The sequence below is a fragment of the Mauremys reevesii genome, linkage group 14, assembly GCF_016161935.1.
Source record: "Mauremys reevesii isolate NIE-2019 linkage group 14, ASM1616193v1, whole genome shotgun sequence".
NCBI lineage: Eukaryota > Metazoa > Chordata > Testudines > Geoemydidae > Mauremys > Mauremys reevesii.
The window spans coordinates 8,628,021-8,699,687 of record NC_052636.1 but is presented as its reverse complement, the minus strand read 5'-3'; the positions used below and the strand labels follow the sequence as shown (position 1 = coordinate 8,699,687).

General features: G+C 50.5%; 1 protein-coding gene across 1 annotated transcript; it reads right to left on the bottom strand.

Annotated features, from left to right (window-relative positions):
* Positions 1 to 11,055: 11,055 nt before the first annotated feature.
* Positions 11,056 to 64,515, bottom strand: LOC120381409 (zinc finger protein 850-like; the record flags this gene model as incomplete). Its single annotated transcript, XM_039499598.1, has 3 exons — positions 11,056 to 11,829; positions 27,509 to 27,910; positions 63,859 to 64,515. Coding segments are annotated over 3 exons (1,833 nt in total), but the record flags the coding sequence as incomplete, so codon positions are not given.
* Between the last annotated feature and the right edge of the window lie 7,152 nt (positions 64,516 to 71,667).

Below are 71,667 nucleotides of genomic sequence, written 5' to 3'. Positions count from 1 at the left end.
TCCAGGCTGCCTGTGTATGGCTTCATGAGCCATGGCATCAAGGGGTAGGCTGGGTCCCCCAGGATAACGACAGGCATTTCAACATCCCCAACTGTTAATTTCTGGTCTGGGAAGTAATTCCCTTGCTGCAGCCGTTTAAACAGAGTAGTGCTTCTGAAAACGCGAGCGTCATGAACCCTCCCTGGCCATCCCACGTGGATGTTTGTGAAACGTCCCTTGTGATCCACCAGTGCTTGCAGCACCATTGAAAAGTACCCCTTCCGGTTTACGTACTGGGTGCCCTGGCGCTCCGGTGCCAAGATAGGGATATGGGTTCCATCTATCGCCCCCCCACCGTTAGGGAATCCCAGTGCAGCAAAGCCATCCACTATGGCCTGCACGTTTCCCAGAGTCACAACCTTTCATAGCAGCAGCTTAGTGATTGCTTTGGCTACTTGCATCACAGCAGCCCCCACAGTAGATTTTCCAACTCCAAATTGATTCCCGACTGACCGGTAGCTGTCTGGCGTTGCAAGCTTCCACAGGGCTATCGCCACTCGCTTCTCTACTGTGAGGGCTGCTCTCATCTTGGTATTATGGCATTTCAGGGCAGGGGCAAGCAAGTCACAAAGTTCCATGAAAGTGCCCTTACGCATGCGAAAGTTTCGCAGCCACTGGGAATCGTCTCACACCTGCAACACAATGCGGTCCCACCAGTCAGTGCTTGTTTCCCGGGCCCAAAATCGGCGTTCACAGGACTCTGTCGCCTTTTACAGATCCAGACTAACACGGCTACCCCGCTGATACTCAAAAAGACAGTGTCCCCTGCTGGGAGTAAATCACTGACCTCTCTCCTCCCTGAGCACTGACTGCCCCTCTGTTTCCTTGCCTCTCAGGCTGTGCAGATGGGACCTTTCCCTCCAGTGCTGGAGGATTCGCCCTTCTCATCTACCATTGTCCCAAGCAGCACAGTGGGTGGGAATCTTAAACGTACTGAGGTGACTTAGGAGCAGAACCCCGACCTTCCATGCAATTGTCACTTGCCCCTCACTGAGCAGGACTGAAACTGGTGCAGGGAGACTAGTGGGCCACATCCCCTCTGGGCATGAGCAAAGCAGCAGGGTGAAAAAAAGGCTCATGGAGATGCTGGGGATTGAACCCAGAGCCTTATATATGCAAAGCATGTGCACAACCACTGAGCTACATCCCCTAGCAGGTTGTGTTTGCTATGGGTTACACTCAGAGCCCTCCTGTTTCCAGAGCATCCAGTGACCTATAAGCTTCATGAGAAGCCCATTCCCCTCTCTGAGGACCAATCCTGCTCTCCTGGAGGTGACTTATTCATAGGGGTCACTTTTCAGCAGGGCCAGATTCTATGTGTGGGGCAGAGAGAGTGGGTGCCCTGGTCTCAGGGTGCAGAGATACACTCAGCCATCTCCCCTGCATTGGGTTGGGGGTGCTGCAATCCCCTGCTGCAAGGTCATGGTGGGGGATGCTGTGAGGCCCTGGTGGCAGCAGTGGTGTGGGAAGCGCCAGGTATTTCTAGGATCTGCTATTTCCACCTGCCTGTGAAGTCCAGATTTCCCCAGCACATTCACTGCGGTGCAATTGGGTCACTATTTCCATGGCTGGACAGCAAAGAATGGTTCCCAGTTTCCCTTCTATTGCCAGCAGGATTAGCCTGTGTCAGTGCTTAATGAGGTGGAGATTGTTATTCATTCCCCACCTTGACAATTCACACAGTCCCTTTCCCAGGCAGATTCCCAGCACCTCAGTGATCCTGGTAGCAGGGTTGGGTCCTGAGATTTTCAGGGTTCTTTTCCCCTCCACCTGGAATGAACTCAGCTTTTTCCCCATCCCAGACAATCCATGAAATAGCAGCAGCAGCATAAAGAAAGAGGGGAGGGAACATCTCACGGCCAGGGCTGGATGTGCCCAGAGCCCCCTGCTTGTCCATTGTTTCCATGCTTTGCACAAGGGACAGAGAAAGATCTTGCTGTTCCTGTGTCTGTGCAAAGAAAATTGTGCTTCTGTATGAAAGAGAGGTGGGAAATGGCCCCAATGATGGGGCAATAGCCTCAGGGTTAAGAGCAAAGGACAATGATGGGAAGGCTCACAATTGACTCAGTAGTTGCATACAAAGGTGCACGTTTGGCAGTTACGCTGGGAAGTTCTGGCTCCTTCTCAGGCTCAGGTTGGCCACCCCTGTCTAGATGTAGAAGTTACAACATTTAAACTTGAAAGAGGGGCCAATTTCCTCATCATTTCACACCTTTACACCCAAACACGATGACTTTCTGAATGAACCCTCCTCGTTCAGCCAGAAGATCTTGGGGTGGATGTAGGAGTCACTGGGTAAAATTCTCTGGACTCTGTTCTGAATCAGGTCAGAGCAGAGGTACCTACTGATCTAGTCTGGCTGTAAAATCTATATATCAACACCAAATATGGTGTGAAATTAATCCTCAGAAACGGCTGTTCCCCACCCAGACCCCAGCAAAGGGCTCCCCAGGGAAGGGGGCTGTTGAGGAAGGAAAGAAGAAAGACGTCCTTCTCTCCCTGGAGGAACCGGACTCTGCGCTTCATACCTCGTATCTGCCTTCTCTCAGTGGGTCGATTGTGTAGCTGATGGTCCTTAATGGGCCATCAAGCAGGCTAGGCAGAACTGACACAAACTTATCTGGGGTGTTCCCCAGAAGCAGAGCACAAGTTTGAAATATGGACAGAACAGAGCCAATACTTATAACATCAACTACAAAATGATACACATCTAGAGATAGCATCATTATAATCAGCCAATCAGAACCTCTCCATAGACCCCTTACACGACAACCTTTCTACAATATTGTCTGCAAATATAGAACAGCGGTTGCAATGGTGATCTATACAGTTACAGATTATGTCAGTAACGTCACAGGAGGTGACATGGCATCAGTGAGACTGATACTGGAATACTGCCTCCAGTTTTGGTGTCCTCATTTGAAAAAGATGTTGTGAAACTGGAGCTGGGGCAGCAAAGAGCCACCAAATGTCCTGAGGGCTGCAGAAAAATACCTTCTAGTGAGCTATTGAAAGAGCTCAACCTGTCCAGCTTATCAAAAGAAGATTGAAAGGTGACTTCACTGAAGTGTTGAAGTGCATTAATGGAGAGAAAAGATTGGGTATTAAAGGGCTCTTGAATCTAGCAGAGAAAGGCCTAACAAGACCCAATGGCTGGAAGGTGAAAAGAGACAAATTCATATTACAACAAAGGCACAAATATTCAACAGCGAGGATAATTGACCACAGGAACAAGCTACCAAGGAAAGTGGTGGATTCGCCATCACCTGATGTCATTTCATGAAGACTAGATGCCTTTCTGGAATGTGTTTGCCCCCAAAGTAGCTCTTGTGTCATACAGGAGGCCTGTGATATGCAGGGGGTCAGATTAGATGCTCTAATGGTCTCTTCTGGCCATAAAGTCGACTAATTTCTGAAAACTGAGTGTAGCATTGGGAGCAGCGTCTGATGTTTTCCTGTCTAGTCAGCTTGCTGCCTAGAACGAATGCTCCTTGAGTGGGGTGATCCACAGGGAGTAGCTCAAACCTCCAAAGTGCCTGGCCAGGGGCAGGACATTGGCACAGCAAGGGAGGGGTGTGGCAGTGACATCACAAAGGCCTTTTGCAGGACCTCAGACTATTGGTGAAAAGTGGTGGGGAGGTGGTGACCTCACAGAGAGATGCTGACATCAGCCAGGCAGGATGGGGCGAGGGGCCAGGGAAACCTCAGAGACCCCTGTGGCTTTGCTTCAGCAAGTCTCCTTCTCCAGGTCTCTCTTTGAGGACTGAGAGAGTATTCAGGTTCACGGACGTGAGCGTCAGGAGGAACCTCTTTTGAGTTTTCTCCTTCCCTTGTAGTGATGTTACTAGAAAACAGCCATCCCTGTTTAGAAGGTAAGAGCCTTCAACAAATGACTACGCAGATGGTGTCGGAGAGAAGGGTTTGGATTCTTTGACAATGGGATGGTCTTCCAAGAAGAAGGATTGCTAGGCAGAGACGGGCTCCACCTCACGAAGAGAGGGAAGAGCATCTTTGCAAGCAGGCTGGCTAACCTAGTGGGGAGGGCTTTAAACTAGGTTGACCGGGGGAAGGAGACCAAAGCCCCGAGGTAAGTGGGGAAGTGGGATACCGGGAGGAAGCACAAGCAGGAGACTGCAAGAGGGGAGGACTCCTGTCTCAGACCGAGAAAGCGGGACAATCAGCGAGTTATTTTAAGTGCCTATACACAAATGCAAGAAGCCTGGGGAACAAGCAGGGAGAACTAGAAGTCCTGGCACAGTCAGGGAATTATGATGTAATTGGAATAACAGAGACTTGGTGGGATAACTCACATGATTGGAGTACTGTCATGGATGGATATAAACTGTTCAGGAAGGACAGGCAGGGCAGAAAAGGTGGGGGAGTTGCGTTGTATGTAAGAGAGCAGTATGACTGCTCAGAGCTCCGGTATGAAACTGCAGAAAAACCTGAGAGTCTCTGGATTAAATTTAGAAGTATGTAAATTTTCACTTCTCTGCCAGCAGCCTTGCAGAGCACACACCTCTCTCTCTCCCTGCTTTCCTATCACCAGTTATGTTACTACAGGAATGAAATCGAGACATCCCGTAAAACAGCGAGTTCCACATTGTTCTTCAAACCTCAGATCATTGAAATGCAGCTTTGCATTTGAGATACTATATGACTGTAGTACACTTTGCACTGCCTGCATCTACAGTGACATCAGGAGAGGAGAAGAGGACAAGACTGTCCCTAGCATATGTGATTTTAAAGAAAGGTGAGACACACCCACCCACTATCAATACAACAAGAAGGGAGAACAGTAGCTGGTGCCAAGAGAGAAGATGCAATGAAACCCTTCTGTACCCACAACTGATGTCTGAAAAGCATCAGTCATTCTGCAGATCAAAGAAAGAAATAGCAGCCAGTTTCAGACAGATAGGATCCCTTATGACCTATATAGGAGAAGTGCACTTCCCTATAGCAGTTTCCCAACATAGTTTTCTTATGGATTTATTTATTAAGCAAAAAATTAAGATTAGGAGTCTGATTTAAATTATGTACATTTTCAGTGTTACTTAAGTATGAAACTATTGCAGCTACTTTTATTTTACTCCTGCCTTCATAAAAAGCTACTGAGTTATAACAGATAATTACAAAGACTAAAGTACATGCTTTAATATAATTAGGACCGGGCAACCCAAGATGAAAACTACACCGTGGAAGAGTCCTACAACCAGGTATTTGAGGCCAATCCCTTTATCAATGGCATCCTCAACCAAAATATGAGGAAGGAGAAGAGTCACCCTCAAGCTTTTGACAATAGTTCAAGGTCAGACACCAAGAAGACCAGCACCATTCGTATTCTGGTTTTGGATAAAATACTTGATCTTGCCTACATCATAGAAACCTTCCTCTCTCCAAGTCTACACCCCACTACACCCTTTAGCAAGAAAGTAACCATTAAACAAGTTCTGAATCAGTCGTCTTTCTTCCCAATTTAGTTTTAACAATAAAGCTGCAACTTAAGTAGCTATGGGAGATGACAGTGCAACTACTAGGTATTGGTGGGGGAAAAGTGTGCTAGTAATGTCCTGGATATACTGGCAGGGCCGGCTTTAGGCCAATTCAACCAATTCCCCTGAATCGGGCCCTGCCCCTAAGAGGGTCCCATGCCCAAGCCCCGGTTCGGTGTATTGGCAAGAGTTGATGCACTGTACCGGGGTGGCCCGGCTTCTCCAGGGGACAATTTAAAGGGCCTGGGGGCCCTTTAAATTGCCACCACAGCCACACTGCTGGAGCCCTGGGGTAGGGCTGTGGGGATCTGTGGGCTACTTTAAAAGTCCGTGGCTCCCATTGCTTCTATCATCCCAGCCCTTTAAATAGCCACTGGAGCCCTGACACCTCCCCAGGGCTCCGGCAGCTGTGTACATGGCTAGGGCTGTGGAAACAGGGGAGCCCCTGGTGGGGGAGGGAGGAGGAGGAGGGAGCACTTACCATACCAGGTGGTCTGTACCCCCTGTACCCGCACCCCCTGCCCTATCTCCAGCCAACCCCTGCCGCACCCCCCTATGGCCCTGCTTGAAGCCAGCCAGCCCACCCCACCCCACCCACCCCTGTCTCCAGCCATTGCTGCACCCCTTGTCCTGCCTGCAGCCAGCCCCATGTCCCCTGGTGCCCTGCAATTCCCTGGGCAGTAACCCTGCACACCTGCGTCAATGATGGGAGAAGAGAGCAGCTGGTTCCCACACATGTGCACACCCTAGGGTGACCAGACAGCAAGTGTGAAAAATCCGGATGGGGTGTAACCCTTCTGCCCCTCTGAGTTGGCAGCATCAAGGGCTGGGTTCAGTATCCAGGGGTTCCATTTCAATAACACAATGCAAAACTGGCTCGAGCCCCCACCCAGTGACCTGGGACAATTACATACCACCCCCCGGGCGCCTCTAGGAGGCAATACTTCCCCACTCACAAGCACAGAGTCCGAATGTAGCAAAATCCTTTTAATAAAGGAGGGAGTGGAGGTTACTAGGATCCTATATAAGAAAATCACCCCAAAATTGGGACTGTCTCTATAAAATTGGGACATGTGGTCACCCTAGCACACTCCCAGGGAGTGGCGGGGACCCACACATGTGAAATGGAGCTCATTTCTAGTTCCGTCCCATCTTTTTAAAAAATAACTGTAGGTAGGTTTAACATACAGCCGCATTTTCCCAGACATGTCAGACTTTTTGGTTCTTAAATTGCTGTCCGGGATGAATTTTTAAATATGGACATATGGTAACCCTATTGGTACCAAAAATACATACTCTGGCACATCCCTTACATCAGAACTTTTTATAGGGAACCGGTTGCTAAGAAAGGAAAGGCTTTTTCTTTAACCTTTTTTTTTCTTTTTTTAAGTCATCCCTGCTGGGGCCCCGCCGAAAATGTTTGAATTGGGTGGGCCCCAAACTTCCTAAAGCCGGCCCTAACTAGTCTGTTCAGTGTTATAGCTTTTAATATGCTAATGCAAACACTGTAATAGAGCATTAATGTCCCAATGTACTGTAGCTTGTTTTAACTTACCGTAATACTAGACGTGGTGTATGTGAACATTGCCGTAACGAGGGCAAGGTGAGTGAGGCACTTGCCTCGGGCACGGAAAGTGAGGGGCTCAGAAAGTCTCTCCTTCAGCGGCAATTCGGCAGCAAGTCCTTCCCTCTGAGAGGGACTGGGGGACCCGTTGCCGAATTGCCACTGGTTGTGATCAATGGAGAGGGGCGGCACATACGACTCTTTTGCAGAAATTCGTTGGTGGATCCTTCCCTCCAATAGGGAAGAGCCAGACATGCTGCCTCTGTTCCTTGCCTTGTGTGCAAAAATCCCTAGTGACGGCTCTGCATGTGAAGCTCTCTTAAAAGCTGACACTACAGTAGTGATATTCCCAAGCCAGCATGCATAGGGCTGGGAGTGGGGAAGGGGAGTGCATTTAGGTATAGGTAACATCTCTCACACCAAACAGGAACTTTTCCACAGTTCTTTATTATACCTTGTCTTACAAACACCAAAAACTATTACATATACACAAAGGTCAATAATCCCCCCCTCCCTATATATACAGAGTTGTGCTTCTGCATATAGGATCTATCTCAGATTAATATTGAGCTACCAGCTGTTCAGGAATCAGTAAAGAGTCAGCTGCCAAGCCACATGCTGAATCCTATTGCAAACAGTATGGGTGACCCCTGAGGCATTCTGAAGCAAGAGATTACTGTAAAACTTTAAATAAGACGCAGAAAGAATAAACTTTTCCTAGGTTTTGTTTCTGTCAGATTTATTTTATTATGTATAGTAGGTGTTTAATATAAATGTAACCCTTCTGCCCCTCTGAGTTGGCAGCATCAAGGGCTGGGTTCAGTATCCAGGGTTCCGTTTCAATAACACAATGCAAAACCGGCTCGAGCCCCACCCAGTGACCTGGGACAATTACATACCACTCCCGGGTGCCTCTAGGAGGCAATACTTCCTCTCGCAAGCACGGCATCTGAGTGTAGCAAAATCCTTTTAATAAAGGAGGGAAACAATGCGGCATCACATTGGAGAAACACCACAAATAGGATTATAACACAAACCATAAGCAACAAAAACCCACCTCCAAGTATGTTTGGCAATGTCCTTTCCCCCTTAGGGTCTTAAGTCCAATCACCCCAAAGTCCAACAACCCGAAAGTCTCTGGTCAGTGCCACCCCCCGAGTTCAAAAGATTATCTGCAGTTTTACCCCCCAGCACGGGTGGAGATGGAGTGGGGAGACACACAGAGGGTGTTAAGGGGCACCTTACGTGGGCCAGGGCCAACTGCTCCACCTCTCCGTGGAGTTCTGCTGCAGCCTTCACCACAACCAGCTCCACTCCACCAGCTGTGCCGCTCCTCCAGCCGACCCGTGAGCCGCTCCAGCCATCCCCGCAAACTGCTCCACTCCGCTCTGTTCCATGGGCTGCTACAACACGCTGCCAACTGCTCAACTCTGCCAGTCGCTTAGCAAGAGATCTTCAGGCTCCCCCACTAGTTAATACAGCACTCAGTGATCTCAGCTCAGTAAGTTCAGCTCTTTTAGTGATTTTAACTCTTAGTAGGGGAGCCCCAGTGCTGGCTACTGGGCCAACATGAATTCAGCTTAGCAGCCTCTAGATGGACTCCTAAGGGAATCAAAATTAGCTCTGCTCTTCAACAGTGGAGAGAGGAAGATGTGCAATGGGTGTTCCAGGCCCTCAGAAAGGGGCCATACCACAGCACCTGCATGACCTGCTGGACTTTGACGCATTTATTGTCTCATTCTATAGATAATGTGATTGTAACACATTGTGACTGAAATTAAACCACTTCCAGATGAGGAAACAACAAAAGAGAAAAGCCATTATTGCATTGGCTGGGAATCAAACCCAGATCAACTGCTTGGAAGGCACCTACACACACCACTATACCCCCAATGCATCTGGCAGGAGTAGCTTTCCTGCAGGCTCTGTGTGCTGGCAGAGGGAGTGACACATGACCACAGAGGTAGTGAGTAGGGTGGATGGGCTGGAAGCTGCCTGACAGCTGGGAGCACAGTTAGGATCCCAGTGTGACTGAAAGGGGGCAAAGATGAAAATAGAGCTCATTGGGAGCTGGCCCCACACCAGCCCCAGCCCTAGGAGAGCGGAACTGAAGCTCAACTTCAATCATAGAAAAATCTTCCCTGAGAAGGAAGGGGACAGCTTGTTTTAAAGACCAGGTTTGTGTTTGTTCCTGCTACATAGGGAGGGGCTGGGTAGTGCTGATTCCAGCCCCCAGACTCTGGGAGGATAAGGAACAAATTCAGGCTGCCAGTGACCTGCAGGAGGGAGATGATCTTTTGACAGTGACGGACGCCTCGTCCTAAAGGCCTTTGTCTGCCCCCTTCCAGTGACTGTTTGGTACAGGAATGCAGCCCCCACTCCTGGGTCTCTCCTGGGGAAATAATGTTTCTGTGCAAAACACCAAAGCTTTTAACAGAAAGGAAGAAAAGGAAATGGCCACATGATGGGACTAGGACATAAGGAATGAAACACAAGATCCTTCTTCCCTGTGCATTGACTTTTAACCTTGTTTGTGGTGGTGGTGTATCCATGTTGGTCCCAGGGGTCCTCTGGGGCACCGGGCATTGGCCACTTTCAGGAGAGTGGGTTAGATGAACTGGTCTGACTCAGTGTGGCTGTTCTTATGTTCTAACTGCTGGTTATGGAAGAGACAACCTTCCAGGCTACACAGAACTGAAGAAGGGTGCTGGGTTAGCTCCACAGCTTGTCTCTTTCACCAACAGAGGTTGGTCCTCTGCAAGCTCTTACCCTCACCCGCCTTGTCTCTCTTGGACTCTGAAAAGTGTTTTCTCTCCACTCCCCTTGGAGAGATGTTAAGTTTCCCTTTGGGCAACTATCAGGCTGAAGCAATTGTATTGACTGTGACACTAGAATTGAAGATTTAATATTATAAATAAATGAGTCTAAACCTGAGGTTCTGGTTTTCACATTGGTTTTTCTAACTCAGTTCCCAATTCTCTTCTAGAAAGGCCTCCAGGACGCCTGCCCAGCCCAGCAAAAGTGGCCAGGAGAAAGCCCACACTGCTGCTCTTTCAGGTAGTTGAAGGCTGCTATGAAACCGCCCCCACTCAGTCAGTCCCCAGGCTGTGGCAGTGCCTGGGATTCTTCCCTCCTAAGTGCAGGACTCTGCACTTCTCCTTGTTGAACCTCCTCAGATTTCTTTTGGCCCAATCCTCCAATTTGTCTAGGTCGCTCTGGACCCAAACCCTGTCCTCCAGCGCTTGGATTCTTTACATGCTTTCACAGAGCGAAGAGCACATGTTCCATGATTTCATAGGGCAGAGTTTTGTGCTATCGGGAGCTTTCCCTGTGTGAATTTGACAGGTGGATCAACATAGAGACACATTGTGACCCTCTCAGGGTGCTGAGGGCTGTGAGTCTCCTTGTTGCCACCTGCCACAAGGAAGAGGGAGTTTTGCATTTGGCAGCTGGATGTTAGTGACCAAACTCACCAGCCTGCTGGAACTCAAGCACCCTCCTCTGAGCTACAGCAGCCACCCTAACCCCTGAGTTCCTTCAATGTGTCCCCCTCTGGGGTCCAGCCCGGATCACCAGATACTCGGTGAAATCCCAGATCCTCTCTTCCCCAAGTATCCCAGGTTACTAGTTTTACTGTGGACCATTGCTACTGTATCTCACACACCACCTGAGTACAGTTATCGAACAAGCAAAAATTTTTATTTAACAACGGATAGAGATTTAAACAAATAAACGTGAGTGATGGAAACCAACTGTTACCACTAAACAAAGGCAGAAAATGATAGAATAGAAAGGCCAGCACAAAAAACAGAGAGAGGAACAATAAGATACTAAAAGGACAATGGTTGGAACTCTACATTTCTCTCAGTCTTTGGATTGATGGGTACTAGAGCTATAGCAACAGTTGAGGAACCAGGGTAAATTAAATCTAAGGTTTGAGCTGCTAGTGAAGCATTTTCCACACTCACGGCATTCATAGAGCCTCTCTCCTCCGTGGATTGTTTGATGCCTAATAAGGTGCGAACTGCGATTGAAGGTTTTCCCGCACTCAGTGCATTCATAGGGCCTGTCCCCTGTGTGGATTCTCTGATGTCTACAAAGGTCTGAGCTGCTAGTGAAGCTTTTCCCACACTCACGGCATTCAAAGGGCCTCTCCCCTGTGTGGATTCTCTGATGTTTAGAAAGGGCTGATCTTTGAGTGAAGCTTTTCCCACACTCATGGCATTCAAAGGGCCTTTCCCCTGTGTGGATTCTCTGATGTTTAGAAAGGTCTGAGCTGCTAGTGAAGCATTTCCCACACTCACGGCATTCAAAGGGCCTCTCTCCTGTGTGGATTCTCTGATGTTGAGAAAGGTTTGAGCTGCTAGTGAAGCATTTTCCACACTCACAGCATTCATAGGGCCTCTCTCCCTCGTGGATTGTTTGATGCCTAATAAGGTGCGAACTGCGATTGAAGGTTTTCCCGCACTCAGTGCATTCATAGGGCCTGTCCCCTGTGTGGATTCTCTGATGTCTACAAAGGTCTGAGCTGCTAGTGAAGCTTTTCCCACACTCACAGCATTCAAAGGGCCTTTCCCCTGCGTGGATTCTCTGATGAACAGAAAGGGCTGATCTTTGAGTGAAGCTTTTCCCACACTCACTGCATTCATAGGGCTTTTCCCCTGTGTGGATTCTCTGATGTACAGAAAGGGCTGAGCTGTGAAAGAAGGTTTTTCCACACTCACTGCATGTATTTTTTCTCTTTCGGATGAGGATATCCTGCTGTGTTGTGGTTTCCATGAGGACCTTCTGAGTTCCCCAACAGGAAATAAATTTATCCACTTTCTTCCCTGGCTGGTTTCCTTGATCTGTTTTTGGTCTGTGCTGAATCTCCCAGGATTTTCCCTGCTCATGACTCCTGGACACATTCCTTTTTGATCTTTGCGATAATGTTCTGTTTTTACCCACTGGCTCAACATTTTCAGGCTGAGAATTCTGCTCCTCTTTCTCACATGCCATTGCATCACCTGCTGTGACAGAGACAGAAACCTCAAACAGGGATGGAAAGGGGAAGACCAAACAAAAACAAGTGCTGAAGACAGGTCAAATAAAAATCAGGAGCTGAACTCCCCCAAACTCTTCCCCCAAACAGGAGAGAGGAGGGGGATGAATTCAGCCTTCACATCCCATCCAAATACGCAGGGGGAAGGGAGGAAGCTACTGCCTGGTGTCTGCTAGGAGCTATAGGAAGCCATGAGCTATATTTATCCTGAGGATATGACCCCTGCTAGGGACAATAATGAACTGAGAGACCTCCCCAAGAGCTTTGTAGGGCATCCCAGATGTTTCCTTCAGGCACTTACAGATTCTGAGGTGGTTTAATGTTTCCTCACCTGTGCAGGAAGATCTCAGGATCTCTCTTCCCTCTGAACCCTGGAGGTCTGGAACCCATGGGTCTTCCCCTTGTTCCAGCTGGGAGATCACATCAAGTTGGAAAACTAGAAACCCTGCTCAGATGAAAGAAAACAAAGGAGTTCAGTTGATTTCATAAGACTTGGTCATAAAAACAAACATTCTATTAATTTAACTTCAGTGCTTAGTGTGACCTGGTGCGCCAGGGCAGTTCTCACTGAAAATGCCAAAGTTAGGACAGGCTGAAAAGGGAGAGCAGATGCTCCCAAAACTGCTGGTTAACACTGAAGTTAAACTCACCGACCAGTCACAAACTGTGCTTCTGATCCCCACGGTTTATCGAGAAGCTGAAAAAGAAATCACACGGCCCCCTTTTGCATCCCTGTTCTCTGACTCCCAATCAGCAACTAGGTCCAGTACAGTGAGAGGTTATTTAAAAACTCTGCTCACATAAACAAAGTGTTCCTCTGACCCCAAAGAGTCACCCACATCACCAGGTCAGTATAGGTTTGGATAGTACCCAAAATTCCATCCTTCCAGCCAATCCTTTAGCATCTAAACTAAAGGTTTAAACGAAAGAAAGACAGAAAGAAGTTAAATGGGAACGCAGTCAGATACATTCCAAAATGGATATATCAGGTTCTTAGCAGTATTGGTGAGTTGCTGGCTTGAAAGTCCGTCTGGAACACATCCATAGCTTGGATGGGTCATTCAGTCCTTTGTTCCAGGGTTCAGTTTGTAGAGAAGTTGCTCCAGATGTAGAAAGGGGGATTGAAGACAAATGGAGATGATGCAGCTGCCCTTTATATTCCTTTTGCCATGTGGCCTGTACTTCCTGTGTTCCAAACACAAGATTCACAGCACATGGCATGGAAAAGCCTTGGAGTTCTCATTACACAGGCATACCCCGGCATGTCTTGCTGACTCAATAGGTGTATCCCCTTGGTCCTTTCCATGGGCTCATTGTACAGCTGATGATCGTCAATGGGCCATCAAACAGGCTAGGCAGTGTTGATGTCAATATGTCTGGGGGTGTCACCCAGAAACACTGCACAAGTCTGGAAATACAGACTACATATCTATAACTCACAATACAAAGGTGATACAAACATAGAAATAATATTATCATACTTGGCAAATCATAACATTTTTACTGACACCTTACATGGCATATCTAGCACGATTCATTGCAATTTTATCAGATTATATTATTATTTTATTATTAATACCAAAGTGTCTCACAATTCCATACAGTGTCACACTTGGTAAACCAGTGAATTCCCAGGACCAGTTCCCCAGGGCCTTGAAGATGCCCAACACTATGCTTATAAGGGACTGAAATACCCACATATCTGCTGGGAACACACACACAGACACTGTGTCAGTCTACACCCCTGTGTTCACTCTTCTAGAAAATTATGATCAATTTTGTACGCAGTATGGCTTGTGAGGTATCATTTGAAAACGCATAATCTACTGAATATTATCCTCCTGTTAAAATGTGTAGTAACACTGTATGTAAAGTTATGAGATTTTACAGTATGATATTACTGAAAATGTTACAATTCTGGGGAACACCCACAGACCAGTTCCTCAGAGACAGCAAGGCAAACAGCTGGTCAAACAGCCATTCTCCTGTAGGGGGAAGGTGTGAAGAAGACATTTACATTCCATCACAGGGACCTCTTGAAGCTGTTGTGGAAAACGACCACATGATTGATTTTGAATCAGCTCAGCCTGAGGCTCTTCTCTTAGTTAAAAGTGCGCAGGGGGAGACAGCTATTGGAATACTGTCCCCCTGAGCTAAAAATCACACAAGCCTTTTAAAGCTTAAAACCCCAAACAACGACACATATGTTGCACGTTAATTACCTTATTTGGAATATATTGTAAAATATGATGCAAGCAATGTTGGAAATAATTAAGAAAGGGATAGATACGACAGAATATATCATATATCATAATTGTAAGAACAGCAAATAAATCCATGATAGACCCACATCTTGAATACTGCATGCAGATGTTGTCGCCCCATCTCAAAAAAAGATATATTGGAATTGGAAAAGGTTCAGAAAAGGGCAACAAAAATGATTAGGGGTATGGAACAGTTTTGCCAGACCTAACCCCCAGTTTCACTTGAGCAAACAGGAGCTATTTGACATTGTGCGATACGGCTCCTGTGCTCTGTTCCCAAAGTGTTCTGCAGCAGGGGAGGGTTTGTGGCAGTGTGTGTGTGTCACTGGCATATTGGGGTGATGCTGAAACAGGACAGAGTAGAGGTGGCATTGTGGGGCTGGCGTGAACCTTAACTCTTCATTTCCCCTTCCAAGAACCGAGGGGACAGGAACCCTTACCCAGCGAGGTCACAGTCTCATAGTTCTCCTGCATGACATCCCAGTAGAGGGCTCTCTGAGTGGGGTCCAGCAGAGCCCCTCTCCCCTGGTGAAATGCACAGCCACCTCCTCGAAGGTCACCGGCCCCTGAAAGAGCAAGAGTCCAACACTCAGGACCTCTTTCCCCACTCACAACCCCACTATTTGTGGCAGAGAGGAGCCAATCAAATGGAAGCTCTGGGTGGATCCCACTCAACAGAGTCCAACCCCCACCCCGCTCAGAGTATCCAGCAAATACCAGGATGAGGGGGCGAAGAGAGAGCCCCTTGTCTCTCCCTGCAGATCCATCACACACCTAGTAGCCACTGACCGATACAGGAGATGGAGCCCCTAGCAGGGTCCAGGGAGAGCTCCCTGGTAGGAAGCCCAACACCCTCCCCATTGTGAGGAGCGGGATATGAAGGGAGAGGCAGCTCCAATAAGCCTGACTCATGGGTGCCCCCTTCATATCTCACAGCAGCCGCTGGTCAGTGAGGTCAGGCTCCAGCACTGGGAGTCTGGTCAGTTTGACTAGCTCCATGTAGGTGGGCTATTTTCTTTCTTCACAAATTAGGGCATTTCCACCTCCGAACCTCCTGGGTCTGTTCCTAGAATCTAGGGCACTTATTAAATAACTCCCAGCAGGTTTGCCACACCCTGGCCTAATCCTTTCTCCACCCTGTGCATTTCCTGCCCCGCCCCAACCTCGAGACCAGACTGTGCAAACCTTCCCATCTCCGGTGTATTTGCTCTCCCTCTCCTCCAGCAGGAACCCACCAGCAACCCCCCGATAATCTCTACCTGAGTTGGCTCCACTGCAGCCATTTCTCTTCCCTGTCCCACGCCAGGCTGGGATGAGCTGGAGGAAAACATGGACGCCATTCTGCAGCCTGTCTGGGGGAGAAGGGCAGTTGTGGGCGTTTCAGAACCGGTTTTAGTTAACTTCACATCAGAATTCCCCAGGCCCCTTCCTGCACACAGACACCTAGATTCTGCCATGCAGGGAAATGCTCAGTCTGTTTATAACAATGTAGACCGGGCCCTCCTGCCATGCTAAGCCCAGACACATTTTTAACCTCCCTTCTCCCTCCTCACCCCTAACAAAGTCTGTGAACACAAGGCTAGAAAAGAGCAGAACCAAAGGAGTCACTGTGGGGATTCCTCACACACTGACCCCACGGTAGCCACACCCCAGCAGGGGAATATGGAGTCAGGAACTGGCTTTTCCTCTGTCTGATCCTTGTTTTGTTCACTGGAAAGTGGTTTTGCCCAGGATGCAGCAATACATGTGTCTGGGTGGAAATCTCTCCCCTCATTTCTCCCACTGCCCCTTTCAGTCTCTCCTTCCCTGTCCTCTCTCTCCCTGCCCCTCTGGCTGGGACAGTCCCATTCCTGGGGCTTTGTTCTCCCAGGGCTGGATTTTCTCCTGGCAATTGCTAATGGGAGGAGAAATAGGAGGGGCTGTTTGTGCAGAGTCACTTTCTTGCCAGACCGAAGACTTTCCCTGAGGTCTTTCAGTTACCTGGAGACTCTGGCTCAGAATTTAGTATTAACAGGGCCCAGGGCTGCCCTAGGGGGCTAGGACCAGCTGGAGAAAGTCATCCCCTGGGCCAGGCAGAGAAGCAGCTTTAATTCAGGTCACTTCCCAGCACAGAACCCCGCTGGGGGAGCAGCAGCTGCTAAGCCTGGTCTCCCAGATCACAATGGAGGCTGCAGCGTCTGACCCAGGAAGCTGAACCCCAGTATCCTGAGCAGAGAGGGACAGAGCGTTTGAGCAGCTTCCCTCCTTTAGCTCTCTGGGGAGAGCAGCTAACGAGAGCCCCTCCTCACAGGGAGAATTGCTGATCTCATTTGCCCCACTGTCCATCCGGAGTCACTCCTTGTCTTTCCATACAGTGACTCTGGATTAACAATGGTCTCAATGAAACCAGAGTTCAGAAAGAATGAGTCCAGAATGCTGTGGAAGGGACCATTGTGTGGCAGTGCTGACCCCCCTTCCCACCTCCCTCATCCCCCAGATCCAGGACAAGGACTGGACAATCTAGGACAATGGAACTGGAAGTTCCTGCAGTTTTCAAGAGGGGAGCAGAGCAAAAATCTGTGATTTCACCTCACAGTGACTGGGCCTGGCCGGGGAATGTCAGGCAGTGCTTGGAGCTAGGATTCTGGCATAAGCTAATTAGGGAGAAGAAGCGAGGTCGGGAGCAGCCCCCCGAGCCCCAGTCAGCCCCCGCCCCCCAGATATTCCCTGGAACCCAGCCCCCAGAGTCCGTAGCCAGAGACCTCAGATACCCCTCAGAGCCTCACCGGCCAGAGAACCCCCACCAGACCGTCACTGCCAGGTTGGGAATCCCAAAGGGTTTTCCCCCTCACCCCAAGAGACCCCAGAAGCCAGAGACCCCCCAAAAGGGACCCCCCACTGGGAACTCAGTCCCTCACTGCCTGCCTAGGATCCTACCCCACCCTCCAGCAGGATCTGCCCTGCCCTTTGCCTGGCACCCCTCCTCCCCTGCGGGATCCTGATGCTTTACAGGGGCACCCCCCCGGCCTAGCACCGGGGATTCTCCCCCACACACTCTGTGCACTGGGCACGGCAGCGATCCCAGGAGTCTGCGGGGGAAGCCCAGACAGAGCCCCTGGCACAGCACCAGGCTCCCTCTAACCCCCTGTCCCGCCTCCCCAAGAGATGCCCACCCCGGCTGTTCTGCAGCCACCAGGCCCCCAGCGATACCCACCTCCAGGACCCACAGCCTCAGGGCTGGGCACATCACAACCACCCCCTGAAAACCCAAATCTCCAGAACCCACCGACCTGACTAGGGTACCCCCTGCCCAGCCACCCAGAGGCCTCCCCCCACCACAATCCCCCTTCAGCTGCAATCTCCCCACACAGCCCCACCCCCACCCAGCAACACTGTTACCTCACAGAGCCTGAGAAGTGGATAGAAAGTGACCACCGCCCCCTGCTGGCCAGTCACGGGGCAGAGGGAGCCCTGGGGGATGTCTCTTGAACTGGAGTATGGAAGGCCTGGAGGGACAAAATAGGTAAGAAATGTCCATGGCCTGTCACTAGCAAATAATGGCCACCATGGATCCACCCCAGAGGTGGCTGCATCTTAGTACTGTGGGAAGCAACCCCTCACCGAGGCCATTTGCCATGGGGTTTGGGATACTTCTCAACTCACACTGCACTCAGAGCAACCTCCTCATCCCGTGCCATCTGGAGAAAAGAAAAGGGTCCAGCCAACTCTTCTGTAACTGGTTGGGAACCACCGATCTCCAAACAGGGGGAGGCCTCTGGCTTTGATGGGTATTAAATATCTGGCTGGTCTCTTTCTTCGGCAAACATTTTAACAGAGGTAAAGGAGGGAACAAATGATTCTCAAAGAAGACGGGAAAGATGATCTCTGGGCAATTTCACCCCCTGCAACCTCCAGGATGGAGAAGAACTCAGGGCAACAGGTTCCCTTGAAGGAAGAAGTTGCTGGGATTTAGAAACACGGGGAACAGCCCAAAACCCGAGAGGATTTTTAACTGACATTTGATAATGACACAGAAAGAGGCAAAACCTGAGCTTTGAGAGCAATGTTCAGAAATGAAAGAGAAAGGGTGGAAATCTGAGATATTTTGGATCCATTTTGCAAATTATAGAGAGGAAAGTGGAAAATCAGAGGGATTTTATATCAGTTGTTGATAGGAGGCAAAATCTGAGTGTTTCACATCAATATTTGATAAATGAATAAAGAGGAAATGGGCAACATTTGCAAACATTTTATATCCAGGTTCAAGAATCTGAGAAAAGGTGTAAATCTGAGATTTTCTTAGTATTTTATAATTAGAGAGACAGGGGGAAATCTCAGGGCATATTCAGTTAGAAATAGACAACTAGAGAGAAGTGAGGCAAATGTTTAGGTTATTTTATATGAATCTTTGAGATTTGCACAGAAAATGTGTCACAAACTGCGTATTTGATAACATGAGAGAAAGCCACCAAGATCTGAGGGGATTTTATATTGCTGTTAACGAACTAGTGGAAAAGGGGGACTGTTGGACTGGATTTTATACGACTGTCCAATACATAAACACAAAGTAATGGTTCCCCCCACCCCCACCATTCCCATGGGCAGCAGGAGCCCTTTGCGGAGCTGATTACAAGGGCCAGGGCGGGGGCGGGGGAGCTGGAAGGTTCCTGGATACAGGAAGGGGGCAGCAGTGGGGGACGGGCGGGTGACTGGCAACTGATGGTTGGGGGCAACTGTGTTGGTAGTTAGGGGGCAACAACTGGGATTGGGAAACGGGGGTCTGGGCAGTCCCCATGGGGGACACGTGCGCCTCCCTTCCCTACCCTGGCAGAGAACAGGCATCTCCTAGAATATCAGGGCTGGAAGGGACCTCAGGAGGTGTCTAGTCCAACCCCCTGCTCAAAGCAGGACCAATCCCCAACTAAATCCCCAAATGGCCCCGCAAGGAGTCAGCTCCCAGCCCTGGGTTTAGCAGGCTAGTGCTCCAACCACTGAGCCATCCCACCCCCACTCCAGAGGCAGCCATGGGCTGGGGAATGACTCAGGGCGACAATTTCCCACCTAAACAAGGACAAATCGCTGCAGATGAAACGGGTGGGAAAATGCCCCTCACTTGAGAAGATTTTAAACTGACGTTTGAGACTCATGGGGAGAACGGGGGAAATCGGGGGGGACGGGAGAGCTGATCATTGGAGGGGAAAGGGGGGAAATCGCCCCAGATTTTATAGCCCGTGTGAGACACAGAGAGAAAAGGGGCAGAACTGGAGAGAATTTGTATCGGGGGCGAGAGGCAAGTGGCACAAACAGGGACAGGATTCAATTAATCCCCCTCCCCGCTTCCCCCGCCCGTGTCCCACTGACCTTCCCCTCCCTACAACTCCGGCTTCTCCCCTCCCTGCCTGACACCCCCCATCTCCCCCCACACCACAGGGGATCCCCCTGCCAGGCCCCAGTCTCTGCCCCCCAAATCCCACTGGAGCTGAGGCAGCTCTGAGGCTTCTCCCAGGTTCCCCGGGGCAGAGTCACTTTCCTGCCCAGCCCCAGTGCCCCCCCCGGGTCTCTCACTCCCCGGGGGCTCCGTGGGAGGCTGGACACCAGGGATGCAGGACGGCAGGAATGGGGGTGACAGGCCTCCTGTTCCTCAGTCTCACGGCGGGACCCAGGGGGCTCGTCACTCTCCGGCTCGGGAGCGCTGGGAAGACCCGACCGTGGAGGGGCCGTCGCTGGGGTAGGGACGGCCCCGCGCAGGCGCTGAGCACGTCCTTATATCACTTCTGTGGCGGGAAAAGTGCTGAGGAGATGGAACGCTGAGGGCTGGTTTTGGCGGGAAAAACCGGTTTGGACTGGTTTGAGCCTGTCCCCTGATGGTAAACAAGTCCCCTCTCAGAGATGGAGTCCAGGGGTCAATAGTTCATATGCTCCAGATTGGATCTTATTTTAAAGCCAGTGATTTACCTCATAAACATCTTATTAACCAACTAATGGAACATATTGAACAGTTTATACTTCTTACACCTAACAATGAGATAAAAAAACAACAACACAGACAAACCTTGTCGGTAACAGCTAATGTCCTAACTGGGAAATCAGCAGCGGTTTGTAGCGGGGGGAGCGCACAGTCTGAATGTGTATGACCCGACCCCAGCCCCCAGCCCCACATAGCAGTGGGGCTTGGCACTCTCTGTGCATTGGTGTGGTGGCTGAGTGGTTCACCAAGCAGTGACAGTCCAAGGAGGTTCCCTGAGTCAGTCTCACTCCTGAGGAGATTCTGCACCAAAAAACTTCTGTGCACAATATTTTAAAATTCTGCAAATTTTATTTGTCAATAAATAAATGTGGAGGCTCCAGCATGGCAGGGGGGAGCACAGGCTGCTGGATGCACGGAGGTGGGAGATCACCCTGCAGCCCCCACTCTCCTCCAGTGAAACAGACTTGGTGGTGGGGCTGCACCTCTCTGCTGCCTACTTCAGGAGCCCCAAAAAGACTCCCCAGAACTGCTCATGAGGGGCACAAGTGCCTTCCCTTTGCTTCCTCATCAGAAAGTCAGAAAGCCTGAGCAGCTGGCCCCGGGTGATTTGAAAGGGCCCGGGGGCTCCTGCCACCACTACCGGCAGCACAGCGGGACTAAAGTGGATTCCTGTCCACCCTCGTTCCGCACGGCGCACCACTCCCAGAAGCATCTGGCACATCCCTGCAGCCCCCGTGGGGTGTGTCTCTCGCACGCTGCCCCCACCCCAAGTGCCAACTCTGCCATTGGAACTGCGGCACTGGGAGCTGCAGGGGTGGTGCCAGCAGGCAGTGGTGCCAGGAGACCCACGCCCCCCGGGCCTCCTCCATGTAGGAGTTGCTGCCAGATGGGGGTGTGGGTCACTTTCGGGAGCTGCCCAAGATAGGTGCCACACCCCAACCCTCTGCCACAGCCCAGATCTCACACCTCGCCCCGCCCCCAGGAGCTGCCCCACCCCCAACTTGTGCCAGAGCCCCGCCCCCAGGAGCTGCCCCATGTTGGGTCTCTGGGATTTGTTCTCCTGCCTCTTACTTCCCAGCACCCCCTGCTCCCAGCTGCTCCCTTCCTGTGTCTGCAAACACCCCTCGGGGTGGGCTGCAGCCTCCATCTCTGCTCACCTGGGGGTGGGGGAAGGACAAAGAGAGGAGATGGGCCCAGGGTGTGAAAGCAGAATCAGGGGGCAGGGAAACAAGCACTGTTTGGAACGGTGGGTTTTGGCGGGGGGGGGGGGTGATCCAGATGGAGTCAGAAGCAGTTGGGCAGCAGAGGCTCAGGGAAATTGAGGGGAACCCCCTGGGTGTCCCAGTGTTGGCCAGGGTTTGTACAGCACCTAGCGCAATATGGGGTCCCAGAGCTGTAACAAGCTATTTTTACACCCAAGCCAAGAATATAAAATTGCGCCCCCCCCCCCGCTGTGCCACCCATCCCCCCTTGAAATACCCCCCCAGTGCCACCCATCCCTGTAGAAACAACCCCCCCAGCGCTGCCCGCCCCAGAGAAACAAACCCTCCTTCCCCAGCGCTGCCCCACCGAAACAGCTGTGGGCCGAAAAGGAAGGTTTGGGGGAGGGGGGAGGGAGAAGAAATGGCACCCCTAGAGCCCCTGCTGGCTCATTGCTCACCTCTGTGCCCACCTGCCACTTGCCCACCCGCTCGCCCACCTGCTCCCCACTTACCCCCCCCAAGTATAAAGCCTCATTCAAAGCCCCAGGGGGGTCACTATATCACTGCACCCAGCAGTCACTCACTGCAGTACCAAACATTAAACTACTGAAAATGGCGCCCCCCTCTGGCCACCGATGTTTTGGACTAGAAAGCTTTGCCCCAGACATCCCCTTCAGAAGACATCCCCAGACGGGCTGAGGGATCCTGGTGTGATCTCACCTGGCAGCCCCCAAAGTAGGAATTGTGGGGACTAAATGGACAGGGCCCCTCTCTAGCTGAAGCCTGGCAAGGGAGGTACGTGACTCCCACCAGAAGTTAAAATGAAAAGTGAGGGAGGGGAGGCTCTGCTGGACCTGGGCAGCTCTAGATACAGCACCAGGCACGTAGGAGGATTTCCACTCCTGAGCCACGGAAGCAGAAATTGACTTTTCCTTTCCAGATTTAGTTAATGTTCAGAAAGGGAATCTAGCACCTGCCTTCCAGATTTGAACACCTCAACATTCAGGAGTGCTCCAGCTCAGTTTGGGCAGCTGTTACTTCATTTCTCCCAAATCAAATATGCTGATCCACTGTCATTTGCTGTAGAAAAAGTAGGATAAAATTGAGCAAGAAATGCTTCCCAGGGGTTATGAGGACTGGAATTGCAATTTTCAACAGCCATTGCCATTTTGTTTGTTTTTGTTTTATTTGTTTAAAAGGAAGACAGTGATATTGTACTGGCAAATTCCCCATAGAAAGAAAGAGTGGAACAAAAGAATAATAAAGACACCTCAACTTTTCCTCATTTATGGAGGACAGTCTTATAATATGCATCCAGATCTCCTCCAATCACACAACCTGAAAATTGTTCCACTTTACTGCAGCTCTGTAACCATATGGGAACCAATCCTGTCTGTGTTCTGTGCACATCCAAAATTCCTGCTGAATGACCCATCCTGGGAGCAAGTTACCAGTGACCCAGGGCTGGGGTGGAAGAAGAGTGCAGGGGTGTGTCTGTGGGCGGGGAGAGCCCAGGGCTGGGGTGGCAGGGGTGTCGGTGGGGAGCAGTGGGGGGAAAGGGTGGAGCCAAGAGCTGGGGCAGCATAGGGTATGTGGGAGGGATGGGATGGCAAGGGGTGAGGGGGGAGAGCCCAGGGCTGGGTTGGCAGGGGAGTGCGGGGGGGAGGCCAGGGCTGGGGTGGGGGCAGCCAAATATTTTTTTTGCTTGGGACGGTAAAAAACCTAGAGCCGACCCTGCCTCCACGCACTGTGAGGTAGGTAGGAGCGAATCATTATTATTCCTACTTGAAAGAGGGAGAAGCTGAGGCTGAGAAAGGAGAATTGACTTGTCTGAGGTCACACAGCCAGTCAGTGGCAGAGTTGGGAATAGGACCCAAGAGCCCTGATTTTCAAACTAACCATCGGATCTTGAATTTCAGACACTGAATGACCTGAATAAAGTGCTCTCAGATGAGCTCCAGACCAACAACAGTGCACAGGAATTATTCAGCAAGTATTTGAGGAGAACTGCAATGTTAGAGAGAATCATGAACTGCTCAGAGACCATTAATGCAGAGAAGCAGCAAAATTCATCAAACACAGAACTGGTTCTGACTTATTACCTTGGTCTTAAAAGAGAACAACAAGGACCTGAGTCTCCTCCCTGTCAATAACCCCCTGCTCAGCCAATCAGGGTAGAGACTGAGGGCGGGAGGCTGAGGGTTCTCACCAGAGAGCCCAAAGGATGGCCCAGGTCACTGGTGGGGATCACTGCCTGAGCACTATTTCAGCCCCACATTTTTGGGTGGACCTCCCACAGTGGGAGCTGCAGAGCACTCCCCCCCCCACACACACACACAGGTGGCAGTGGGAGGGGAACAGGAGAAAGGACAAAAGAAGCAAGAGACGAAGAGAAAGGAGAGAGGGAGAGATGGAGGAAAAGGTGAAACAAAAAGCACAAACCCCAATGTCTCCAGTGATTCTAAGGGACAAAATCCCAGGTGCGGAATGAAATTCTGCCTCTTTAAGCTCGTGTTTTCCATGCCTAGAATTCAACTGTCACCAGATGGATCCGACTGAACAGGTTTCAAACCTCCAGGAGGCTCTTACCTTCTAAACAGGGATGGCTGTTTTCTAGTAAAATCACTGAAAGGGAAGGAGAAAATTCGAAAGAGGTTCCTCCTGGCGCTCACGTCCGTGAACCCGAATACTCTCTCAGTCCTCAGAGAGAGACCTGGAGAAGGAGACTTGCTGCAGCAAAGCCACAGGGGTCTCTGAGGTTTCCCTGGCCCCTCGCCCCTGTCCTGCCTGGCTGATGTCAGCATCTCTCTGTGAGGTCACCACCTCCCCACCACCTTGGACCAATAGTCTGAGGTCCTGCAAAAGGCCTTTGTGATGTCACTGCCACACCCCTCCCTTGCTGTACTAATGTCCTGCCCCTGGCCAGGCACTTTGGAGGTTTGAGCTACTCCCTGTGGATCACCCCACTCGAGGAGTGTTCGTTCTAGGCAGCAAGCCGGCTAGACAGGGAAGCATCAGACGCTGCTCCCAAAGCTACACTCAGTTTTTCAGATATTAGTCGACTTTATGGCCAGAAGAGACCATTAGAGCATCTAATCTGATCCCCTGCATATCACAGGCCTCCTGTATGACACAATAGCAGGTGAGGGAGGGGGGCTGATGAGGCGAGGGGGCGGGTGAGCTGGCGGCACGGAAGGGGGGGCTGAGGAGGCGAGTGGGGGGGGCTGGTGAGCCGGCAGCAGGGGACTGAGGAGACGAGCTATGAATCAGTGGCTGACCTGTTCTGCTGATCTGGTCTGGCTCCCAGCCCCTCTCCAAGGGTTGCAGCTGTCTGGAGGTGCTGCCTTCCTCAGTCCCACCTCATTCACTCCACAGGGCGACTGATTACAAAGTGAGGAGAAGATTTTATTCTACTTCTAGCAAAAATACATTTTCCTTTTACCTTAATTATACTACCTTAGGGGCCCGCTATAATATATTACCAAGGTTCAATGCCACCGTTTTGGTGGGGCAGTGCTGGGGAATGAGGGTTTGTTTCCATGGAGTGGGTGGCGCTTCGGGGGGATTGTTTCAGGGAGGGGCTCAGTGGCACTGGTGTTCAGTGAGGCCGGGGGGGTTTCATCCCTCAGCTGTTTTCTTTGGAGTAATATTGCCCTCGCTGCTTTACGAGTTGTGCAGGACTGGACTAAACCACAGACTCTGGACTCAGCATTCAAGTATCCTGCAGTCTGAACTTCGCATCTGATACATTCAGTGGTGAGCTGGAGCCGGTTCGCGCGATCCAGTTGTTAAATTTAGCAGCCATTTTAGAACCGGTTGTTCCAGGACAACCAGTTCTATAAGGGCTGCTAAATTTCACAAAAGCTCGGGCCCAAGCTCTCCTGCTCCGCCCCCTTTCTCCTCCCCCTGCCCTGCTTCCCGCGAATCAGATGTTCGCAGGAAGCCTGAACAAGCAGCAGGCAGGCAGGTAAGCTGGGGAGGCGAGGCTCCTGCCGCCCTGGGGTCCGGGCGGCGCAGGCTCCTGCCACCGGTCCGGGGTCCAGGTTGCGGGGGCTCCTGCCGCCAGTCCGGGGCGCGGCGGGGCTCCTGCCGTCCGGGCGGCGCGGGGCCTCCTGCCGGTCCGGCGGCGCGCGCGGGCGGGGGCTCCTGCCGTCCGGGTCCGGGCGGCGGACGCGCGGGGCTCCTGGTGGGGCGCAGCGGGGCTCAGCTCCTGCCCGCGCCCGCCCCAGCCGCAGTTTTAAAAAAAAAAAAAAAGGGGGCATCAAGGAACGGGCAACCGGTTCCCTCTCTGAGGAGGGAACCGGTTGTTATGATTTTGGCAGCTCATCACTGGATACATTCCCTCATTGGCTACCATTGTTTGGCCAGCAGGGAAGTGCTTCTTGTCCAACAAGGCAGCCAGATTGGGATCCGCAGGCATGGAATGGCTCTGAAGGAATCAGATGTTTCTCTCTGCGCTTCATCTAACTTTGGATCCAAATGGTAAAAGACAGTTGTGCCCAATTTAATCATGGCGTCCTTCAGGAGTGTGACCAATGCCACTTAACTAGAGAGCAGCATTCTAAAAATAGTTTACCTGGGCCACAGGTCACCACAGCTTCCATCTCAGGGGTGAAAATCAACCACTAGTACCTGCAATTTCTACCTGAGCTCTTGTCAAATCTTTGACCTTACTTGGAGTAATTTTACACTTCTCTGAGAAGACCAACCGCACAACAGATCAGTAGCGACAGTGAGGTACAACTCCCCCTACTGTGCCCTTTTATTTCTTTAATCTGGTGGCACAGATTTAAATTAGGGACTAAATTCAGGTGCGGTTTAGAATCCCTGTAAGACACCAAATGTCAGGTCTCTATTAAAAATAGGTATCTTTCTGCAGCTATAGCACATTCAACACGGATTTCATTTTCTACACATTTGCAGCATCTCCCAGGGGTGAGCTGAAGAGAAAAGTCACTTCCATGTTTCCCATCTCTACCTAGCTAGGGATTGTATTTGCCAAATAATAGGCAACATGCAGCTAATGGGGAAGGAGATCTCTTCAGGAGCCACTCCCTGCAGGGCCTGGGCCACAACGGCTTTGGGAGCCCAATGCCTGGGCACTTTGTTTAGTTACAAGTTATTTATGAGGGAATCCTCTTCCCAGCCCTTTAGAAAAAATACTGACCTAACCAATTGCACAACAGGGGGACTGGGATGATGATGGGGTAAATCAGAGGGCTTCCCTTATTCCCCATCTTATTCTGTTGTTACAGAGGGTGAAATGACATTTTCCCCATCCCTGCCCTGTTCCTGCTCTCTTATAGTTCAATATATTTTAAATGAGAAAAATGGTAGTATAAATATCTGCTCTGCAGCACAACCTGAACCAACATCAGAGCAACTGGGAATGAAACAACTTCTTCCCCAAGAGTGAACTCGATGACTAAGAATTGCTGTGAAATGGGGGAACAGTATAACCGTGATGCTCAGGGTTTGTTAAGACTAGGGAAAGTGATGGAGTTTAGGTCAGGTCAAGGGGAAAGCTAATGCCAACCCCTGCACCTGGGCTGCATCTGCTCTACAACTGTAATTGTCTTGTTACACCAAGATCACTAACTTGAGCAGCCAACGCCATGTGCAGCCCCAGTGGATGTCAGGCACAGGTAGCTTTAGCCTCAGTGTAGCTTGTTGGAATCAAACCTCTCTCCCCCCACCTGGAGCTGATGAACATTCCTGGCAGGAGGGACACACACTCCTTCGACTCAAAGGAAAGGAGTTGATAGAACAGATCACAGGACTGACCCCAAAGAAGGGTGAGCTGCAAAAGGCAGAAGCAGGTAACTGATCTGGTGGAGCTGAGAGACCATGGTGAAGATGGTGCAAAAATCACTATGTGGGAATTAGCAAATGTGATTAAAAAGAAAAGCTTTCTCCAGCCCTAGTCAAGGGATTTATTACAGTTCTCTCTCATGTGGACTCTCTGATGTCTGATAAGGGCAGAGCGTTGATTGAAGCTTTTCCCGCACTCAGAGCATGTGTAGGGCGTCTCCCCTGTGTGGATTCTCCGATGTCTGATAAGGCGTGAGCTCCGACTGAAGCTTTTCCCACACTCAGAGCACGTGTAGGGCTTCTCCCCTGTGTGGATTCTCCTGTGTGCGCTCAGGGCAAAGCTCTGCTTGAAGCTTTTCCCACACTCAGAGCACGTGTAAGGCGTCTCCCCAGTGTGGATTCTCTCATGTCTGATAAGGTGAGACCTCCGCCCAAAGCTATTCCCGCACTCAGAGCACGTGTAGGGCTTCTCCCCTGTGTGGATTCTCTGATGTGTGATAAGGGCAGAGCTCCCATTGAAGCTTTTCCCGCACTCATGGCACATGTAGCGTCTCTCTTCCAAGTTGATTCTGTTGCGTGGAATAAGGTCTGAGTGGCTACTGTAGTTTTCCTCTGGCCTCTGCTGAGTCTCACAGGCTTTTGTGTTTTCTGGGAGTGCACAACTCCTGGAAACATTCCCTTTGGATCTTCCTGATAACATCCAATGTGGATCTACTTGCACAGTGTCTTCCTGCTGGGGTTTCTCCTCCTCCTTCTCACTCACCATCCCCTCGCTGGATGGGAGACAGAGAGAATCCAGACATAGGTCACTCCCTGTGCCTGAGAAAAAGGGAATGTCAGAGAGAGGAGTGGAAAAAGGGATGAACAAACCAAAATATATGTGGGAGAGATCAAACCTATCAGGAGATCATTTTCCCCAAACCCTTCCACAGAAAAGAGAGGAAGGCATCAGTTCTGGATCCTCATTGCACCATAACTCTCAGGGGAAAGTGAGATCGGGGAGGGACCTGCTGCCAGTTGTCAGTCAGGGTAGGAGGGAAGCCATGAGTGACATCTGCCATAATGATTCCACATCTGCAGGGAACAATCCTGAACTTGGAGAGCTCACAAGGTCTTTGTAGGGCATCCCAAATGTTTCCTGCATTCCTAAGCAGTTGTTGAGTTGTTTAACTGATTCCTCACCTGCGAAGGCAGCTCTTGGGAGCACTTCTTTCTCAGAGCCCTGGAGGTCCGGGACCCACGGCTCTTCCCCTCGTTCCAGCTGCGAGATCACATCAGGTTTGGAAATTGGATACCCTACTGCAGGGAAAGAAAACAAGGGAGGTCAGTGGAATTGGTGGGATACTTGTCACAAAGAATAGTCCATAGTTTTAACCCCCATCTCATTTTTAGGCAGTAACATCTGTAGCCCTCAGGATTCATCTGCTTGCCTGCATCAATATCTCTTTTCTTATAAGTACAGTATTGTGATAGGTTTATTAATTCCTATTACAAATATGTTTGGCTGTACTGCAAGAAACCTACAGGCCAAAAACCTGCATTTTAAGCTAAAGCAAAGTTAGCATAGCAACATCCTGTGCCCTTTTACCCAGAAAAGGAACTGTTTTTCCTATACCCAAATAAAGTGCCTACGCTTAGGTCTAAGACCCTTTACCTAGACCAACAGACAATGAAGAATAGCAAAGGGGATTTTTCAAAGTTGTACTCACAGACTTAACAAGTACCCCACAAGTGCGCAGATACCTGCCATCCACACGCACACACATAGTAGCCTATGGAGTAAGCGTACCCTAACATTTCTATGGGGGAAGACTGAAATTTGGGCATAAGAGGAAGGATTTCCAGCATTTATTTCTATAAAAAGAGGTAACCTACCTCACTATGGTATCCCCGCCCCCACCTTGACCTCCTCCTTCTTCACTACACTTCACCATCTTCACTGGTGAGGCCTCATTTGGAGTACTGTGTCCAGTTTTGGGCCCACACTACAAGAAGGATGTGGAGAAATTGGAGAGAGTCCAGCGGAGGGCAACAAAAATGATTAGGGGGTTGAAGCACATGACTTATGAGGAGAGGCTGAGGGAACTGGGATTGTTTAGTCTGCAGAAGAGAAGAATGAGGGGGGATTTGATAGCTACTTTCAACTACCTGAAAGGGGGTTCCAAGGAGGATGGATCTAGACTGTTCTCAGTGGTTGAAGATGACAGAACAAGGAGTAATGGTCTCAAGTTGCAGAGGGGGAGGTTTAGGTTGGACATTAGGATAAACTTTTTCACTAGTAGGGCGGTGAAGAACTGGAATGGGTTACCTAGGGAGGTAGTGGAATCTCCTTCCTTAGAGGTTTTTAAGGTCAGGCTTGACAAAGCCCTGGCTGGGATGATTTAGTTGGGTTTGGTCCTGCTTTGAGCAGGGGGTTGGACTAGATGACCTCCTGAGGTCCCTTCCAACCCTGAGATTCTATGATTCTATGAACTACGATTCATGCTATCCATCTACAACAGCTATTAACCAGTAATAGACTGCACTTATTTTCTTTTCAAACTTTAAGTTCAAAAGGGACTCGGCTAAGCTTGGTCTCTCTAAATGTTATTTTAGTTTGTGTATCAGATTATTTAGTAGAGCTAAAAAATAAATTCTAAAGTAGCTTTGACAGCTCTTTGCATTCGTTTTCTGCAAGGGTGTGAAACCGGAACCGCCAGAGGTGAGGCCAACACCAATTTATCAAAACGGGTGAATATTAACCAAAGTTTGCAGCACATAATATTGTATCATCATATGTATCTCTTGTAAAACAGGTAGAATTACAGAGTTACAATTGTATTACTGTTATTCAATTTACTCACTATTTCATTGAGTTTAATAAAAAGTCGTTATGACTATATCTGTCTCCGTGTGAGCTTCCTGTCATACCCCGAAAGGTCCCTTTATCAATTCTGTGGAACCCGATTCGAAACACGAACTTTTATCTTCTGATCAAACAAATTGGCGAGCCTAAACCCATATTAATTAATATAAATGATTAAGTATTATTAATTAATTAATATAACTACAAAACAAATTAAAGTTGATTAATCAAATCAACATTACTCACACACCCCAAATAAGACTACGCATCCCAAGGCCATCTTCCTTGGCTCAAAGTGGCCGGAGAGTTACTATTATAACAAATCATATTCACTACCTTAGTGCCTAACGACCAACTAACAGTGGGTCCCCATTGTGCTAGGCAAAGTTCAAACAGAGAACTGTAAATGGCCCATGCTCTGAAGAATTTACCATCTAAATCAGGGGTAGGCAACCTGCGGCAGCGAGCTGATTTTCAGTGGCACTCATACTGCCTGGGTCCTGGCCCCTGGTCCAAGGGGGGGCTCTGCATTTTAATTTAATTTTAAATTAAGCTTCTTAAACATTTTAAAAACCTTATTTACTTTACTTACAACAATAGTTTAGTTCTATATTATAGACTTATAGAAAGAGACCTTCTAAAAACATTAAAATGTGTTACTGGCACACGGAACCTTAAATTAGAGTGAATAAATGAAGACTCAGCACAACACTGCTGAAAGGTTGCCGACCCCTGATCTAAATAGACAAGACAGACACAGAATGGGGGAAGGGCTAGAACCCACTGTTAGAATAGAGATATTCAGGCCTGCCTGTAAAGCCTAGACTTTAAGAACGTAGGGGTATTTTTATCACTTTGTCTAGCTAAGAATCAAAATCAGTCTGCCTGTGAATGGGCCTTCTCTCACTAGGATAGTCTGAGGCCTTGTTCTTAGGCTAAGGCCTTTGGCTCAGCACCAGGGGCAGCCATAAGCTGTGAAGCGAAGGGTCACATCCTGACATCCCAAACCAGTCACACTGAAATAAGGTGCTATTGGGCTGTTAGGAAGACAATCCTGTCCCGATAGCGCCCATCAGCACCAGATAAAGAAACAGATCTTAAGGTGGTTAAAGAAAACTTAGTCTGACAGCAGCCTGTCTGGCAATAAATCCCTTCTCAATGGTTGTGGTTGTGAAACCCTCATTTCTGTATTGTTCTATCTTTATGGCCACCACTTTTACCTTGTTAATCAGTCTGGTTCTCTAATTGTTTCTGTCTGCTGCATAATTAATTTTTCTAGGTGTAAGTTCATTAGGGCAGTGGAATAGGGTGGTTAGAGAATTATGTTTTCAATGTGTTAGAATTGGTTAATTAAATTTCAGTGCACAATGATTGGTTAAGCAAAGGTATCGCTGAGAATATTCCTATATAAAGCTGGAGTCAAACAGGAGGGGGAACAGGGGACACAGGGTAAATGCTCTCACTGACATCAGAGCTGGTAAGAGGGGGTGTAACAGGCCAGTGTGGCTCCCTGCGTCCCCGGAGGAGGGTTGGAGCCCCGGACACGCGGAAGGGGCGGGGCTCCAGAGCAGTGAGCCCGCCCCTCAGAGGGTCAGGCAGCGACCCGAGCATAAAAAGCCGACCACCAGAGCTCAGTCAGAGGCCCAGCCACCGTCGGGAGCTGACCTTGCCCGAGAGGGCTCGGGACTGGGAAGCTGCAGGGGCCCTGGAGCAGTTGCCGTGTAGACTGGCCGGAGCTTCCTCGCTCGCTACTGGGGAGGACCCGCAGGAAGACTTCCCCATGCCACCTACGAGGAGGAACCGGCCGGAGACCTCACCTCTCTCCTTTCTGTTACCCCCGAGGAACCCCTGAGCAGAACTTGGCCGGACTTCCCTGAGGAACTGCCGGACCTACCCCCCAGCCTGGGCTGCAAGGACCCTGTGCTGTTGGACTTCCCGGGAGCAGACGCATACGTGACCAGGTAGGCCCAGAGGGGGAACTGGAAGTGGCTCAGGAGCAGCTGACTTTATCCAGGTCTGCAGGAGTCAACCAATGCCTGATGTCAGTGTGTTACGGTCAGGATCCCCACTGACCATCAGCGGTGGTAAGCCACTGCCCAGGGCCCTAGTCCGGGGGACACAGTGGAGTTTGGGTGGGCCTGCGTCCCCCTGCCACCCCTACTCGTGGGTGGGTGTACTCTCACCCCAGTGCTCAGCTCCCCTTGCACCAGAGTGGCCTGAGCCCTGACTGTTGTTGCCCTGCCCTAACCTAGGGCCTGGGCCCTCATCCTGAACTGTTGCATTGCTGCCCAGCCCCTGCACCAGAGGGCCTGGGCCTGTCCTGGACTGCCTTGTATTTGTGGCCCAGCCCCTGCACCAAAGGGCCCTGGGCCTCCCCCAGCCTCACTGACTTGTATATTGTTGCTCAGCCTTGCCTTGCAGAAGGCCTGGAAGGCCCCTCACTGTCTCTTTGTGTTGTTGCTCAGTGTAAAGGCCGGCGTGGCTCCCCTCCTCCCAAGGGGAGGGTTGGAGCCCCGGACACCCAATGCTTTACAGGGGGACACAGGGTAAAAGCATCAGAGCGGATAAGGGGAACACGTCATTGAAGATCCCAGGCCCCCTGAATCCTCTGGGCGGCCCTGGGTGACAATCATTCCCTTGTCTCTGTCGTGGGTATCTCCATTGATGTAGAGTTACTCCCAGCCAGTCCTTAATGACCCATTCATATCACCCCATGCGACAGCTATGTGAGTCAAAAACACTTCACGTCTCCTGCTCTTTATAATCACAACAATACCAATCACAGCAGGAAACTGAGGTGTGTATTGGCATCATACAAGTATCACCAAAAGTCCCACCTCTATCACACACACACACTGCTCTGGAACAGCCCCTGGAGAGAAAGCAACGCACAGGAACTGGATGTTAGTCCAGCGAACACAGTGGAGGACAAGCTGCAATCCCTCACACCCTGGTCAAAAGGAGAGGCAGGTGGGTCCCTGCCCACATAGAGAGGGGCTGGGCCTGGAGGCCTGACACCTGAGGGGCCATTCTGTGAGCAGACCATGGAGGCAGGTCAAGTTAGCTTCGCTTACTCCCAGAACTGTGACATCGCAAAGCACATTTTGGGGAACTAGGGAAATCCTAGTGACTCAGGTGTAATGGGAGGAGAATTAGAAACTCCCCAGTGGGAGGAGAAGGCTGGGAATTACACACTAACATTCAGGAGCAACAGCCCTCAATTCTTCCGGAAAAGGAGAAGGTCAGGAAACAAGAACTGGGCCATGCACCCCGGCCTCAGGAGAGAGGACAGGCTCAGAGATCCAAGGAGCCTGGAGGGAAGAGGAGCAGCTTGTGGCTGCTGCAGATGGAGAGAGGGGACAAGACTCTCTCAAACTCTCACTCCTGTTGACCCCGACCTGATTTACTGATCTATGAAGCCCAGTCTCACGTCTTGTGGGCAATTTCATACTCGCTGGAGTGTAAGATGTCATGATCAGAGGAATTGCTTATGAGCTTGGACCATCCGTGGAGGGGCAAGGAGGTGAACATAGATAAATAGGTTATTAAGGGCAGAGTCGACACTACAGCCGGGATTGACGGCTCTGAGATCAGATCCAGCCGTGGTCGCATTTGCATTTCTATACGATTTAGTAAACGTGGCCTAAGCTTGCTACAGTTCAGGGCCTTACATTAAGTTGAGGCTTTGTGAGAGTGTGGTTATGCTGAAGTCACCGAGTTTTACCTGAGGTTTGGGTAGAGATTCGGGGTTACAAGGTCTGGAATCCCACCACAGCTCTAGATCCCCAAACCTCTCCTCCCTCCCACTGGACACACCCAGCCTTACTTCACTGCCCGTGCCCTTCCTCCACACTCCCCTCTCCTTCTTCCCATTACTGGCAGCTGGCACCACCTCCGCGCCTTGGGAGACTTCTTTCTGTTCCCTCCATCTCTCATTACCTCCTCCCTCCCTGCTGCCTGGGGCACAGTGTAAGTGGGAGATAAGGGAAAAAGGGGGCAAAAAGAAACTTGTCAAACTTCTGGATGATGAATAAAGTTATTATCTGCTCAGGTTCTTTAGAGACCCCACAGCTTCTAATAACCCAGGGGACCAGTGGACTCCTCACCAGCGAGGTCACACGGGTCCCATATGGATTCTCCTGCATGACATCCCTGTAGAGGAGCTCTCTGAGACAAGGGGTCCAGCAGAGCCCATTCCTCCTTGGTGAAATACACAGCTACCTCCTCGAAGGTCCACTGGCCCCTGAAAGAGCAAGAGTCCAACACTCAGCACCTGCTGCCCCACTCACAGCCCCACTACTCACAGAGACAGCAGCACCAGGTAGGGAAGCTCTGGAGAAGCACATGTTAACAGAGTCCCACCTCACCTTGCCTAGAGCAGGCCAGGAGGCATCGGAGGGTAGAAAGAGAGAGGAACCTTTGTGTCTCCCAGCTGACAGATGGAGGCAGTGGTCTTCACATTTATCACATACCCACTAGCCAGAGCTTGATATAGGAGATGGGGGCTGTCTCTGGACTACGCTGATGGCTCCTGGTAGGAATCCCCAACACTCTCCAAATTAAATATATAGAAGAAAGCGGGAAGTCAATAGTAAAGAATCTAAGTTTGAAGGTCAGAATTGTAGAAAGTTGGCAATGGGAAGCTATCAGAAATCAATGATCAACCAAATGAAAATAAGAAGGAAGTTTTTAAAAGTACAAAATTAATCCCTAACAATGGTAGTGGTACATTACTGATGGAAATGGCAGAATCATCAACAATCATGCAGAAGAGGTAAAAGTGTTCAATAAATATTTCTCTCCTGGATTTGGAGAAAAACAGATGATGTAACTCATATCAAACAAGATGTTCTGCGCTGACAGTCTTTCATTCCAAAAGTAACTCATGAGGATGTTAAACAGTAGCTATTAAAGTTAGATGTGTTTAAATCAGTGGGTCCGAGAACTAGAGTTCTGAAAGACGCTGCTGGAGGAGCGTAGTGGACTGTTAATGTTGATTTTAATAGGACTTGGAACACTTGGGAAATTCCAGAAGACTGGAATAAAGAAGCCCCAATGCTGTGCCAATATTTAAAAACTATCAAAGAGATGACGCAACTAATGACAAGTGTGTCAGTCTGATTGATCGATACTGGGCAAAAGACTGGAGCAGCCCGATACTGGATTTCATTAATAAAGAAAGGAGGGATCAATATAATTAGTATCCATTAAAAAGGTTTAGACACAATAGATCCTATCAAACTAACTGGATATCCTTATTGGATGAGATCAAAAGTTTGGTTGCAGCTAATAGTACTGATGTAATATGCGTGAGGCAGGATGAGTTGCTTCAGCAATAATATTTTGACTAGAATGTACAAAATACACGGCATGGCATTATTAAATAAATAGATTAAAAACTGGGATTTTAAATAGGGAACCATGGTTGAGTGGATTTCTTTCTAGTGGGTTCCTGCAAGGATTGGATCTTATTGGCCCTGCAATGTTTAACATTCTTATCAATGACCTGGAAGAGGAATATAAAATCATCACCTATAACGTTTGCGAAGTTGCCACAAAGATCGGGGATGCGGTAATCTAATGAGAATGTCAGTAGGTTCAGGTTTCAGCATTGGGTCTGGGAAGTTTTCCCAGCCCTGAAGCTAAAGGGTTATTTCCTTGGGTTCCACAAAGAGGAAGTTTCATTCCCTACACTTGTGCCTTGGACATTAGGACTTATCTGACACCCACATATCGGCCTGGCCTGTATATATTCAGCATAGTGGCAGGATTATAGTATGATTAGGACATGAGGCATTTTGTACCAAGATGAGTCATGTGCAGGTGTCACTGGAAAAGATTATGATTTGCACGAATATGATTATCTCCTACTCTGTGTGCATGGATCATGTTTGTATCTGAAGTTATGGATATTGACTCTGTACCTGTCTTTCAAATGTGCTTACTCTTAAGTAACAGCCACAACAGAGCCTTTCAGGTACAAATAATGAAGAAGCCAGACAGTGTTCATGGCTCAGCAAACAAAAAAGACAATGGACTGTGGAAGAGCTTAGCAACTTCCTGTGAATGCACTTCAGCCAGCCTATGAGTTATGGTTACTATGGCTCAGCAGGCCATGCTAGGGCATGTGACCAGACCACATGACAATGAACTTCATTTTGAGTACCTGTCTTTCCCACAAACTGGACTGGGAACTGAGTTTAGAACAAAGGGGTCCTGCCATATGGAAGAAGCTACATAAGGTGGGGTGTGACGTCATCTTCAGCCTCATTCCCGCTAAGAGAACTCCTGGAAACACCTGAGAAACAAAGACTGAACTGAGAGTTCTGGTCCCAGAGGTAAAGGGATTTCTAGCTTGTGTATGGAAACTTAGTGAACTGCTTGTACCATCAGTCAGGTGAGAAATTGCTAATTCAAATTCTATCCATCTAGTATGTTGGAAACTTGAAGTTTGAGTTTCTAGTTTATTTGCTAAGTAATCTGCTTTGGTTGTTTGCTAACACTTATCGCTGGGAAATTGGCTGTGCCGTCTTCTCTCTCTCCTTGGAGTGGCTGAGGTTAAAGCACTCAGGTAGCAGCTTAGTGTTGGCTTCATGGCGCCTACCTGCTGTGTCGTGTTGGGTGATAACAGGGCCTGCAGAGAGGATGGCTGAATCTCAGCCAGCAAAGCAGTGAGAGAAGGGCCAGCCCAGCTTGAGGTTAGAGAGGCACAGTGGTTCCCAGAAGCCCCCAGACTGCACCCCGGGTGACAGCCCATCACACCCTAGAGTACACAAGTCTCAGCAGATTTGTCACATCCTGTCCCCTCACCTTTCTCCGCCTGAAGATATTTCCTGCCTCCCACCACCTCTAACCCAGCTGCCACCAGTGGTGAGCTCCAGCCGAGTCGCAGGAACTTGATTTGTTAAATTTAGAAGCCTTTTAGAACTGATTGTTCCAGGACAACCAGTTCTAAAAGCACTAAATTTAACAAAAACTCGAGCAGCTGTTCACCAGCCCGGCAGCCCCAGCTCACCTCCCCCTCTTCTCTGAACGCTCCGCCCTCCTCCTCCTCCCCCTCCCCTGCTTCCCGCAAATCAAATGTTTGTGGGCAGCCTGAAACAAGCAGCAGGCAGGTAAGCCAGGCCAGGGGGGCGGACGGCCTGCGCAACGCAGCCCAGTCCGCTCACCTGAGCGGCTCCCCTGGCTGACCGAGCGCCCAGCCGGCAGGTCCTGGCCAAGCACCTGGCTCAGGCTGGTCCCGAGCCCGGCGGCTCGATCCAGCCCAGCACCAGGATCTGCAGCACCAGTCCCGCGGCTGAGCGGCTCCAGCACAGAGCAACGGGGGAGTGGTCCTGTGAGGTGCCAGTCGCCCAGTCCCGGCAGAGCTGGCACGCTGGTCCCGGCCGAGCGCTCCAGCCCATGGATCGGGAAGTCGGATCCTGTGGCGCCAGTTGTGGTCCTGGCCCCAGGCAGTGTGGTAAGGGGGTAGAGGAACACTGGAGAGGAGTGTTCGGTGGAGTTGTGGGGGCTGGATAGGGGTGGTCAGAGGAGCTGGGTACAAGGGGTTGAATGGGGGCAAGGGTCCTGGGGGCAGTCAGGGAAGGAGCAGGGAGTTGGATGTAAAGTGCTGGGGGCAGCCAGGGACAGAGAGAAGGGGTGGTTGGATGGGGCAGAGGTTCCAGGGGGCATCAAGAATGAGGAGGAGGGGTTTGATGGGGCGGCAGGGGCAGTCAGGGGACAGGGGAAGGGGATGGGTCAGGGGTCCTGGGGGTGTCAAGGAGCATGGGGTGTTGGATGGGGCATGACCCGCTTGGGGGGCATGACCCTCTCGTGAGTGAGGAGGGAACCTGTTGTTAATATTTTGGCAGCTCATCACTGGCTCCACCCTCTGTACATTTACTGAATTCTCTCACCTCCAAGCAGAAGCCCACTCACCAGCTCCCTGAGAAGTCGCCTTACCTGAGCCAGCTCCATTGCAGCCATTTCCCTTCACTCCTGGGAGGATGGGATGATTTGGGGCAAAACGTGGCAGCAGGCCAGCTAATCTGTGAAGCCTGTTTCAGGGCGGAAGGGCAATGTGAGAGAATTCAGACAGGAGTTTCTGTCCTTTCCAGCACCATGTCGATTCCCCCCAAGCATTGTTCCCTGCTAATGGACACTCTAGGTTCTGCCCATAGCCATAAGCACAGAGTGACCGTATCCCAGTACAGGCCTAGCCCCTCCTGCTCAGGGTGTGACCTCTGACACATGAGTGAAACCCTCCCAGCAGCAGAGTCTCTCTCTTACACTTATCAAGTTCTTATGAGCTTGGGCGATACCAAGCTGGGAGAGGGTTGCAAGGACTTTGAGGATAGAAACTGAAGAATTCAAAATAGTCTGGACAAACTGGAGAAATGGTCTGGAAGTAAATGGCATGAAATTCAGTAAGGACAAATGCATAGTACATCGCTTTGTAGGAAGGATCAATCAGTTGCACACATACAAAATGGGAAATAACTGCCTAGGAAGGAGCGCTGTTAGAGAAGGGATCTGAGAGTCCTAGTGGATGACAAGCTAAATAGGAGTCAACAGTGTTGCAAAAAAGCAGAAGTATCATTTTTGGGATGTATTAGCAGCAGTATTGTAAGACACAAGACACGAGAAGAAATTCTTCTGCGCTTGACTCCACTGGATTAGGTCTCAAGCTGGAGTAAGTGTGTCCAGGTTCTGGGAGCCACTTTTCAAGAAGAGATGTGGACAAATTAGAGAGAAGTCCAGAGAAGAGCAACAAAAATGACTAAAGATCGGAAAACACATGACCTATGAGGAAGATTGAAAAAAGGCTGGGGAAGACTCAGAGGACAGATACCACAGTTTTCAAGTACATAAAAGGTTGTTACAAGATGCCGGAGAAAAATTGTTCTTCTTAACCTCTGAGGATAGGACAAGGAAGCAATGGGCTTAAATAGAATTACAGCAAGGGCGGTTTAGGATGGAGATTAGGAAAAAACCTCCTGTCAGGGTGGTTAAGCACTGGAATAAATTGCCCAGGAGCTTGTGGAATCTCCATCACTGGGGATGTTTAAGAGCAGGCTGGACAAACACCTGTCAGGGATTGTCTAGATAATACTGAGTCCTGCTTTGAGTGCAGGGGACTGGGCCTAGATGACCTCTAAAGTCCCTTCCAGTTCTATGGATTCTAAGAACCAAAGGCCAGAGAGAGGCAGAATCAAAGGAGTCACTCTGGGGATTCTCTCCTGTCACTGTCATCCTGAAGGGGCAGCTCTCTCAGGTTAACTAAGTTGTTTGATGCTCCAGCCTTTATCCAGTCTCCTGGCTTGGTGCCCCTTTCATGGGCTGGGCCTAGTTTTGTTGCCTTTGGGGGAAGCGTGACCCCAGGGGCTCTGAGACTGGGCCTTCTTGCCTCAGCACATCTTGTTCCTTTCTGTGGCTCCCAGTGAAGTCCCAATGAGTAGATACTCCTGATAGAGACTGTGAACACAAGAACATAAGAGCACACCCATAAATGCATCAGACCAATGGTCCATCTAGCTCAGTGGCCAATGCCAGATGCTTCAGAGGGAACTAACAGAACAGGGAACCATCAAGTGATCCACCCCATCACCCCATTCCCAGCTCTACAGCAGAGCAGAGGCTAAAGACACCATCCCTGCCCAGCCTGCCTGTGTAATTGCACCAGATGAGGTGTTAGCTCTTGCAAAAGCCTCCATGTCTTCATTGAGACAGGGGACAAACGCCAGATCGCTGGAATCAGTCTGACTCACCTGGTTGTGTGTATTAGGTATTAGGATTATAAGGAAATGCGCTTACACTTTATTGAATGCTTGTGAGTTGCTGCCTGGGTTAATATCTGAGCTAGTTGCATTGTGGCTCTGTAAATCACCAGACAGGAGAGACTTTACCTAGGTGAAGTGCTGACTGGCAACCAAATGCATTACACCTGCCTGGCAGGAAAGGTTCATCAACACCAGATAGACTATTATGGGACGTGAAAGACGACAAGGACTGTTGTTGTGTCTTTCACTTCCCATTATTAAAAAGCTGACTTTGCAGCTCAGAGCACATGGCAGGAAGAGGATAAAAACCCCATACAGAAGGAACTGATTATCTAGCCATGCTGCTTGGACTCGGGGCGGGGCGGGGAGTTTCTAGGCATAAGCACGAGAGATCCCCAGCTGATTAGCCTGGGTTGGTCCTAAGAACATGCAGAGCTTGCCTGTTATAGAAGCTTCTATTACCTTTTTGAAATTTAAGACTGTAACTCGTCTGCATCTATACGGATTACCTAAAAAGCTTTAACTTCGTAAACAACTCTCCTTTCCTTTCAAATAATTCTTAATACAGGTTATGACAGGACTGGCTACAACTGTTGTCTTTGTTGCGAGATCTGAAGATTCAATTGACACTCAGTAAGTGACTGGCCCTTTGGCATGATGGGTCAGGAAGCAATTGACAAAGCCCTGGCTGGGATGATTTAGTTGGGGATTGGTCCTGCTTTGAGCAGGAGTTGGACTAGACACCTCCTGAGGTTTCACCTTCCAGCCCTGAGATTCTATGATTCTATGACTGGCAGTAGCCTGAACGACTGCTGTGATTCGTGGGGTAAGACAGTGGTTCTCAACCAGGGTCCTGGGCCCCCTGGGGCCTCTTAGCAGATTTCAGGGCAGGCCAAGCAAAGGGCAGCATTAGACTACGCTGAGGCCCAGGGCAGAAAAGCTCCAGTCCCAGCGCATGGGGCTGCAAGTCCAGGGCCCTGAGCCCCACCACCCGGGGCTGAAGCCAAAGCCTGAGCAGTATGTATGGCTTTGCCCGGGGCCCTGTGGCACAGTGCCCAGAGGAAGAAAGTGCCCCTGAGGAGCGCAGCCAGAGAGGGCTGAGCCCTGACACACGACTGGCTCAGAGGGTCTCTGCAGTCAGGAAGGGCCTCGCAGCGCAGGGAAGCCTGGCAGCCAGTGGCTGGAGGGTGAAGAGGTTTAAGGGATGCGATTGTTTAGGGAAGAAGCGTCTGGGACTGGATAACCTGGGGCTGGGCACTCGCCATAGGGGACACTTGCTCCTCCTGTGCCCTTTCCACCCTCTTGCCAGTCGAGAATGACCACCTGTCCCCCCACCCCAGCGGCAGCCGTGTCTCAGGACTCTCCCCAGTTGCACCCACTAACTCTCACTCCCATTTGAGGTATAGCTCAGGGCAACAAATTCCCACCAAGATAGACCAAGCTGGCTAATGCCTGTTCTGGTGCCACAGGAGCCTCTGGTGGGTGAAGCATAGAACTGTGCACTGCTCCAGGCAGAACGATATCTTCTTCAAGCCAAAAAGAAATTATGCGCTGGAGCGTGAATTCTGCAATGCGTCACATAGTGATTGCAGAATTCCCACCTGAGTAACTCACACCTGGCACAAACACAACCTGCTCCACTCCATCTCTTCTCCCTATGTGTCGAGTACCAGAGCTGCTGCTGTCATTAATGCACACAGGCTTTCTCACTCCCGTTAAGCGCTGGCAAGACCCAATCCAGTGATAGGACTGAACCCTTATTTTCCTATCACATGGGACAGTCTCAGCTGAGGGGGAGGTGAGATGGGGAGGGGGTTAAAGGGGAAAAGTTGTTGTACCCATGTTGGTCCCAGGATAGCAAAGAGGTATATTTAATTGGTTCTAAAACAATTCCACCTCCCACCTTGTCTGTCCAAGAGATCTGAAAGTGGCAGGAGGGAGACAAACAGGAAGACAGAGCTCAGGACTCTAAACCAAACATTTCAAACCCTGGAAGAAACTACATTTCCACTTCTGCCCCTGGGGTATGTTTGTATCATCTCTATGAGGACCACCCCATTCCCCTCACAGCAGCAACGGGAGACTGCAGCCAGCCCCAGATGGTCTTTCCCAATCCTGGGATGTTTGTTGTGACAAAGTTTGTGTGTAGTGGGTGCACTGGCTGGGGACAGCGGACTGATGTGCAGATTGGGAAGTCAGCGTGAGCTCTAGCACAGCTTGGGGGCTGTGGGGCAGGGGAGCAGTTCTGGAGCTGGGCCTCTGTCCTCTCTAGCTTCTGCATGGCAGATGGCTCTGGCAGCATCAAGTGGGTCCATCACTGCAGGGGAAGGTGGAGTAGTGTCTGAGATCAGGGTGAGAACAGGGGTGGAGGGTCTATGCCCAAGAATGGGGATGGAATTCACCTCACCACCCCTCTGCAGAGCTCAAGCAACTTAGGGCTTTATCCAGTGAAGTGAAATTCACTCTGGGTGACTTTGAGTCAGCCATTGCTGAAAGATCCTTAGCCTTCTCGGTTCCACACTGGCCACAGGAGTTGACTAGTTCTCCTCCCCAGACTGCTGGGGCAGCCAGTGATAATTAGTGATTTATGGGAATTAGAAGATGAAAATTCACTAAGAACAATGATATTTGTGTGTTTTATTATTAAATCCCAGACACCCACCAAACCCTGTGCTCCCTTCCGATGAGCTATAAAATATCTAAGGGACTCAAGCTACTGATCCTGCAGTCAGTTCCTGCCCTTCCCCACTTTCTAAAACAGCACTTTTAAGAACAGGGTCAGGGGAAACATGTAAATGCTTTGAACCAAATTCCAGAAGCTGCTGAGCATGGAGAAGTTAAAGATGAAACCAAGGTTCCGTCTCTCCAAGTACCTGGGCCCCTAGTTGCAAAATAACAGACACTCCCCAGGAATCCTGAAATGGCCACTTCATAGCTGATAAAATGTTGTTGATCTGTTCACTTCAGGGAATTACCACTAAGAGAAACAACCCAGCGACGGTGATATCCTGAGGAAAGATCTCATGTCTTTAGATCATACAGATTTGTAACCTGGAACTTTATACACTAAAATGCCTAATTCGTAGCCCTACGGCAATTGCCTGGTGTCCTACAGGGCAGAATTAAGGTTGGTGCCTTAGTTGTAATTTCCATCCCCTAGCATGTGCAGTGCTGGTAAGTGGGTTTGACAAAATTCATTGCATCTATTTCTTTCTTTTAATTTCAATAGATAGCAATATTTATTTTTAAGCTCCTTTTTCAATGTTTACACAATTTCAATGTTCAGAGCTGTAGGAAGTTATGGGGGTGCGTCAGACAACAATTATTTAATAACAGTAACTGTTGAGATTTCAAAAGCCACGATCATATAACTGTTCAAAGAGAAATTGTCAATCTCATACCAAAATATACAGTGTAAATAGCCTTAAATCAAACTCCACTTTCTCCAGGAAGCATTTCTGTATATTACCTATATAAATATTTTCATGTGTGTGTGTACAGTGAAATTAACATTTGCTGCAAGTTTATTCCACTAAAAATCCAATCCTTTTCAAGCATAATTTTAAGTAATGAAGTACTTGAATTCTTTCCACTTCCTAGACTGCAATGTTTCACTTCAGGAGAATTACACCCTCCCTGTCCATGTATTTTACTCTCAGTAATTGTAACCCCTCGTGATGTACCGCTCCTGTCTGGGAGTTCTGCTGGAAGCCAGTGGCATTATGGATCAGGTGACACACTGAGATGAGCAGAGACACGTATGGGGAGGGTGGAGGATGAGGGATAACATGGAGGCTACAGTAAGAGCAAATTGCTCAAGCGCTCTATGAAGCCTCTCTCTCCCACCTCCCAGAGTCAGTAATTCTGAATCGTTTCCCTGAAATCTAAATGGCCCCAGTATGAGAGAGAGTGATCTCGCAAGGTACCTTAGGAGCTGCATACCAACCCCTGCCTGTATGAGGTGAGGGTGAGAAAGAATTGCAGTAGAAATGGGTTAGGCTGGGAGAGGGCACAGCTGATGTGGGACTGGGAGCTGAGTTGACCAAGAGGCCAGAACTCATGGGGAGTTGGGAGAACAAGTCAACAGAATGACGGGGTAGAGGCACTTCTGTGTATTTTCCCCATTAACCATTCTGCCATGTATTTAATTTAGAAACTTTTCATTCACATCTAAACACCTTGGAGCTAAGCTGGGTTGATGCATTTCTACTTACAGTGGTACAGTTGTAATTAGGTGTAATCAGATGCTCATGCAGCTTTCAGCGACAAAGGCAATAATGGGTGTGCTTCCATTCATTAACCTGACTGTGTGCTGTGCATCGCTTTGAAAAAGATGCTGTGAGAATGTCAAATTTTAGGCCAGTAAGGAAAATGGTAAGTAGGTGTCAGTTCATTTCTCATGCCGCTTTCTCTCCTAATTTTAATGTCAGTTTTGAATCAGCATTAATACCATGTTGTTTTAACAGCAGTAGTAGGTCCATTTGTATAATTGTTTGCCAAGATTTCATTGGATATTGTGACCCAGCCGTCTTCACCTTTTTATTTTCAGATTCCTAAATACACCCCAGCGCACCTCTCTGACAGACTGCAGGCCCTGGCCGATGACATGCTCCCTTAGAGAGCAAACACCCTAACTTGAGCAACCTTTCGCCCTCAAATGCGCATTTGGCTCTTTGGCGTTAGCTTTATCCATACCAGAAAATGCTGTAGGAACCTGGTCATTACAATATTACATGCAGACTAGGTACCGTTCTACCAGCTCTGGGGCCAACATTCAAAATGGTTCTGTTTGTTTATCTTTCATTCAAAAGCTTTGCAATTCTAGATCCCATTTAAAAACTGCGTGAAATAACTGAAGCAAGTTCGAGAAGAGAGCGACATTGTTTAGGCATAGGTGGGGGTAAGAACAATAAATGGAAAGAACTGACTATGCAAAGGAACGCCATGAACTATCAGAGCCCAGACCCCGCCCAACTAGACCACACCCCAGCCAGGCATATCAAGCTGGGTCCCTGAAAATACGCCCAGCCACGTCTGGCAGTGGCAGCGCTCGCGTGTTCCAGGCAGAGCTACGGTGTGTCACACGTCTGCTCTGCTGCACCAGCGTGCTGCTTTGCAGTGCCCAGAGAACAGAGCCACGGCCACAGGAGGCAGAGACATGGACTCCTACAAACACAATCCCATATACACCTCCAATGCCGCATCCCCACCTCCCACACTGTCTGCCATCCCTCCCCACCTCCACATGGCCATTCTCAGCCTACTGCTAACACTTCCTCTCAGCCTTCAGCACTATAAATAAATAAAACATGAGTGTTACAAAGGTAGATTGTGCAGAGAAACCTGATCTGGACGTCAGTAAGGCTTTTGATACAGTTCCCATGAAACTATTTATTAAATTGGAGACTATGGGGTTAATATGAGAACCAGAAAAGTCAATAAAGAATTGGTTGAAGGGGAGTCTACAAGGGTCATATTGAAGGGTGAGTTGTCAGGCTGGTGGGAGTTACTAGTGCAGTTCCTCGGATCAGTCTTGGGACCAATCTTACTCAACACTTTTATTAGTGATCTTGGCACAAGAAGTGGGAGTGGGACACAGAGCCGAGGATTGCCAATACTGAGGAGGAGGACAGGAAAATCATACAAGAAAAGCTGCATGTCCTTGAAAGCTGGAGTAATTGAAATGGGATGAAAATCAATAGTGAACAAATTCGACATCTAGAAAGTTAGTCCCCAAGTGCAAAATTTTGCAATAAGCTGGGGGTTTGTCAATTGGAAGTGACAGAGGAGGAGACTGGTTGATCACAGGATAATTATGAGCTGCCAATGTGATGCAGCCGTGAAATGGGTTAATGCAGTCCTAGGATACATCAGGTGAGGGATTTCCAGCAGACACATAGAATCATAGATTATTAGGGTTGGAAGGGACCTCAGTAGATCATCTAGTCCAACCCCCTGCTCAAAGCAGGATCAATCCCGACAGATTTTGCCCTAGATCTCTAAATGGCCCTCAAGGTTGATCTCACAACCCTGGGTTTAGCAGGCCAGTGCTAAAACCACTGAGCTATACATGAAAGGGTCAGTACTGTTATACAAGGCACCGATGAGACCTCATCTGACATACACCTCTACCTTCTGGCCTTAAAGTCTGTGAGTCTATAAGCTGTGCTTTGTGTTGCACAGACACTGATGGAGATCAGGGCCCCATCGTGCAGCACATGGCAGAGAACCTGACTGAGATCAGCAGCCCCATTCTGCTGGGCACGGCACAGACAGAGAGGACAGTCCTTGCCCCAAAGAGATCACAATCCAAGTAAACAATGGGGAGGAGGAAAACAGAGAGGGGCTGACTTCCCAGCTTTAGGTCACCAAGCAGGTCAGGGACAGAGCCAGGAACAAATCCCGGTAACGCCAGAGCCACATCACCCGCAGCTTGGGAAGGTCCTCAGACCCCATTGTATTAGGGCTGCAGAAAGAGGTGGTTTGCCCATGGATGCACAGGCTGTCTCTGGCAGGCAGCTCAGCTGTGGTCCCTGCACACAGCTGGGTGTGTGGGTCATGGGTCAGGAGGAAGTCAGTGTCCAGCCCTGTGGGGCCGTGCTCCTGGCTCATACCTCCAACACTCACTGCTGCCCCTCCCTTACCAGCTGCACTGTTCAGCCAGCCCCAGGCCTCTGTGAGGTCACTGCCCCCTCCCTATCCCCTGCAAGCCTTCAAATAGGGACATAGTGCACCAGAGCCAGAGTGCACTAGTGTAAATTCTGTCTGTACTAAGGGTTTGCACCAGTGCCTAAAACACCAGGGTGGCAGAGATCTTCAGTGCCCAAAACAGCAGTGCGGTGGCACTAGAACTGGGACCTAGTTCTAGCTCCATCACGGACAGTCTGGGTGACCTTGGATACGTCAATGTTTCTCCTTCCAAATTCAGTCTCTTTATCCAGCTGTCACTCACTGGGTGGTCTCTCTCTCCAGAGCTGCTCACCACTACAGTCTGTGTGGGTGTCCCCAGAGCTAAGGCAGGTCAGCTCGGGAATAGTCTTACAAAGGGGGTGGGAGTCTCTGTCCCTGGAAGATTTTAAGAACAGGTAGGACAAGCTCTGTCAGAGACAATCTACATACACTTGTCCTGCCTCGGCAGAAGGAGCTGGACATGACAACATCTTGAGGTCCTGTCCAGCTCTACATTGCTATGATGTTATGCAATATAGATACGTATAAACAACATGATGAAACCAAATGAAAACATGGTGTCAGGCAATCTAAAAAACAAAAAAACTACACTGCACAGCATAAAATGACACAATACTAAGGAGAAGAAAGCAACACAATGCAAACTAACACACCTTAGAACAAAAGTACACAATGCAAAAGAGCTCAACTCAAACCAACATAACACAGACACCAAACCAGCTGAGGCAAAATAGCATCATAAAACTATGCAACACAGCATGGTGCATCATAGTTCCAAAAGGCAACAGGCAAAACAGCTCAGCGTAGAACAGGACACAGCACAAAAGAGAATTCTTTCAGTGTAGACCTGGAAGGGATCTTGAGAGGGCGTCTACTCCAGCCCCCTGTGCTGAGGCAGGACCAAGTATCCCTAGACATTCCCAGACTGGTGTATCTCTAACTTGGTCTTAAAAACCTCCAGTGAAGGAAATTCCACAGTCTCCTATGGAAGCCAATTGAAGGCAAACACAGGCCAAACAATGCTGCACACACACACGCTGGGCTTGGGTTTAAGGGGAGAGGCAAGAATTCAAACAATCTAGGTTCTGCCCCAAATTCTCCATGCAAACTTGAGCAAATTACTTCAGCTCTCTGAGCTTCAGTTTCCCCATCTGTAAAATGGAGTCGCCTCCCACCATTGGCCTATTTAGCCTTTGAGCTTTTTGTGGCAAGGCCTCTCTGTCCCTGTGGGCATGTCGACACTGCAGTCAGACACCGGCGGCTGGCCCATGCCCGCTGACTTGGGCTCACTGGCTCAGGCTGTGGGGCTGTTTAATTGTGGTGTCCATGTTCCGGCTGGGGCTGCAGCCCAAGGTCTGGCAACCTCCCACCTCGCAGGGTCCTACAGCCTAGCCCCAGCCCGAGCCCAGACACCTACTCTGCAATTAAACAGCCCCTTCGCTGAGCCCCTGAGCCTGAGTCACCTGGCATGGGCCAGCTGGGGGTTTTAGTGGCAGGGTAGAGATACCCTTGGTGTCTTTGCAGCACCAGTCACAATGGGGACCCTGATCTCGGTTGTCTGTGCAGAGCCCTGCATAACAGGGGCCTGACCTCAGTCGGTGACTCTGCAACTCCCAGCATTACAGGATCCCTAATTTTGTTTAGGGCCCCTGCAGCAACTGGTAAAATGTGGGGGCAGGATCTCTGTCAGGGTCTGTGCAGTGCACAATACAGTGGTGGGGTGTGATCTGGGTTGGGGTCAGTGCAATGCCAGACTCAACGGGGACACAGATCTCAGTCGAGGTCTCTGATGTGCCCAGCACAATGGATGCAGCAGTTTAGGTCACAGTCGTGCACCGCCTGGCTTAAAGGGGGCCGTGATCTCGCTCTAGGCCTCAGTTTTACCTGGCACAACAGTGGGGTCTGATCTCACCTGGGGTCTCTGCAGCAGCTGTCAGAACAGGGCCACGCTCAGTACGATAAGAGTCCTGATCTCAGTCACATACCTGGAGAGAAAAGTGGGAAGATTTTTGAGAATTTGATATCAGTATTTCAGAACTGAGGAGAAAATGGGGCACACACAATATATTTGCTAATGTGAGACAGAAGCACCAACATCTGGAAGATTTGACATCAGCATTTAACAGTTCAAGAGAACGGAGGGGAAATTGGAGGGGATTATACAGGGATATTCAATCAACAACAGAATGAGATGGATTCTTCTTGCCTCACACTCACAGGGCCAGCAGGTGCTGGGGAGTAGCTGGGACTGGGAAACCTGGGGCTGGGTCATCTCCATAGGGGACACTTGCTCCTCCCTCCCCTTCCTGGCCCTTCCCAGGCCCCGTTGCCAGCAGAGAGTGGCCCCCCCAGCCCAGAGGTGTCCCTGTCTCAGGGCCCCCAGCCTCTGCCCATTCACCTCTGCCCAGCTCAGGAATCCTCGGGAACCATTTCCCACCCGCACAAGGGCAAATCCCTGCAGGTGGAAATGGGGGAAACCCCAAACCTGAGACCTGAACTGGCCACTGGCGAAGGGAGAGAAAATGGGGCACAATCGGGGACAGGAACTTCTCAGGGGTTGGGGAGGGGTCACCCTGGGCGCTGCTCGTGGCTCTCTAGGAGAAAGGGGGCAGGACGGGAGGAGGGGTCCCCACGGGAGGGGGCAGCGGTAAATCCGAGGATCTCAGCCCCCTTTCTCTCCCGCTCCTCGGGGTCACCTGCCCCCGGCCATGTCTGGGCTGCACCGACATTTCCCGCCCGCCCCTCCCCTCAGCCCCACGCAGACCCCAGTGGGGCCGGGCCCCTCCCCGGCACCCCCGCGGGGCCCCAGGGCAGAGCCTGGCCGGGCCCGGGGCGCTGGGCTCCTGCGGGGCAGCAGCCCGAGCCCCGCGGGCGCTGCCCCAGGAGCAGATCCCGGCGCTGCGAGATGCCGGGTCCCCGGGCACTGGGGCAGAGTCACCGCCCCGCCCCGCCCCCGGGGCTCGCTCCGGGACCTGGAGGCTGCAGCTCCGCAGCGGGGCGGGCGGAGCCCAGGCCGGGCACGGGGGGGTTAATGAAGGGCTCTCCCGCCGCGATCTGCGCATGCCCAGAGCCCCACCGGCACCAACCCTTCTCCGGCCCGGGAGAGGCTCCAACGGCCCCGCGCGAGCCAGGCAGAGCCGCAGCGGCTCGCGCGCGTTTGCAGATCGGTTTGGTCTCTCCATCAACGTCACTTCCGGTCAGGAACTACATCTCCCAGCCTGCCCCGGGATCGCGTCCGCCCTCTCCGCAGCCCAAGGAAGGGAGGGTTCCAGCAGCTGTTACTGCGCATGCTCCGTGCGAGCCCCGCTGGGGGCGGGAGAACAAAGCTGCTGCTGCCGCCTCTGCGTGAGCCGGACCCGGGCTGAGCCGCTGCTGCTCCCCGGTGGGGGGGGCACGTGACTCTGCCCCGGGGAACCCGGGAGAAGCCTCGGAGCCGCCTCGGCCCCAGCGGAGCCGCAGCAGGATGGGGGGGGCCCGGGGGGGGGGGGTGGGGGGGTGTCGGGCGGGGGCGGTGCATTAAATTGCTCTCAATAGCGCTGTGCTACTCCCGGGCACTGCACATGCTCAGTAGCAGCTGCTGAAGCCGCGGCCCTTCCCCCCGCCCGAATCAGCCGGAACGTTCCGCGGGGCGCGGGCGGCGGGGCTGGGACGGGGCAAGGGAGCAACAGGGGGCGGGGGCTGAGCAGGGAATTGATGAGGGGAGTCAGGCAGGTGGGGGCGGGGCTGGGGGTAAAGGGAAGATCCGGGCGTGGGGGCACTGGAGTTGAGCTGGGGCGCAGGGGAAGGTCATTGGGGCGGGAAATATGAATTGGTTTGTGCAGCCAGGAAATTCCCGTGTGGGGGGGAGGTGAGTTCACTGAATCCGGCCCTGTTTGTGCCCCGTCCTCCCACCTACAAAGTCTCTCCAGCTTTTCCCCCTGGTCTCTCTGTATTTCTCAAGTGTCGAGTCAAAATATCTCCAATGGGGCCGTTTTTCCCACCCATTTTATCTGCAGTGATTTGTCCTCCATTTAGGTGGGAAATTGTTGCCCTGAGTCATTCCCAGCACATGGCTGCCCCTGGAGTGGGGTGGGAGGAGATGCCCGTTCTCTGCTAAGGTGGGGATGAGAAGAGCACGTGTCCCCCATGGAGACTGTCCAGACCCCATTTCCCAATCCCACCACTGCCCCAAACTACTAACACAGTTTCCCCAGCCTCAGTTGCCAGTCACCTGCCCGTCCCCCACTTCTGCCCCCTTCCTTTATCCAGGGAGCCTTCCAGCTCCCCCTCCCCCCTTAAATCAGCTCCTCACAGGGCTCCCTAGAAAGGAAGGAGAAAACTCGAAAGAGGTTCCTCCTGGCGCTCACGTCCGTAAACCCGAATACTCCCTCAGTCCTCAGAGAGAGACCTGGAGAAGGAGACTTGCTGGAGCAAAGCCACAGGGGTCTCTGAGGTTTCCCTGGCCCCTCGCCCCTGTCCTGCCTGGCTGATGTCAGCATCTCTCTGTGAGGTCACCACCTCCCCACCACCTTGGACCAATAGGCTGAGGTCCTGCCAAAGGCCTTTGTGATGTCACTGCCACACCCCTCCCTTGCTGGGCTAATGTCCTGCCCCTGGACAGGCACTTTGGAGGTTTGAGCTACTCCCTGGGGATCACCCCACTCAAGGAGCTTTTCTGCAGAGCATCCTCAGATGTCTGAGCACACAAGTGCCATGGCAACGAACTGATACACATGACACCAAAATGAGATCATTAATATACTAACCTAGAAGAGAAGGACAATGCAGCATTAGTAGGGAGAAACCTCACTGAACATTCATTACACCTGGCAGCGTCAGCAGAACATATCGGCTACACAACTAAAGAAAGGGATCTGCACGTTGCTGTAGACCCTAATGAAGATCACACCCCACCACTGTACTGGGCACTGCACAGAACCTGACAGAGATCCTGGCCCCACATTTTGCCAGATACTGCAGGGGCCCTAAACAAAATCAGGGATCCTGTAATGCTGGGAGTTGCAGAGCCCCCAACTGAGCTCAGGCTCCCCTGTTGGTCAGGACTCTGCACACTGACCAAGATCAGGGTCCCCATTGTAACAGGTGTTGAACAGACACCAAGGGTATCTTACCCTGCTATTAAAACCCCCCAGCTGGCCCATGCCAGGTGACTCAGGCTCATAGGGCTCAGGCGAAGGGGCTGTTTAATTGCAGTGTAGATGTCTGGGCTCGGGCTGGGGCCAGGCTGTAGAACCCTGCGAGGTGGGAGGGTGCCAGACCTTGGGCTGCAGCCCCAGCTGGAACATGGACACCACAATTAAACTGCCCCACAGCCTGAGCCGTATGAGCCCAAGTCAGTGGGCACGGGCCAGCCGCCGGTATCTAACAAGTTTGCATGGAGAATTTGGGGCAAAACTGGGAACTGAACCCAGATTGTTTGAATTCTTGCCTCTCCCCTTAACCCCAGGCCCAGCGTGTGTGTGTGCAGCGTTGTTTTGGTCTGTGTTTGCCTTGCATTGGCTTCCAAGGGAGGCTGTGGAATTTCCTTCATTGGAGGTTTTTAAGACCAGGTTAGAGATACACCAGTCTGGGAATGTCTAGGATACTTGGTCCTGCCTCAGCACAGACGGCTGGAGTAGACGCCTCTCAAGATCCCTTCCAGGCCTACACTGAAATAATTCTCTTTTGTGCTGTGTCCTGTTCTACGCTGAGCTGTTTTGCATGGGGCCATTTGGAACTGTGATCGCACCATGTTGTGGAGCAGTTTTACGGTGAATTGTTTTGCCTCAACATGTTTGGTGCCTGTGTTGTGCTGGTTTGAGATGAGCTCTTCTTTTTTTTTTTTCATTGTGTAATATTGTCCTAGGGTGTGTTAGTTTGCATCGTGTTTTCTTTTCCTCTGTATTGTCATTCTATGCTGTGGCTTTTGTTGTTTGTTTTTTCTTTTTTCCTGAGTTTCCTGACATTATGTTGTGGTGGGTTTTACTCTGGATGTTGTGTTTTGTACGTATATATCGCATGGCATCCTAGAAATGTAGTGCTGGACAGAACCTCAAGATGTCATCAAGTCCAGCTCTCTGCCGAGGCAGGACAAGTATCTGTAGATTGTCTCTGACAGAGCTTTGTCCTATTTGTTCTTAAAAACTTCCAGGAAAGAGACTCCCAGCCTCCCTTGTAAGACTATTCCAGAGCTGACCTGCCTTAGCTCTGGGGACACCCACACAGACTGTAGTGGTGAGCAGCTCTGGAGAGAGAGGAGACCCCAGTGAGTGGCAGCTGGGGAAAGAGACTAAAGTTGGGAGGAGAAACATTGACGTGGCCAAGGTCACCCAGGCTGTCTGTGACCGAGCTAGAAATAGGTTCTAGTGCCACCGCACTGCTATTTTGGCACTGAAGGTCTCTGCCACCCTGGTGTTTTAGGCACTGGTGCAAACCCTTAGTGTAGACAGAAGTTACACTAGTGCACTCTGATTGGTACTGGTGCACCATGTCCCAGTTTGAAGGTTTGAGGTGGTGAAGGCGGGGGGAAGTGACCTCACAGAGGCCTGGGGCTGGCTGACCAGTGCAGCTGGGAAGGGAGGCAGCAGTGAGTGCTGGAGGTATGAGCCAGGAGCGCAGCCCCACAGGGCTGGACACTGACTTCTCCTGACCCAGGGGACACCCCCTAGCGAGGTGGTTTGTCCAGGGATGCACAGGCTGTCTTGGCAGGACAGCTCAGCTGCAGTCCCTGCACACCTCTTCCTGCAGCCTAATACAGTGTGCTCGGGGGCCTTTCCAAGCTGCGGTGACGGGGCTGTGGAGTTAACAGGGTCTGTTCCTGGCTCTGTCACAGGATTGCATTATGTTTTGAAACCGGCATTTAAACTATGGGTTTTTTATTGTTTTGGGCGGGGTAATGAAGTGAACTATGCACATTTCTTGCAGTTGTACTCTTTCTTCTCATCTGTCAGGTTTTCGTGATTGGTTCCTTCTGTAATGCAGGGTATACGTGCCCACCTCTTGCAAGAATCACACTGGACCTTTGATAAGTAACAATTAAGAAATGAAATCACAGAAGTTATAATGTTACACATACTTTGCATTCACTCATGCTGTTCCTTCCACATGGGAGCGTTACCTAATATATGACTATCAGCATGAAGAAAATGATTACTGTTGTGGAATTTTTACAGGAATTATGATCCTTAGCCAGTTTATGGCATATATTTTTCATTCAATCCTACATTTCTTACCATTGTGCAATCCTCAATTTCTTTTTCACAGTTGATAAAGTTGCAGTATATGCAGTAGTCCTCCACGCTTTCTTAAAAATAATTATAGTGTTATGAAATGATGAATATAATACAACCAACTCTGAAAATGCAAACCTTAATTTATTACTTGTCAATATTTTAATGCAGTCAATGGTTTGAACTTTTTTTTTCTTTTTTTGGAATCATACTTTCAAATATTTACTTTACTGCACCTGTATCTAAAAATGCAAATTTCATTCAACTGGTCGATCAATAGCAATCATTCACCCCATTCAAATTTTTGAGTACTTAGAGATATTATTGATTCACAGTCACCATTATAGAACCAAACCTATGAGATATCCCACTTTAGGGTATTAAAATAACTGTCTACTATGTGACAAAGTTCCACTCTTCATGTTATCTTCACATGTGCCCAATGAGTCCACAAGACATGGAAGAAAGTAATTACCTGACTCCTTCATTAGAAGAATTGCTATATGTCTTCTAAACGCAGTATTAGCCTCTTGTGTTGTTTCTACCGCACTGATGTCTTTGTGCTGCAAATACGTTTCTGCAACCTAACAACACAGATATTTAGAATACACATAAGTACCAGAGGTGAAAGTGGGCCGGTCCAGTGTACCGTAAGAACTGTCCACTGGTTCCTTCCCCGCACATGGCTGACATGACACTTCCGCTGTGGCAGTGCTTTATGCTTTAACGGCGCTGCCCCTTTATCCCATCTCCCGCATCAGCGGCCCAGCCATAGGTCCGACAATGCTGTTGAATGCTCCTGGCAGGGCTGCCTACAGTGGGGGAGCGAAAGGGGCTCTGGGTTACAGTGATTTACAAGCACCTGGTGCTCCTGGCCACTGCAGCAGCAGCAGCTGTCAGGAAGGGCTGGCTGGTAGAATCTGGTCCCCAAGCACCGCACCTTCCACTGGAGACCCCATCCTTCTTGGGGCCAGAAGCGCACCCGCACACCCTGGCAAGGACACCGTGCAGTGCCCACTGGTAATCTCTGGCATTTACTTTCAACATGGATAAGTAAACATACATAACCAATATTAATGGCAATTTGGTATTGTGGAAGTAGGGAAAGAATTAACAAGGATTTGAAGGATTTTAATGCATGTCAGTCAGTTAGCAAGAGTCAGGCTAGTAGTTAGCAAGAGTCAGGCCACACTGTAACCCTAATGACGTGAGACTTGTAGAAGCGAGGATGGTGTGAGGCGAGAGGGGAAGAACAGTGTAAGGAGTTATTACGACCTTGCAACTGATAACCAAATATGTAGACTGGTGTTTCCTAGAAGTGAGAAAAATAAGATAGCAGGATGGCTTATGTATAAACAAAATGCAGTTGTTGCTCATTATTGTCTGTATTATTGCTTGTTATTGTCTGTAACAAAGGTATAAATGCTTGCTGTAATTGTTTACCTGTTGAGAGACCTGTCCGGGACTGGGGCGACCCTGTGTCCTAGGGCACTCTCTCCTCTATTGTAATTACTGGAGAAATAATAAAGTATTTGATTTTGCTGCACCCAAAGAAAAGCGAACTGAGTTTTTCTCCGACAGTATTCAATAACTTTAAGATGAGTGGTCCGCAGTTGTGGCCATCACTTTGTCTGGGTTGCAGAACAATTTTACTGTTCCAATCAGATGAGGATTTACTAGTTAATCGTTTGATAAAGTTTTTGAAATTTTTAGAGAGTACATTAGCAGATTGCATAAATGAGCTTTGCTTTCCTTTTTCCCCTCTGGTTTCTGGACATAGATAAAAATCCATTCTCTCTCTTTTAATTAGTAATTGAAATGACTTATTGCTCACATATATACACACTTGTTTTCATATTATTGTCTCACACTTACACAAAGTATCACCTGATTTGCTGTGCCCCATGTTGATGATAATACATTCTCAAACATGCGACATGCTACTGTTTCGTGTCCACATTCTGTGAAGTCTTTCCCAGAGTCAAGTCACACAAGTTCACTCAAAGTCCATTATTAAGCATATTCAGTAGAAGTGCATGCTGTTTCAATGTTTACTTGTAGCTAACAGGAAGATATTAGTCTCACTATTGTTACATTCCCTTTAAAAAAATTTCAGTGGAACAGTTAATGTCCAATGTAAAAGTAAGTATCTAATAAATCACCTCCAATTCCTCAGGCATGTTCTTTCATATCTGATCTCATCACACAAGGGGTCAATTATTAACAATTCCTTTTATCATCAAGGCTATCTGTAAGTTTCAATATATTCACAAATTTTATTGATAATGAGATTTTTTCAAAACTTTATACTGATTTATCAACAATCATTATGCAATTAACATATTGTCGTTTGTAATGTCTCAGTAACACACAAGATATAAGCATATTGTGAAATCAATCAGTTCTTTACAGAATGTATTCTTCCAGGATACATGAACAACGTAAAGTGACAGTAGCAATTTTTTATAACATTCACATTCCTCTTTCCTTTGCATGCACTGAACTCACTGAAAACCCGCAACAAGGAAAATTATAGTACAATATAAAACATCTTACCGCAATAACCCAATGACCTGGTGTGTGGTAAGGAAGCAATAATATATCATTTTGAAGTAATTCACTGTTTATTTAAAAAATTAGAAATTCAATTATAGTTTCCAGTGAAGCAAACCATGAAATATACATTATACTGTATTTCCCAAATTCATTACATGTATTACTATTAGACTACTCCTCCACATCAAACATACCACTACATTTGCTGTTTCACACTGTGTTTAACTCACTGAATTAAATTGTGCTTTTCTCATGCTATGTATGAAAGTGTGTTAGCATTCCCCACTCCCAGCCCTATGCATGCTGGCTTGGGAATATCACTACTGTAGTGTCAGCTTAAGAGAGCTTCACATGCAGAGCCGTAACTAGGGATTTTTGCACACAAGGCAAGGAACAGAGGCAGCATGTCCGGCTCTTCCCTATTGGAGGGAAGGATCCACCAACGAATTTCTGCAAAAGAGCCATATGTGCCACCCCTCTCCATTGCTGACGACCAGCGGCAACTCGGCAACGAGTCCCCCAGTCCCTCTCAGAGGGAAGGACTTGCTGCCGAATTGCTGCTGAAGGAGAGACTTTCTGAGCCCTCACTTTCCGTGCCCGAGGCAAGTGCCTCGCCGCCTTGCTCTTGTTACGGCAATGTTCACATGCACCACGTCTAGTATTACGGTAAGTTAAAACAAGGTACAGTACATTGGGACATTAATGCTCTATTACAGTGTTTGCATTAGCATATTAAAAGCTATAACACTGAACAGACTAGTTAGGCCGGCTGTAGAGTTTGGGGCCCACCCAATTCAAACATTTTCATGGGCCCCAGCAGGATGACTTTTAAAAAGGAAAACAAGGTTAAAAAAGCCTTTCCTTTCTTAGCAACCGGTTCCCTATAAAAGTTCTGATGTAAGGGATGTGCCAGAGTATGTATTTTTGGTACCAATAGGGTTACCATAAGTCCATATTTAAAAATTCCTCCCGACAGCAATTCAAGAATCAAAAAGTCTGACATCTCTGGGAAAATACAGATGTATGTTAACCCTACCTACAGTTCTTTTTTACAAAGATGGGCCTGAACTAGAAATGACTCCGCTTCATGTGTGTGGGTCCCCGCCACTCCCTGGGAGTGTGCTAGGGTGACCACATGTCCCGATTTTATAGAGACAGTCCCAATTTTGGGGTCTCTTTCTTATATAGGATCCTATTAACCTCCACCCCATCCCGATGTTTCACACTTGCTATCTTGTCACCCCAGGGTGTGCACATGTGTAGGTACCAGCTGCTCTCTTCTCCCATCATTGAAGCAGGTATGCAGGGTTACTGCCCAGGGAATTGCAGGGCACCAGTGGACATGGGGCTGGCTGCAGGCAGGGCAAGGGGTGCAGCAATGGCTGGAGATGGGGGGTGGGCTGGCTGGCTTCCCCCTGGGCCATTGGGGGGTGCGGCATAGATTGGCAGTGCTGAAGACAGAGGAGTGCAGGAATGGCTGGCTTCAGGCAGGGGGGGTGCAGCAGGGGTTGGCTGGAGACAGGGCAGGGAGTGGTTGGCTGGAGACAGGGCAGGGGTGTGGGTACAGGGGTACAGACCACCCGGTATGGTAAGTGCTCCTCTCCTCCTCTCTCCCCCACCAGGGTAGCAGCAGCCGCCTGGGGCTCCCCTGCTTCCACAGCCCTGGCCATGTACACAGCTGCTGGAGCCCTGGGGAAGCAGCGGGGCTCCAGTGGCTATTTAAAGGGCTGGGGCGATAGAAGCAACGGGAGCCACAGACTTTTTAAGTAGCCCACAGATCCCCACAGCCCTACCCCAGGGCTCCAGCGGTGTGGCTGTGGTGGCAATTTAAAGGGCCCCCAGGCCCTTTAAATTGTCCCCTGGAGAAGCTGGGCCACCCTGGTACAGTGCACCGACTCTTGCCAATACACCGAACCGGGCTTGGGCGCGGGACCTCTTAGGGCAGGGCCCGATTCAGGGAATTGGCTGAATTGGCCTAAAGCCGGCCCTGCCAGTATATCCAGGACATTAGTAGCACACTTTTCCCCCACCAATACCTAGTAGTTGCACTGTCTTCTCCCATAGCTACGTACGTTGCAGCTTTATTGTTAAAACTAAATTGGGAAGAAAGACGACTGATTCAGAACTTGTTTAATGGTTACTTTATTGCTGAAGGGTGTTCTGGGGTGTAGACTTGGAGAGAGGAAGGTTTCTATGATGTAGGCAAGATCAAGTATTTTATCCAAAACCAGAATACGAATGGTGCTGGTCTTCTTGGTGTCTGACCTTGAGCTATTGTCAAAAGTTTTCCTTATATTTTGCTGAGGATTCCATTGATAAAGGGATTGGCCTCCAATACCTGGTTGTAGGACTCTTCCACGGTGTATTCTTCTTCTTGGGTTGCCCGGTCCTAATTATATTAAAGCATGTACTTTAGTCTTTGTTATTATCTGTTAAAACTCGTAGCTTTTATGAAGGCAGGAGTAAGATAAAAGTAGCTGCAATAGTTTCATACTTAACTAACACTGAAAATGTACATAATTTAAATCAGACTCCTAATCTTAATTTTTGCTTTATAAATAAATCCATAAGAAAAGTATGTTGGGAAACTGCTATAGGGAAGTGCACTTCTCCTATATAGGTCAAAAGGATCCTATCTGTCTGAAACTGGCTGCTCTTTCTTTCTTTGATCTGCAGAGTGACTGATGCTTTTCAGACATCAGTTGTGGGTACAGGAGGGTTTCATCTCTTGGCACCAGCTACTGTTCTCCTTTCTTGTTGTACTGATAGTGGGTGGGTGTGTCTCACCTTTCTTTAAAATCACATATGCTAGGGACAGTCTTGTCCTCTTCTCCTCTCCTGATGTCAGTGTAGATGCAGGCAGTGCAAAATGTACTACAGTCATATAGTATTTCAAATGCAAAGCTGCATTTAAATGATCTGAGGTTTGAAGAACAATGTGGAACTCGCTGTTTTACGGGATGGCTCGATTTCATTCCTGTAGTAACATAACTGGTGATAGGAAAGCAGGGAGAGAGAGAGGTGTGTGCTCTGCAAGGCTGATGGCCACGGGGCCAATGGGTGTGAGTGGGCTGGGTGGGATCTCAGGAGTCACGTCTCAGGATCTGCCCCACTCCCAGCACTGCTCCAGCTCTGAGCTGTCTCCACTGCCTGGGACCTGTGTGGCCCCACCTGCCTCCCGGGAAGAGCCACCTGGGACGGGTGCAGAGGCTGGGCCCGTCTCCGCCACTCACCGGGGACAGTCGGGGAGGGGAGGCTCAGCTGGATCCTGAGGAGCCTGGCCCGGTAGGCTCTGCTCCTGCTCCAGCCTGGCTGCTTCCACCACTCCCAAGGGGCCGGAGTTCTCCTGCCCCAGGACCAGCTTTGGCTGCGCTGCCAGCTCAGCCTGGCAGACACAGTCACCTCCCATCAGGCCGGCTACTGTGGCTGGGGGTTAGGTGTGAGAGTAGGTCTCTAGTGGGTCTGGGGGTGCTGGGCACTGGGGGCTTTGTGGGGTCTCTGGGTGGGACGGCACTGTGCGAAGGGAGTCGGAGGGGCGCCGGGCAGGGGGTTGGTGGGGGTCTCTGGGTGGTGCGGCGCTGGGCGGAGGGAGTCGGCGGGGTGCGGGGCCGGGGGTGGGGGGGGGGCGCGGGGGGGGGCGGCGGGGGGCGTCGGGCGCGGGGGGGGGGCGGGGCCGGGGGTTGGGGGGGGCCTCTGGGGGGTGCGGCGCTGGGCGTAGGGAGCTGGAGGGGTGCTGGGCAGGCGGTAGCAGGGTGCAGCATGGGCCCGCTCCCAAGGGGAAGACGCACGATGGCAGTGCAGGGCTGGGCTGGACAGTGTGGGTCTGGCAGCTCCCGGTTTGTAAACAGGGCCCTTGTACTGGGCTGGGTGGAGTGGGGCTGTCCCTGCCGTGCCATGACCCATCTCCCATTGCCCCCAGCCAGCCCCTTGCTCTGAGGACTCTGCCCTCTGCCCCCATTTCCCATGGGGCCCACAAATATGTTTAGCACCCGGCCCACAAAAGGTTAATCCGGCCCTGTTTGGGGTGCAGGCTGTGGGATGGAGTTGGGGAGGGTTGCAGGCTATGGGGAGGTTGGAGTGAGGGGCAGGCTCTGAGCTGGGGCAGGGTATAGGGGTGCAGGGGGGGTGCGGACACGAAGGCTCGGGGAGGGAGTTGGGGGGCAGGAGGGGTGCAGGCTATAGGGAGGTTGAGTGAGGGGTGCAGGCTCTGGGCTGGGGCAGGGATGGGGTGCAGGGGGTGGACACGCGGGCTCTGGGAGGGAGTTGGGGGCGGGAGGGTTGCAGGCTATGGGGAGGTTGGAGGAGGGGGCAGGCTCTGAGCTGGGGCAGGGGATGGGGGTGCAGACACGCAGGCTCTGGGAGGGAGTTGGGGGGCAGGAGGGTTGCAGGCTAGCGGGCGGTTGAGTGAGGGGTGACGGCTCTGAGCTGGGGCAGGGGATACGGTTGCAGGGGGCTGCAGACACGCGGGCCCGGGATGGAGTTGGGGGTGGGAGGGTGCAGGCTATGGGGAGGTTGAGTGAGGGTGCAGGCTCTGGGCTGGGGCAGGGATGGGGTGCAGGGGGTGCGGACACGCGGCTCTGGGAGTTGGGGGTGGGAGGGGTGCATGCTATGGGAGGTTGAGTGAGGGGGCAGGCTCTGAGCTGGGGCAGGGATGGGGTGCAGGGGGTGCGGACACGCGGGCTGGGGAGTTGGGGCGGGAGGGTTGCAGGCTATGGGGAGGTTGAGTGAGGGGGCAGGCTCTGAGCTGGGGCAGGGATTGGGGTGCGGACACGCAGGCTCGGGGGAGTTGGGGCGGGAGGGTTGCAGGCTGTGGGGAGGTTGAGTGAGGGGGCAGGCTCTGAGCTGGGGCAGGGATGGGGTGCAGGGGACACGCGGGCTGGGGAGTTGGCAGCTCGGCGCTGCACCAGGGGAAGGGGCTGCGGGGTTTCACGGACACAGACACTTTCCCACAGTCCCAGGGCGGGAGGCAGAGCCGGGGCGGGGTCTGGCCGGTGTGTCCCGCACTGGCTCCCGGCCGGAGCAGGGCCGCCCGCAGCGCTGGCACAGACCGAGCGGCGCTGCGGGGTCGGAGCTCGGACAGGCCGGTGCCTGGAGCCCCGGGAACCCGCCTCCACCCCCGGGCTGACGCTGCAGAACTGAGACAGCCGGTGCCCCACAACCCCAACCCCAGATTTGGGAGACCAGCAGGTAGCTCGTCCTGAGGGGCCCATTTCCCTACCCCTCCTAAACAGGGTTTTGTCGCACAGGGTCTGGCAGCGTCTCCCCCTCCCAGCTTAACCCCACCCCTGATTTTCCCCTTCAGCCCCTCTCCTGCCGCTACCTGCAGCAGCTTGATCCCCGCCTGGCCAGTAAATTTCTGCCCGCTTGGACCTTGGCAGCCCCCACTGCGATTTGCCCTTGCTGTTTTAACCCCTCCGAAGAGGAGGCAGCAAATCGTAAGTAGAAGTGAGGGCAGTGGCAACAGCAGAGATTACTGGGCATTCTCCGTTCAGTGCGCATGCTCAGTGCAGCCCAAGTAGCAAATCTGGAGCAGGAGCTGTTTCTGTTGTTACACCGGCTTGCTGCCTAGAACTAAGAGGGAAGGAGAAAACTCAAAAGAGGTTCCTCCTGGCGCTCACGTCTGTGAACCCGAATACTCTCTGTCCTCAAACAGAGACCTGGAGAAGGAGACTTGCTGGAGCAAAGCCACAGGGGTCTCTGAGGTTTCCCTGGCCCCTTGCCCCTGTCCTGCCTGGCTGATGTCAGCATCTCTCTGTGAGGTCACCACCTCCCCACCACCTTGGACCAATAGGCTGAGGTCCTGCCAAAAATCTTTGTGATGTCACTGCCACACCCCTCCCTTGCTGTGCTAATGTCCTGCCCCTGGCCAGGCACTTTGAGGACTGAGAGAGTATTCATTTGAATTTTCTCCATGTCATCATGCAGGGATAAGGAAAAACAAACCTGAAGTTAAAAAAATGGTAATTTGTCTGAAATTTCCCAAAATCTGAGCTACATTTTGTCAAACAAAACTAATACGCAGTTATTAGATAGAAAACCCATATCACAGAGGTAGAAGACACTTTCAATTTAATTTAAAGTGAAATTCCAGACTAGGTTACATCTGATGTCTCAGAATCAGGATGAGAGATTCTCCCATGATCCACTGAAACCTGCTTCACCCAGCGCTTTCTCATGCATCCGACGGCCGGTATTCACCCACAGCTCATGCTCCAAAAGTCTGATAGTCTATAAGGTGTCACAGGATTCTTTCCTGCTTTTACAGATCCAGACTAACACGGCTACCCCTCTGATACCTCTCTCATTAGTGTTATTTACAGGAGTTTTAGCACCTTCATAACGGGAGAAAAAACAGCCGACCTTCCCAGAAGCAGCTTTGCCATTGAGGGAAAAGGGGATTTGAACGGTGCTTGGGATCCATTTGAAATCCCCTTCCAAGTCTGACACTTTCATCTCCTGCCAGACTGATTCTGATTTAGGATCAAAGACGTGTACAAGCACCATTCCCAAGCATGGACAGCCAAGAACATGACCCCACCAGACACGTTGGGAAGCGAAGGAATATGAAGGGTGAACTGTGCATGGCTCAGGCACAAGGTAACAGTTCTGGGGTGATGGGGAAGGATGGAATGTCTGAGTCGCCCCATCTCCTTCCAGTGTCACAGAGCCTAAAATGACCCTTATTTCCCTGACACTGCTCCAGCTCTTCTTCATATTTAAATATATTTTAAATGAGAAAAAGTCAACAAAATAACTGCTGTTCTGCACAATCCAGGGTAATGTGAGAACAACTGGGAATGAGACAATGTCTCCTCAAAGAGGAACTTGACGTCTCTAACACTAACTTTGCACTGGGAGGAGGAGTATAAATGTGAATCTCCAGGTTTGTTTAGAAAAGGAAATGTGATGATGGTTAGCTCAGACAGGAGGAAATGTGCAAGATAACTCCACCGACTATCCATGGCCCATGTCTTTAGTGCAAGAATAGTTCTCTTTTTACATCAGGAAAGTGAACTCAAGCTAGCTAACTCCATGGCAACCACAGTGATGAGACCCAGGTAGATTTTATCTCAACGTAGCTGGTTGAAGACACCCCCCATCTCCCCCACCTGGGGTGATGACATTCCTGGTAGAAAGGACACACGCTCCAATGACTCACAGGACAATGGAGTTGATACAAAGGACCACAGGATCCAGCCCAAAGACGGGCGAGCTTCAAAAGTGGGCAACTCATGTATGGGGAGCTGAGGAACTACAGTGTGCAAAAGATGCAAACAGCCTTAACACTCACTACTGTCAACAGAATTAAAGAAAAAATCTCCTGACAGCTCTAGAGAGGGTTTTTATGAAGTTTATCTCCTTTACGAATTCTCTGATGTTTAGAAAGGCCTGAACTATGAGTGAAGCTTTTCCCACACTCGCAGCATTCATATGGTCTCTCTCCAGTGTGGACTCTGTAATGTGCAACAAGGGTTGAGCTCCGAGAGAAGCTTTTCCCACATTCACTGCATTCATAGGGTTTCTCTCCTGTGTGGACTCTCTGGTGAGAGATAAGAGAGAAGAGGTGAGTGAAACTTTTCCTGCACTCACTGCATTCATAGGGTCTCTCTCCTGTGTGGATCCTCTGATGCACAGTAAGGTGTGAGCTCCGAGAGAAGCTTTTTCCACACTTGCAACATTCATAGGGTCTCTCTCCTGTGTGGACTCTCTGGTGAGAGATAAGGGAGGAGAAGTGACTGAAACTTTTCCCGCACTCACGGCATTCATAAGGTCTCTCTCCTGTGTGGATCCTCTGATGCACAGTAAGGTTTGAGCTCTGAGAGAAGCTTTTTCCACACTCGCAACATTCGTAGGGTCGCTCTCCCGTGTGCGTTGTCTGATGAGAGATAAGGGCTGATCTCTGAGTGAAGCTTTTCCCGCACTTGCAGCATTTGTAGGGTCGCTCTTCTGTGTGGATTCTCTGATGAGAGTTAAGGGTATATCTCTGAGTGAAGCTTTTCCCGCACTCACAGCATTCATAGGGTCTTTCTCCTCTGTGTATTCGCTGATGCCTACTAAGGGCTGAGGTACGATTGAAGCTTTTCCCACACTCACAGCATTTGTAAGGTGTCTCTTTCGTGTGGATTATCTCATGTTGAATAAGGGCTGAGCGGTAATGGAAGTTTTTCCCACACTCACTACATGTATTCTCTCGCTTTTCCGTGAGGATTTTCTCCTGGGACGTAGTTTCCTTGAGGTCCCTGTGAGTTCCCTGACAATTAATGGGTTCATCCACTCTCTCCTCTGAGTGGTTTCCCTGCTCTCTCTCTGGTCTGGGGTAATTTTCACCAGCTTTTCCCTGCTCATGGAGGCTGGACACACTCCCTTTGGCTCTTCGCAGTAATTCCCCATGCGCTTCGGCGAGCTCAGCATCTTCCTGCTCCTTGCTCTCCCTCACCACCCCATCACCTGCTAGAAGAGAGGAGAAATCTCAGAATTGGGGATGGAAAGGCAGAGAACAAACCCAAGTAAGTGCTGGAGAGACAGAAAATAAAAATCAGGGACTGAATTCCCCCTAACTCTCCCCCACAGGGGACAGTGGAGGGGATCAATTCTGCTCCCCACCCAGAACCGGCCTTTAGGGGGGGCCGTATGGGTGCCCCACCCAAGGGGGTGCCGGGCGCAGGGTTTGGATTCCCACCTGACCTGCTGCCGAGAGGCTCGCTGGGCTGATGAAAGCGGCACAGGGAGGCAGATAAGCAGCTGCGTGGGGGAGTGGGATAGACCTGAGCTGCAGGGGGAAATTGGACGACCAGCCGTCAGAGTCAGGTGACTGCTCCGGAGCAGAGGGGCCCCTCTCCGCCCTGTTCCACGTGTGCAGCTGCTGCTGTTCCTGTCCCCCCACCCCCCGTTCACCCCCGGAGTCGCCCCGTCCACCCCCGACTGGGAGCATCCTCCTGACTGCTCTGCAGGGGGGAGGTGCTGATTGATGGCGGGGTGATCCCCTCCCCCACACCCGGGTACCTGATTTCCACTGAGCTGGGGTGACGGGACAGGGGGAATCTGCGTGTGCTGCTGCCTCTCTGGGGCCGGAGCTGCCGGCAGCTGCTTGTGTCTGAACAAGCCTAGTTCAGGCTCCTGACCCTGGGAACTTTCTTAAAGAGACAGCGCGCTCACTCACTCAGGCACATACTACCTTCACACACACACACACACACACCAGGGCTCCCTGCATCCAGGTCACTTCCCCACCTGGGCTGTGCTGAGACATCAGGAGCAGCTGTTCTCCTGCCCTCCCCTTACACAGCCTGCAGGGAAGGTGACCTGGGTGCAGGAAGCCCTGACATCGCTCCTTGCTCCCTCTCCCAGCCCGCAGGGCTGTGTGGGGCGGGGGAGCAGCAGTCCAGTGGGGGAGCGAGCAGCAATGCCAGCTGCTTTGTGCATCCAGGTCAGGTTCCCCACTTGGGTGCAGAAGGGGGATGCCGGGGTTAGAGGCAAAGGGGGCACAGTGCAGGGGTTGAGGGCACAGGAGAGTGGTGCAGGGGGTAGCAGTGAAGGGGTGCATAGAACCATAAAATATCAGGGTTGGAAGGGACCTCAGGGTGTATCTAGTCCACCCTTCTGCTCAAAGTAGGACCAATTCCCAACTAAATCATCCCAGCCAGGGCTTTGTCAAGCCTGACCTTAAAACCTCTAAGGAAGGAGACTCCACCTCCTACGGAACCCATTCCAGTGCTTCACCACTCTCCTAGTGAAATAGTTTTTACTAGTATCCAACCTAGTCCTCCCCCACGGCAACTTGAGGTCATTACTCCTTGTTCTGTCATCTGCTACCACTGAGAACAGTCTAGATCCATCCTCTTTGGAACCCTCCTTTAGGCAGTTGAAAGCAGCGATCAAATCCCCCCTCAGTCTTCTCTTCTGCAGACTAAACAATCCCAGTTCCCTCAGCCTCTCCTCATAAGTCATGTGCTTCAGCCCACTAATCATTTTTGTTGCCTCTGCTGGACTCTTTCCAATTTTTCCACATCCTTCTTGTAGTGTGAGGCCCAAAACTGGATACAGTACTCCAGATGAGGTCTCACCAATGTCGAATAGAGGGGAACGATCTGCTGGCAATGCCCCTATTTACAGCCAAAATGCCGTTAGCCTTCTTGGCAACAAGGGCACACTGTTGACTCAGCCAGCTTCTCATCCACTGTAACCCCTAGGTCCTTTTCTGCAGAACTGCTTCCTAGTCTGAAACAGTGACTGGCATTCTTCAGTCCTAAGTGCTGGACTCTGCACTTGTCCTTGTTGAACCTCATCAGGTTTCTTTTGGCCCAATCCTCTAATTTGTCTAGGTCACTCTGGGCCCTATCCCTACCCTCCAGCGTATCTACCACTCTTCCCAGTTTAGTGTCATCTGCAAACTTGCTGACAGTGCAGTCCACGCCATCCTCCAGATCATTAATGATTGCGGCACAGGAGTGGAGTGCAAGGGCTGGAGTGAAGGGGGCACAGTGCAGGGGTTAGGGGCTCAGGAGGGGGCAGGTATTGGGGTGCACGAGGGGGGCAGAGGTTAGGAATGAAGGGGTGTAGGGATTAGGGGTGCAGGAGGCGGAGCAGACATTTGGGGCAAAGGGACACAGTGCAGAGGTTGGGGGGAAGGGAACGTGGGTTGCCTAGGGAGCCCATGGGAGCCAGGGGCACCAAAATACAAGTTTGCCCAGGGTGCCATTTCCCCAAGGCCGGCCCTGCCCACATCCCATCCAAACACTCAGTAGGAAGGGAGGGAGCTCCAGCCAAGGTGTCAATCATCATGTGTAGGAAGCCAGGAGTGAGAGCTGCTGGGGACTGTCCTGAGCTCACAGGGTCTGTGGGGAATCCCAGCGGGTTCTCTCAGGCACTTACAGTTTCTGGGTTGGTTTAATGTTTCCTCACCTGTGCAGGGACTTCCCAGGATCTCGCTTTCCACTGAAACAGGGAGATCCAGGACCCACGGCTCTTCCCCTCCTTCCAGCTGGAAGATCACAGAGGGTTGAGAAACTGGAAACCCTGCTCAAGGGAAAGAAAACAAAGGAGATCAGGGGAATTCATAGGCCATTTATCATCATAAAAAACATTCTATTAGTTTAACCCCAGTCCATTTTAAACAATAAAATCACAGGGCCAGCTCCCCAGGTGCTCAAAGGTGCAGAACACTCTGCTTAGGAGGGATTTAACTATCCCCATCTTTGCTGGGAACACACACAGCCAGACACTCATTATCAAAGAGGCTCCTAAAAAACAGAGACTGGAACTGCATTTCCCAGAAAGTGAAGACTCCAGACAGAGGGCAAGTGTCCCTGGCACTGCTTCTTGCTGACAGACAGGTCCAGAGCCAAAGAGAGAGTCCAGGGGAAGCTGGGAACAGGAAGCATGGGCTGGAGGGGTTCAGTGGAGTAAGGACTAGGAAGGGCAGGGATATCACTGAAGGCAGGATCTCAGCAGCATTAGATGTCAGGAAAGCACATCCTGCGGCATTAGGGAACCTAGCGAGTCAGGTATAAAGGGAGGGAGCATAAAAACCACTGTGTGGAGAAAGTTGGCAAATTAGATGGTGTAGTTCAAGAGCCACAGCCCAATTCTTCTGCCAAAGGAGAATGTGAAAAATAAGAATCAGGCCATGTGACTTCAGGAGGGACAAATTCGAAGATCCAAAGAACATGCAGAGAAGAGAGACGGCGGCTCTTGCAGGTGGGGATGGAAAAGGAAGAGTCTCCGTGGTTCATGGAGCCAATTAGTTCATCTTATCATTCATTGATCATTGTTATGGTGATCTCATGTTATTTCAGATGTAGTCACTGTGTACGAAATAGATTTAAGTTGTAGGTAGAAACAGAAGTAAGACAGGTAGAGCCCTGCACGGATACAAAATTTATATCCGCATCCGATCTGCGATCCGCAAAAATGGTCCATGGATATCTGCAGATTTTTAGGGCTCTAGGAACAAAATTTGTACCCACAGCCGATCCACAAAAATGGTCCAAATTCTCCACCTGGAGACGTGATCAAAGCGAAGGGCTAAGGCAATGAATCCTAAAATCTTCTAATATAGGCTGGAAGGGACCTCAAGAAGTCATCTACTCCATTCCCATCGCCCTGTGGCAGGATCAGGTGTAAATATGCCAGAAGTTTGTCTGACCTGTTCTTAAAACCCTCCTGGGACAAGAATTCCACAACCTCTCTTTGTAATCCATTCCAGCACTCCCCTATCCTTATCGCTGGAAAGGTTTTTGTATTACCCACCCTCAACCTCCCTTGCAGCAGATCAAGCCAATTACTTCTCCTCCTACCTTCAGTGGACGTGACGAACAATTAATCACTGCTCCCTTATAACAACCCTTGACATATTTGAAGACTGTTCTCAGTTCCCCACTCACTCTTTTTTCAAAACTAAACATGCCCAGTTCTTTCAACCTTCCCTCATAAGTCATGTTAGAGGACCAGGAGGCGCTTTTTCCTTCTGAATGGAGGCGCAAGGTGAGGTCAGAGAAAAGGATGTTGGAGTAACTGAGACAGGAGAGGATGACTAAGAGCTCTCGCTGCACGGATGGATAGGAAAGGCCAATTGTTAAGGATATTACGCAAAAAGAAAATGCCAGGTGTAGGCACAGCCTGGATAGGAGGCCCAGAGGGAGCTCCGTGACAAAGGTATTGCACAGTTAGGGGCCTGAGTGACAGGCAGCACAATGGTGCTGTCTGCGGCGGTTGAGAAAGAAGGTGGGGGGAGGGCTTGGGGGAAATATTAAGAGCTTTGCTTCAGCTGTTGATCTTTAGCTGATGGCTGGACATCAGTGAGGAGATGAGAGAGAGGGGCTGAGATTTCAGTTGCGACAGAAGGAGACAGGCCAGGAGCAGAGAGGCAGAACTGGGAGTTAGGCGCACAGAGATGGTAGCTGAATGTGTGTGTGCGGATGAGATTCCCCAGAAATAAGGTGCAGAGGAAGAAAAGAAGAGGCCCAAGGACAGAGCCCGTGGAACCCAAACAGAAGGCTGGAGCGGGGTCAGCCGGCTCATTCTAAAGACACTCTAATGCAGCGACTGGAGGAGGAGAAGGATGTGACTCTTCATGGACCTCTTGATGCCACCTGGCAGAGGGCACAGGGTGCCTAATGTTTTACTGGGATCCCACAGACCAGGTACACGCATATTAGTTCACCCAAAGGTGGCGTGTCAGGTGTCTGTCGAGGAACTAGTTAGGTAGCTCTTAGGTAGCTCTTAAAAGCTTTGCCAGTCCAGCTCTATTGTTTAAGGCTGTGAAAAAGTGCCCACACGCATGAGCACACACACACCATCCAACATGGCTCTGCTGGCCAAAGCTCAATTACAGACACAGCTATAGCGGCAAAAGCATCCATTTTTTAAAACAGGAAACTAAATGCTCATAAGCTACATTAATGCAGAGTTAAAGTTGCCCAGTGCTGTCTCCTGCCTTGCACCATATGGACGGTGAGTAAACTTAAACCTCTGCAGACCAGGAAGTGAAAAGTTAATGTAAACTTTCCCCCAACCCTTAACCCTGTAGCTGGCCAGAACCAGAGAGAAGGTTCTCTGTGGGCCGTGCAAAGGTTAACCAACTGCCACAGGGACTCAGGTATTCAGCTCAATGTAGCAGTAACGGGATGAATTCTATGGTCTGTGGTATAAAGGACGTCAGAGTAGACAACCCAATAGTCACATCTGGCCTTAAAATCTATGAACATATAATCGACTCGAGGAAAGACTAAGACTAAGACAAAGACATTTTCTGTGCTGTGCTCACAGGTGGGAATCGCAGCATTTATCCGCATGCCGCCAGCTGTGTGCACTGGGCCAGCTGTAGCTGTGACTGGCTGATGGAGGGATGGGTTGCAGCAGCTGGGCAGAGCTGTGCCTGTGCTATGCAGAGAGGTGCATGTGAAACTTGGGGGGCAATTCTGCCTCATATCCGTGCTGAGTGTTGTAGGCTTTGTCAGCAAAGGTGCCCAAGGGTATGTTCTTGCCATGGGGTTGTCAGTACCCTGGTGGCGTATGTTCAAGTGATCTGTGGGGCTTAGTGAGGGGTAAGTGAAGGCAGCAACTCACAAGGAAAACTCAGGTTGAGGGAAAGGGGGTAGTAACACTGTGCAAGTCTCAGCTGGCCTGTGTGCAGGAGGTTCAGTACTGGACAGCAGGCCAGGGGGAGGAAGCTTCTGTTTGCTATGATGGAGTTGAACCCGAATATTATCTTAGCAAAGAGAAAAACATGTTAGACATTCTGCTGTACTGCTCTGTTCCCAGAGCGCTCTGTAACAGGGGAGGAGAGGGCTAGTGTGGGTGTCTCTGGCATGTCGGGGTGATGCTGAAACAGGGCAGAGCAGAGGTGGCACTGGGGAGTGGCGTGAACCTTATCTCTTCATTTCCCCTTCCAAGATCCGAGGACAGGAATCCTTACCCAGTGAGGTCACATTCTCACAGTTCTCCTGCATGACCTCCTGTAGAGGGCTCTCTGAGTGGGGTCCAGCAGAGCCCCTCTCCTGCTGAAATACACAGCCACCTCCTCGAAGGTCACCGGCCCCTGAAAGAGCAAGAGCCCAACACTGGTACCTGCTGCCCCACTCACAGCCCCACTATTCATGGAGGAAAGGAGCCAATCAAATGGAAGCTCTGAGAGAGTCAGCAGAGTCCTAGCCCCACAGTGCTGAGAGCAGCCAGGAGACATCTGGGTGAGGGGACGAAGTGAGAACCCCTTGTCTCTCCCAGCAGATCCACCACAGACCTACTAGCCAGAGGCTGATACAGGAGATGGAGCCCCCAGTAGGGTCCAGGCACAGCCCCATGGTAGAGAACCCAACACCCTCCCCACTGCCAGCAGCTGGATGTGAGGGCCGGGACATCTTCCTACACCTCCCTGCTGGGTGCCCCCTTTCCATGTCACACCAGCCCCTGGCTAGCAGGTTGAGGGTTCAGCCCTGGAAATCTGGTCAGTTTTCCCAGCCCCGCCCAGGGAGTTGCTTTGTCTGTTTCCTGTTTCACAAATTAGGGAATTTTCTCCCCCAACACCCAAGTGTTTGTTCTGAGGATCTAGGCCCATGTTAACAAGTCCCAGCAGGTTTGTCACACTCTGTCCACCTCCCTTTCCTCACCCAGGGTATTCCCTGCCCCCCTCCAGCCCTAACTCCCCAGAAGTTGCCACCTCTTCAGTATTTCCTGCCCCTCCCCCTCCAGCAGGAACCCACCAGCAACCCCCCCAATAACCCCTACCTGAGCTGGCTCCACTGCAGCCATT